This window comes from Eucalyptus grandis, chromosome 7, assembly GCF_016545825.1.
Source record: "Eucalyptus grandis isolate ANBG69807.140 chromosome 7, ASM1654582v1, whole genome shotgun sequence".
NCBI lineage: Eukaryota > Viridiplantae > Streptophyta > Magnoliopsida > Myrtales > Myrtaceae > Eucalyptus > Eucalyptus grandis.
The window spans coordinates 30613509-30685597 of NC_052618.1; the positions used below are offsets into that span (position 1 = coordinate 30613509).

Sequence of the window (72089 nt, forward strand, 5' to 3'; positions counted from 1 at the left end):
CTAACTATACAAGGATCAAATGAATTACCTGAGGTTTCTTGCTGTCAGGCCAGACAAGTGATTCTAGTCTCAAAGCAGTGTATAAACCCCCAAATCCACCACCTAATAGACACACCATTAGTCTCTGCAAAGAAAGGTCTCTTATGTAAAACTTAACAATAAGTACCTTGGGATTCATGTACAATAAAATGAGCAAAATAAACATATTCAGGAGTGACGACAGAGAATAAAGCAAACACCTCCACCCACAAAACCATAGTGATTAGATTCAACTAAACTCTTCTCAGTTTCATCATTTCTTTTTGCTTCTAACCAATCCATGATTAACCTCATTCCCCCAAGCCACAAGGCTCAAAGTTATAATTATATTAAAGGCAAAGCCCAACCTTAAACACTGAGCTAGAATGAGACTGACTTTGGGGCAGAGCCCAAGTAGCACATGGAACTGGTGGGAGGTTTTGGAGTGAACTGATCCATTCACAGAAACCCACACCCAAACTGAGGATTTGACCCTAGAGTTTCAGCCAGGCATTGCCAATGATGACAGAGAAAATTTCGTCCAAGATGAGAATTTCCCCATCATCAGCAAAAGGAAATAACTGAATAAGTAATGTTGGGTTGGCATCACCATTTTCTGCTATGCATGGAGTACTCACTAACGAAAATGACTTGCCCATATTATGAGAAAAAGAACATGAATCACCATTCCAACAACCCTGCAAGTCCAATTACACAATCAATTAATGAATTGCTTGCATTTTGTATGGGAGAATAAAGTAGCAGCAATGATGAGAGCAAGACTTAGGAGCATATGTGGAGAGTGTGGAATGACTTGGACATATTCGGCTACAGGTACACTTGAGCAATCCTAATACCAGCTTCTTAATCTTTTGCTTCAGACAAGAAGTGACCAATTTAGGCTCAGAAGCCTCTAATCTCTTAGGAGGACAAAAAACTATCTTCCAAAAGATACCGTCGTTTCACTTTCTTCCAATCTTCACTAACTATTTGAATAACACAGCAAGTCAGCAACAAGTAAGATAAAGCAATACCTGATGCAGATGTATCTATGAACCTAAACATTAAAATGACACCGAATTCTACTAAGTAATATCCAAAAAGGAAAAAAAAAACGAACCTTCGAATGTATAGGAGTCGCCAAATGGGGTGCCTATCGGTGGGCTGGGGAAGGTGACGGCGGGAGGTGATGGCGTTCGTGTTTAGGAGCAAAGGCGCTTCACGGAGGAAAGAGAGAAAGAGCGAGTAGAGAGACCTTCGCTTGCGGAGAGAGAGGCCAAAACGCAAGTAGGGGTTCGTCGGTGTCGGGGTTGGCCAATAAGGACGCTTCATAGAGGAAAGAGGGAGAGAGCAAAGCGGAGGTCGCAAGAGGGAGGCGAAAGGGTGTCGGCATCGGCGTTGGCGTCGGGCGTGTAGGCGAAGGCTGAGGCGTCGGTGTCGGAGTGGGGGGAGACGGACTTCGACGCCGACGGAGGAAACTGGCGGAGGGGCGTTGACGTCAGAGTTGGGTTCAAGGGAGGAGGCGGCGTCAGTGTCGGCATCAAAGTCGAGGGAGACGGAGTCAATCGGTGAAGGCAGAGGTGGAGGGCCATCGGCGTTGCGTTTTGCTGGAAGAGAGGCATGACTTCGCGGAGGGGGGAGAGAGAGTAGAGCGGACGTCGCGAGAGGGATGTGGAGGAGTGTCAGTGGCGTCGGCATTGGGGTGGGGGGCGATGGAAGCAACTAGCGGAGGCAAAGGGGCTCAACCTTTATGTTTTCCTCTGGACCCTCCACAATTTTGTTCTCACCGTAACAGAACAGAGAATGGGGAGAGAACGGTTCGGGTCGAGGTGGCGGAGCCCCATGAACACGACGAGGCAGCTCAGCAAGCTGGCAGTGTGTGGCACCAGCTTCTCCAGCAACCTCGCCTTCGAGCCTTCCGTGCGTGGGGGTCTTGCTCGGCAGGCGATGCTTGCCGTTGTTGAGGGGAGCTTGAAGAGGCCTGCTTCTCCTTTGCGTGTTGCATTTGCAATCCTGGGAACGCCGGAGTAGCAACGAGCCCGAAGAGAGAAGCGAGCGAGCATTGGAGTAGGGGCGGCCGTAATGTGGTTCGTCGGCGACGGCAGGGGAACAGCTGCTTGATGCACAACGGAGCAACAACGAGTAGGGAGAGAGAGAGAAAATTTCAGATTCAAAATTTCGAAAGGAAAGAAATGGAGAGGGACATAGGAACAGGCTTCTCTTTCCTTCTCATTTGAGGAACGGGCTTCTCTTTCCTTCTCATTTGAGAAAGAAAGATAAAAGTTTAAGCCGCAATAAATGCGCTGCACAGGAGAGAGAGCGTGCTGGCTAGGAGGAGGCTCATTACTGTGGTTCGGCCTTTGTGGTCGACAGTAGTGGAGGCTCGTTACTCTGGTTCAGCCATGTTGGCTGTCGCCAAGAGTCCAAAGCCGTCGGAGTGAGAGCATGGTCAAGCCGAGGGCGTTGGCTTACGGCCATTTGGACAAGACGGTGGTAGCAAGAGGTCAGAAGCAATTAGGTTAGAAGGCTTAATTAGATTTAATTAGCATGGGCTTAAGTTAGTTTAGTGGGTTTAGGTTCATTTCTGTTTTCATGGGAGTTAAAAAGTCTATTGGTTTTGGACTCAATTAGGATTTATTAAGTTTGGATCTAGTTCTCGTTATATTTGGATCAGTGATTTTCGGGCCTGATTTGTTTTAGGGTGTGTTTATTTAGCGAAATCTTAATGATACAGGAAAAAGTTTTCTAGTAAATCATTTTTTAGGAATATGGTTAGTTTTTCCTTGTTTGGTAATATATAATCAAAAAGGTTTTTCAATGTTTGGATACTATTTCAAAATGATTTCCATCTCATTATTTTATTTTAGTAAAAAAAATCAATTTTTTTTTTAATTTTAGAAAAATGGAAAATTTCAATTATTTTGTGTGTGTGTGTGTGTGTGTGTGTCTCTCTCTCTCTCTCTCTCTCTCTCTCTCTTCCTAAAAGTCGAATTTTTAATTTTCTACAAGCCGGGAACCACGGGAAAACGACGGATCGAAACCGAAACTCAACTCAGCAAGTCGATGGTACTGGCTAGGGGGCGCCGGTTTGTGTCGAGGATCCCCTCTATCCCCTTGTTTCTCTCTCCCTTCGGGCCCCCTGAAACCCCCTCTAACGCCCGGCAGGTGCGCATCGCCTCTGCCACCGCCAGCTCCCGTGCCGGCCTGCCCCCGACACAAAAGGCGCGCTCCTCACTCCCCGTCCCGCCTCTGCTTCCATCCTTCGTCCTCCTTTTTCTTTTTTGCAGAACGCACGAGAGCGTGAACGAGTGGGAGCACGTGAGGGAGAAGATGAAGGAAGAGGCTGGGCTTGCGAAAAGAAAAGGAAAAGTGGGCCGGGCTGGCCCATATGTTGACTTAGTTTCATGTCCCCAGTAAGGCTAAACTTTTTTTTTTTCTTCTTTTCTTTTCTTCTTTTTTTCTTTTGGCCGGTCGCCGGCCTCGGTCATGGCCAACGACCGGCCATCGAGGGCCGGCGACCTCGCCGGAGCGTTGCCCCCCGCGAGGCCGAGGGTCGCCGGCCCATGGTGAGGCTCGGCCTCGCCGGATCCGGGCGAGCTTGGCATGGCCGGCAACCGGCCAAAAGAAGAAAAAAAGAAAAAGAAAGAAAAAAAGGAAAAATAAAATAAAAATATTAAAAAATTAAAAGAAACAAAAAAATATAAATTTACCAAACGTGTTTCTATTCATTTTTATTCCCGGAACAAGTTTACGAAACGCGTCTTTTCGGTAAAAAATTGTTCTCCGGAACAGAAATAGTTTTCTATTTCTGTTCCCCGGAACAATTTTTGAACACAAATACAAACAAACGCACCCTAAAGCGATGAGGTTAGCTGAGGTTTAATGGTACCCACAAAAATGGATCAACTTAGAAGGAGAAAATTAATCGAGTAATGTTGAGTGGCCTTGAATATTTCTTTAGAGATTGGAGGGACTCGAAAGTGCCCGTCATCTTCGTCGGTCCAAGATTGTTTTGATTCCGGGCTCAAGGTATCGAAATCAGCATGCCTCTAATCACGAATGTGAGGAACAAATGCAAAAATCGTGTGGGCTAGGTGTTTGGGGATTGAATTATAATGTTATTGGCAAATTTGGTCCCTAATTTTTTTTTTTTTTAAGAAACGCACAATCTAACCACGAAAATTTAGATATCAACAATCATGCTCACATTCTAGTAGTTATTATAAGGAAATAAGTGTTGAAAAAGATTTGCGCACAATCATTTACTATTTAATATAAAGGCACATTTAATGAGAATACTTGAGTGGTTACAAGCAATTAATTATAATAAAAGGTAAGTCTTTAAGATGAAGAGATCAAATTAAATATTTCATAGTAAGTATTAAGTATATGCTTGGGTAGCGCTTAGGTGGAGCATTTTTTTTCAAATGAGAGGTGATTCTTTGGAAATATTTTGTTATTATGCATTTATATAGATAAATTGTTATTTTACAATATTGGATTGGAATTTTAAATATGTCCAACTATAAAAAAGTTACATCTTCATTATTGTCCTCCACCTTATTTTTTTAATAACGCCATCGACTTTAGTGACTATAAATTGAAAGTTGCACCTGCTGCGAAGTTGCCTTGACGTGTTTTTGATGTCAAAAGGGACCATAATATATAATGTTTTCTGCACCTGCTAGGAAGTTGGCTATGCGTGTAATTGATGGCAAATGGTTGCGGAAGAAGATTTTAAAGTAATATTTGTTCCCCTTTAAATTTTGTTCAATTCTGATATTTATTTGAAATCTTTTCGCTTCCACCCGACAAAACCCTGTGAGTCACGCGGATGGAATTAAGAGTACCCGTAATTTTCAATTAAACCCCGTGAGTCACGCAATACAAACGTCCAAAATGATGTCTGTGATTGACGAAAGTGGCATTGGGCTTTGTCGTTTATATCTTATAATTAAATATTCATTTCTCCTTTTTTGAATGTAACGCAGTGGTTCTCCTTTTGTAATTTTTTTAGGGAGGATGATCTGGTGGAAAAGCTTTTCAATTGAATCACGTGAGTTACACGATACAAACGTCCAAAATGATATCTCTCACTAAAGAAAGTGGCATGGAACTTTGGGCATTCAAATAAAGAATTTCATCGTTTATTTTTGTGTTGAATGTATCAAATCCAATCTCAATAGTTTGAAGGAAAATCTTCTAATTATCCAAAGTCTCATTGTCATAATGAGAGAGATTCTTTAGGAATATTTTGTTGTTATACATTTATATAGATTGTGGTTTTATCTATATATATAGCTATAGAATAATTATAAATGATTTAAAGATTTGAAAATTGGAGTTTTTTCCTTTTTTTTTTTTTAATTCAAAAGTTCAAAGGCACCAAGGAGATAGGCGAATGATATTGGGCGTGTGAAATGGTCTATCTCCATAATTGTTCATCTCGACCGACCAAAAAAAGTGGTACATCTCCATAATTGTCCTCCATCTGGTTTTCTTTGAAGCCATCAACTTCATTCACTATTAATTAAAAGCTGCAGCTGCTGGGAAGTTGCCTATCCGTCACTTTCAATTAAATCTCGCGAGTCACGCGGTACAAACGTCCAAAATGATGTCTCTCATTAACGAAAGTGGCATCCGACTTTGGGTGTTCAAATCAAGGATTTTGTCTGTCATATCTCACAATAAACAGCCTTTTCTCCTTTTCTTAATGTAATGTGCTTGTTCTTCTTTTGTAAATTTCTAAAGGAGGGTGATATAGTGGAGAAGCTTTTTACATTATTGAATGTAATGTTATTATTGCTAAAATGTCCAATCCACAAAAACAGTTAAAATTTGACGAACAACGAAATTCTTACTTGAAATAAATGCACTTAAACTTAAAATTTTCTATAGGACTATTTTCTTATTATGCATTTATATAGATAAATTCCATTTGTATCCATATAAATATGTTTAACCATAGCTATAGAATAATTATAAATGATATAAACATTTGAAAATCAGATTTTCTTTTTTAAACATTAGAATCTTTTTAATCTTGAAAGAAATTAATGTGTGCTTTTATATGTTAAAAGCATATCTTATAACTAGCAAAATTGATCCGCGAATCGAAGGAAGGAAAGTACGTGATATTCTCTATATTTTGCAAATATTGTCATCTCTTTTACAAGAAATTGTAGGTGGTAAAAGAATCTTTCCATATGAAGTTTGCAAAATTTAATCTGAAAAATCGCAAAGATTTCGCACCATTTTCGAAGGATTGAAAATTCTCCTCTAGGCGCAAAATTTGTAAAAATTATTAAAGATGGAGAAAGTGGATGCACAGTAAAGGAGAAGAACCGTGATAATCTCATAAAGGCATTAACTTGAAAGGGAGAGTAAATCAAGTATGAGAAAATCCTGATTATGTCAATTTAATTTTTGCCTCCTCTTGATTATGGAAGAAAATATAATGTATATTAGAACTTGCTAAATTATACATGATTTGGTTAGTATATTTCTTACTTCACTTACCTTTTGTCATTATAAATCTCATCTTTCCATTATCGTTTTATTATGACAAAAAAGGTATGTGAAATTTATATATTGCATCTGTGATCATGATATATATATATATATATATATATATATATATATATATACACACACATATATATATATATTGTTTTGTATTTGATTCTATAAGAACATGAGCTATATTGCACTTATTTTATGTTCACTGTAGCATCTATAAGATGTTTTTGAAAATTTCATTTCATACTAAATATGTTTTGAAGATTGTGTGTGAAGATAAGCTGAATAGCATATTCTCTATGTGATACTCCTTCCATCATTATTGTCTCTTTTGTAATGCTGACAAAAAGGGAGAGAAAATGTTGGAAAAGCAAACACTATAGATGAAGATCTTTTGTGATCTTGCTTAGGGGGAGCTATATAAAAATAGGAAGTTTTCTTGAATTTATTCTTATCTTGAACTTCCTTAATCAGAGTAAGGAATTTCTTTACAAATCTTATTCACTCTGATTAGCTTGATATTTTGTAATAAGTTTGTACTTATCTTTACAAACTCAGCAAAGTTCTTATCTAAAATCCTGCTTTCAATAGAGCTATTTGATTACTAAATCTTTTTAAAATCTTTTGTTAAGTGTTGTTTGGAAAGTTTTGTCATCATAAAAATTGGGGAGATTGTTGAGAAAATTTCTGAAATTGATTTTGAAGATTGACAAAATTTATTCGGCATAAAAACTTTAATTCTGATGATAAGTATATTTCAGGTGCAAAGTCTAATAGGATATGATCTGGCGATATCAATCAAAACCATAGTCATGTCTTAATTATTTCATTTCTTATGTACTTTGTCAAATGGCTAGGAAGGAGACAATATTCTCATGTAACGGTTAGTGACAATTATTTGGGTTTCTCATCTTACATATAAAGAGTTCCAAAAGAAAGTATCTATCGAAGATTTAGATTTCCTAGAACAATATACTTGAGGTGAAACATTTTTCCAAATTGAAGCACTTGACTTATGAAAACCCAAACTGCTGTATGGCAGCAAAATCTATAGGAAGCTTTATTCTTGGCGTAATGAAGTGTCACAATATTTTTTTTATATATGTTGAAATGATGGAAAATAAATAATATCTTTTATGTATCCCCTAGTTTGTCAACTTTCTTGGAAATGATATAAAGAAAAATCTCTTTGTTGACAAGAGAAAAACTAGGGGCCTCAGCGGGAAGAGGATCGTATCATGAGAGAAGCAAGGAGATCAACCTCTTTCTTTCAAATATAAATATATAGAAGATGGATTTTGGCAATGAGTTGGACTCAAATGCACTGGAGCACCGATGTGTACCATGCACCTGAATTTACATATAGTAATGTCCATCTTTTACCAAGAACAAGCCATTTATAGATATTATCAGGAGGTTTGTGCAGATCCAGTAGAGTCCCTTAAAATGCGTCCCAAGCAGAAATATCAAAAGTACCGCCTTGTCCCGAACCATTGCAAGGAAAACTATAACCGAAATCGATCGGACATTCTTAACGAGATTCATGCCAACAAGTAGATTGGCTAGATAATTTTTTTGGATTTATGTTCAAGGGTTAGCTTGGTTTAAGAGAAGTATAAAAGGAGGTCTTGAAGCTAAAAGGAAAAACGCAACAAAAGAATCGAAACTTATAATTCAAAAGTCTAAAGAGTGTTTTGTGGTCAAATACATTTGTCTTTATGAGTATCATTGTATAATTATTTAGAAATTGAGAGTGCATGAGAAGTTATACACATGGACTTGAATGTTTAGAGCTCAGATTTTGTAACCTCTGATTAGTTCTTCATAGTGGAATCCAACCAATAAGCTATAGTATGGAAGAGTGAATGTAGGCTTATCATAAGCCAAACCACTATAATTGTTATGTGCAATTTTCTCCATTCTTTAATCTCTCATTTATTCTGTTTATTCACATAGCAAAGTCTGATTATTGTGTAGTTTTTCATCAGACATTACAGAAAATCTAATCACTGCAAAGTTTTTCATTAGATTTTGATCTTTCATGATATTGAACTTGGTTGTTTTAAACTCCGCTTTAATTGTTTATAATCACTTATGCACCCCTTTTTAGGTGATAGTGTTAGCTCTAATAGAAGAAACTCGAAAGAAATTGGGCTTGTAAAAAGTACACCTCCATTATTGTCCTCCATTTCATTTTTTCTAAAGCCATCAACTTTATTGACTATAAATTGAAAGCCGCAACTGCTATGAAGTTGTCGTTCATAAGTTTCAATTAAATCGCGAGTCATGCGATACAAACGTCCAAAATGATGTCTCTCGCTAAAGAAAGTGGCATCGGACTTTGGGCATTCAAATCAAGAATTTCAATGTTTTTTTTTTTTTTTTTTTTGTAAGGAAGAATTTCATTGTTTATTTCTCATAATAGACATTCTTTTATCCTTTTCTCATGTAACGCCTTGATTCTTCTTCTGTAAATTTCTAAAGGAGGATGACATGGTGGAGAAGCTTTTCGCATTAAGAATGTAATAAAAGCTCATATTAATGAATGTAATGTTATCATTACTGAATTGTCCAATACAAAAGAATGGCAGAAATTTGACGAAGAATGAGGCACTCGAAATAAACACATCTAAACTTTTTTGTAGGCATGCCTTCAACGACAATTCTCCTCCAGCCAATCACTACACACTCCCAAAGGCATTGTCTATACCACATATTGACTGCCTTTCGCTATTGAAGAAATAGGTCCAAAAACTAATTGTCCGATAACATCAATTTCTACATGCTTAAAACCTTTCGGATTTATTGAAGCTGTATGCAGCATGCGTGATTAATTAAAAGGTAAAAACATGATTTCAAAGAATGGCATGTTGGCATCTTTTGGGGATCTTGTAATATGGTACCGCATGACCTTCCGATTTACTAAAAAGCAAGCATTAACGTCTTTTATGTATTCCAATCGTTTGAGGCAATGGCTTGAAAGCAGAAGATGTACATGTTCATAGCATTTTCAAAAGGTGTTGCTGAGTTGTAGAAAGTTGTGCATCAAAGATGACCATAGTTATGATCCGATTGCCATATCTTTGGAAGGATTATTGTTTTATACATAATTTGTGAAATGTTGGGTTTGTAAAAACAGTCATGAATGCATTATGTGTATTTTGAATGCTATTTTTGAAACGACGTTTTGTTCAAATTTGATCAAAGTGTCCTTTACTCATTACCCCCGGTGTCTCCTTAACAATCTTGTGAATGGAGCTAACTGAATGCACGTGAATGGAGTGATTTGCGCGCATAAATCGGTATTAATTGAGTCGAATGATTGAGATACTAGTGTTATAAATGAGATAAAATAAATGTGGACAAGTCATCCTCTCGAAGACTTCGTACAGTGCTCCAATTTAGTCAACAAGTCAAAGCAACTAATAACGCCACGAAAAACAAATATAAATAAAACAAACCAAAATATAAATAATTGCGGCTAGGCTCTATCTGATCTTCACTACTTCTACTACAACGGTTCAAAATCTGAAGAATAATGTTCATAATGATTTTCAATTTCTCAACAAAAACTTATTTAAGAGATGAAATATGAAAATGATTTATGTTAAATCATGCTAACAAAAAAATGTATCTTTAACAAATGTCATGAAAATCTATGTCAAATCATGCAAAACAGACATACTTAATATGTCAAGATTGTTGTTGCAAATTTATGATTTTCTTGATATATCGCATTCAAAACTAAATAAATAAAATATATTTGACCATAAAATCATGGAAAATGAAGGAGTCAAAGTGAAACACACGGGCTAGCACAATTTAACGGAGAAAATGGCAATAAAAGAACATCACTATGCATTGTCAAAGGGACATTAGAAGAAACGGGTCGTGTAGATTGCATTGAATATCGTACTCATGATCAGAGTTAATGTTAAGCAGGCGATGGGACAAATTCTATCACTAACCACAAGTTTAAGGTTATAAATATTTATCGATATCTTAAGAAAATAAAAGATACTTGTTCATGCATTTGTTCATGAATGCCTAATGCTGGTCATATTGAATATCTTTTACTTTGGTTTCACTTTTCTTCAAACCATATTCCCTTTTGAAAAAAGAAAAAAGAAAAAAGAAAAAGCAATTGAATAAAAGCACAAAACAAGAAAATGAATCGGACACTAGATTTATGTGATTCAATTATGTGGTTTACGTCTACAAGGATAGTAGCACAAGATTCCATTATAGATAAAATATATATATAATATATATATATGTATATAATGAAAGTTATAATCACACTCGAGTTATTTAAATACTCTCGGTGGTTTCTAGTTTCTAATTATATTCAATAACTATACAATGTTTAGTTTTTAAAATTTCTCTCAAAATAATTTTTTCAATCTCTTAAAGAAATGATACAAATCTCAACAAAAGATTTAATTGGCTTCAGAAAAGAAATATTTGGTGTGATCAAGAGGAACTTTCAGCACGCTTTTCAATATGCTCTGTGCAGCCTTCGGAGCTCTCTGTGACATTAAAAGCTCTTCCTCTTGGTATCTAAAGGGAAATTCAGCAGAACCAAATAGAGAAGAAAGGAAACAACGAGTGGCCAACATGACTTTCGTCACTTTCTTCGACTTCTTCCCTTTCGGCCCATTATTTGCAATGGCCATCATTGATCTCGTTTTCCCTTTCTTCAGGTGAGCAAAGCCATCTCTTATGGTCAAGACCATCATGGTTTCTTTTTCTTTCTTTCGTGCTCACAGCAACACCAGGATGGCATCATGGCCATCACTGCATTTCCTCTCACCAATTTTGAATAGTGGTGGAGCATGCATAAATCTCATCTGGTCCCATTTTATCCAACAATTTCAAATTCGAAATATATTCTAATATATTATATAATTTGATTTCGTTTAACGTCCAAAGCACACTAACTGCACCATGCTCACATTCTAATAGTCATCAGTAGAAAATAAATGATCATTTGCTTTTTAATATAATGGCACATTTTATGAGAATATTTGAGTTGTTAAATGACCTATACTTAAAGGAAGTCTTTAAGGCAAAGAGATCAAAACAAATATTTCATAGTAAGTAGTCCGTATATGCTTAGGTAGAGCATTTGTTGTAGAGGATGCAGCAAATCCAATCTCTATAGTAAGAAGGAGATATTTCTAACTATCTACAGTCCCAAGTATTAGAATAAGAGGCGATCCTTTAGGAATAATTTGTTTCTCTATATAAATAAATTGTTATTTTACAATTCTAGATTGGGATTTTAAATATGCCTAACTATAGATATAAAGAATTAAATATTTTTAATCCAAAAGTTCAAAAACACAAAGGAGAAACTGGAAAGAAAGTGGGCGTATAAAAAGGGGCACCTCCATAATTGTCCTCCGCCTTATTTTTCTTTTTTAAAGCCATCAACTTTATTGATTGCAAACTGGAAATTGCACCTGCTACGAAGTTTTTTTTTTTTTTTTTGGTCAGAAAAAACGATCTATTAAGGCGTTATAAAATTACAACCGCTTGCAACAGCATCCGCATATACAAGATCTAGAAGGAAAAAAGGAGGAAAGATATTCCAATTACGGGCTTGATCGAAGCGGCCATGGGCCTTTGCGGCCCAGTCCGCCACCGTGTTGGCCTCCCTCCTGCAGTAACTAAGTCGCAAATTAGGGTACGAAAGAAGCAGCTTCTTGACCTCTTCGAAGAGTGGTCTGTCCTGCCATGAGGGCGGTTTGTTCTGGTTCAAGATATCCAGCATGATCCAGCAATCCGATTCAATTTCCAGGCGAGCTGTATGGAATCCCGTCTTCAGCAGATAACGAAGGGTGAAAGTGAGCGCTTGCACTTCAGATTGAAGCGCCGAGGTCGCTGGAAATTCTGCAGAATAAACAGCGGTAAGTCTTCCCTGGTAATCCCTACTGATGCACGCCATTGATCCCTTGTGACTTCCCTGTTGGTAAGCCCCATCTATATTACATTTTAGGGTGCCACGATCAGGGGGTCGCCATAGAAATTCAGAGTGCAGGGCAGTGGATTGTTGTTTCCTCCACCTGGGGTTGGATCAGTCATAGTTGCAAGTTTGTGCTCGAGCGTCAGAAACAGCAAGTTGGGGCGTCGGCTGCTGGTGCCTGAAAACGAAATTATTCCGGCCTCGCCAAATCTGCCATAAGACATGCGCGATGAGCTCTATCCCAGGTACTGAACGCTGACTCCTGACTTGATTGGTGATCCAAACTGCAATGCTGTGAACTGGTGTTGTGATATTGAGTGCAATTAAATCAGCATGCTGCCATACCTCCTTTGTCCATGAACAAGAGGAAAACATGTGCTCAATGGTTTCTTGGGTTTGCTGATCGCATAGGTCACAGATAGGGTCCGAAGTAATGTGGCGTCTAAACATATTGGATTCATGTGCTACGAAGTTGCCTGTACGCGTTTTGGACGGCAAATTGGATTGGATTCAAATATGTGAAATGTCATATGGCAAACTCAAAGACCAAGTGAGAGGGCTGACCTTGCTAAGTTCGAAGTGAACTCCTATGGTGAACTCAGAGACAGGAACAAGCACCAGCAATCCATCAGGAGGTGAGTACCAAGTCTTCTTGAATTTTAGAGGGCCTGATACTCGTCGTACATTCACCGATATCCTCCACCAAGCCTTGGTAAATGCCGGGATTAGTGTTTTCATCGATGATGAAGGCTTCGACCAGGTGAAAGAATTAGTGGCAACCTTCTACAAGCGATTAGCAATTGCAAGCTCTACATACCCATCTTCTCCAAAGGTTATGCTTCAAGTCACTGGTGCCTCGACGAGCTTGCGAAGATGGTGGAGAACACCTCTAAATATAAAGAAGATGGGAAAGAGAAGGTCATATTGCCCATCTTCTATGACGTGAAACCCGATGACGTGAAGTTGAAAACCCCGTTGTACAAAGATGCCATATTGAATTTGGCACAAGAGATGGAGGATCGGAAGAATAAGTTCAGCTCTGCGGTTATAAAGACATGGCAGCAAGCTCTCAAAGAAGTTGGTTGCACCAAGGGATGGGAGTTGGAAAATATTCTGGGTAACAATCTAACCATTACTCTGAAAATTATTTTGTACAATCAGGCCATTTTATATTTAAGTAAATCTTCTATTATAGTAATTCATTAGATGTTTATATTTTGATTCTTCTACCCTTTTTGGCCAAAAATTCTGATTCTTCCACTTGATACAAAGATCAAACATTTCTCTTCTATATGCTAAACTTGATCAAGTTCCCACCTGGTTGGTTAGTAGATGGCTGGTCAACATGCAAATTTGTCACCTTTTCTTGTTGGCAGCTATGGGGAACTTATCCAGGCGGTTGTTCACGAGGTTGTGGTCAGGCTCGAGACAAGACAGAGACATGTAACTCAAACATTTAGTTGGAATGGAGCATCAAATAGCAGCCATAAAAGATTTATTAGATATTGATTCTAATGATGTGCGGTTCATTGGAATTACGGGATGGGCGGCATTGGTAAAACAACACTCACCAAGATTATCTTCAACCAACTACTTCCTCACTTTGGGAGAAACTGCAGCTTTCTTGATGATGTGAGGGAAATGGCAAAAACCAAGGGCTTAGTTGAGCTACAAAAAAAATTATTGTCCGATGTCTCTTATTTTGGAGTGGCTCCTTACATTTCTAACATTGATCATGGGATCAATATTATTGAAGAAACAATTTGCAACAAGAAGATGCTAATTGTATTGGATGATGTTGATGATGCCAAGCAGATCCAAAACCTAATTGGAAAGAAATCTTTGCATCCTGGTATTAGAGTACTTGTTACTACTAGGGACAACAGCGTTTTGAATATTAGGGGAATTAAATATGGATTCAAGGATTATGAAATGGTGGGGTTGATTGATAAAGACGCACTCAAACTTTTTTGTAGGCATGCATTCGACGACAACTCTCCTCTAGCCAATTACTATACTCTTTCAAAAAGCATTGTCTCTACTACAGATGGACTACCCTTAGCTCTTGAAGCAATAGGTTCAATGCTTTTTAATTTTAAAGAGAATGGAATATGGGAAGAGACACTAGAGAAGCTAAGGGAAACACCTCATCAAGATGTCTTGGGAAAGCTAAAGATTAGCTATGATGCCTTAAATCGGGAGCAACAACAGATATTTCTTGATGTTGCATGCATTTTCATTGGTAAGAATAAGACAAATCCAATGTACGTGTGGAAGATTGTAAGTTTTGCCCACAGCTTGCCATCCAAGTCCTTAGTCGGAGGTGCATGATAAAGGTTTTAGACGATAAATTTCGGATGCACGATCAATTTAGAGATCTTGGAAAGGCAATTGCCAAAAACGAGCGTACCAGATTGTGGGAAGAAGACGACATCATTCATGAATTAAGATCAACGGAGGTAAAGTATGGCCTAAATTGAATAGAAAATTGCTTATACCCTCTTCTTAATTCAAGATTCACTTTTTGATTTGAGAGCTACTCTTTTGTTTCATTTTCTCTTCTCTTCTACGAATTGGCAGATCAAAGAAAGCGTTCAAGCACTCAATTTGCCATGGAATTGTCGTCATTATGGTATGACTGTCACTTCAGAGCAAATTAAACGGTTTCCATGTATGTGGTTTCTTTGGTTGCCTAATGTAGGCTACCGAGGTGACTTTACGGGTTGTCTTTCTGAGTTGAAATGGATCCATTTGCAATACCCTTATGGTCATCAATGTCGTAATGAACATTTGGAGGCAACCAATTTGTTGCATCTAGAAAACCTGGTTGTGGCGAATCTTTCTGGGATTGAAATCACAAAAGATGTGTTTGATAACCTAATCAAGGTATGCCAGTTTCCCTCTTAGTCTAATTTTCTCATTCAATGAAGGACAGAATTTGACGGGTTTATTATCTAATTTTCTCATTGGTAGCTTAAATCCATATTTATTTCTTGTCTGTCCTACTGTTTATTGACTTTTGTAGGGGGCAAGGAAATTGAAGGTTCTCACTATTCGGTTTAATACTTTGATAAGTGAGACACCAACCTTTCCCGAGTACTCAAATTTAAAGAAGTTGACTATTAGTCTATTTTATTCTTTAACGGAAATTGATTGTTCTATTGGGAAATTGAGGTGGCTGACTGACTTGAGTTTTGAGTATTGTTATTCAATTGAAAAATTACCTGAACAAATTGGAGAGTTACAAAATTTGCAGTGCCTCTGTCTTAAGTATTGTTGGAGCTTGATTGAACTCTCCGACTCAATTTCGAAAATAAAGTCGTTAACGGAGCTGGATGTATCATACACAAAAATTATGATATTACCGGATACCATTGGTGAACAACCAAACTTGTCATCTGTTGACGTAACATACACCCCAATTGCGGAAGTGCCCAATACAATGAGCAAGTTTCGTCAACTCCAAACACTGGACTTGGATCGTTGTCATAAGATACAAGAGTTGCCAAAGCTCCCAATAAGTTTGACCACTTTACGACTGAGTTCTTTTTCCCTGCAAACTGTCCCTAACCTCTCATACCTTACTAATCTAGTTCAACTGCTCCTATCTGGCGGCTATCAACATAGACACCCATCAAATGAATTCCAAACTGGCGACTTCGGGTGGATTGGGAGTTTAACCAAATTGAGCAACCTGCACATCTGCTTTATAAATGTCTGTGCGCCAACTATAGAGTTGGGTTCCCTTTCTCTGCTGAAAGAACTTACTATATGGAATAGACTTGCCAGCTTTCAAGCAACTTCCGTCAAACTTGATAGTTTTAGTGCTCAAAGAATTTCGAGGGAAACAAGTACACCTCGATGGGCTTCCTCCATCGGAAAAGAAGACTCCATCCCTTCCAACAAGTTCGGGAAAATCGAAAGAAAACGAGGTGTCCAAGCAACTTGATGTTCAATTTCTCGATGTCTTAGAATCGTCAGAAAGATCACGTATTCAGGATTGCAGATCTTCCGAGAGTTTGGTTTGTCAGCCGGAGGAGCCGGGGTGCAATGGACTACAAACTCCCGAGTTGATTGATCATTGGAGGGGAGCGATACTTTTCCCAAGCTCCCAAAAGATGCTTGTAAAATTTCTTCTATCAGGGTTCCCTGAGGTGCGGGATATTCAATTTGTTACTGCGTTCGAATCGTTGGAAGAATTTTATGTTAAAGAGTGCTTTTCGCTAAAAAACTTAGGCGGTTTGTCAAACTCGAAGAACTTGAAGAAGTTAGAGATTCACCAGTGCCCGAGCCTACAGGTTGTTGAGGGCATTGACAAACTAGAGTTTATGCGTGACTTGCAAATTTGGGGGTGCAGATCAGTGGGACGGATTCTTGATCCATTGAGCTCCAAAATACCAGATAATTGCTTGATACTCATAACAGGTAGCGGCGAGTTACCCGACTGTCGTAAGACTCCCTGCTCTTGGACGTATGATACTTGGAAGTCTTATAGAGAGAAGATTCTGAATGGAGCGAAGCAAGCGTGGAGCTCTGAAACTAAAACAGCGGACTCTGAAACAGAAACAAGGAATTCTCTGCAGAAAACGGTGCGCCTTCTTTCTATTCATAGATCACCGTTGTTTCTTCTGCTTTGCTTGCTTTCTATTTCTGCTTTATTCTAGTGAAGAGAGACAGTGAACTGATTCTAAAACGCACAACAAAGGAAAATCTTATTAAAATTCCCCGTCTTACTGGGAATCTACATATGTTGTGTGTGTCCACTTTGGTGGCGACGTTGGGTATCTTACATCCCTCACCATCCATAACAAAAGGGCCTTTCTTAAGAGAAATTTAGGCGCAAGAGACCTCAACTCACTTTATTATTTCTTTCTGCAGAATCAGGAAAATAAAGAGAAGAAAAGGAAGGGAGAGACAGAGTCGGCAAAACAACAAGGAAGAAGAAAGAGGAGAAAACTTCAAAAAAAAGCTTGGGTGCGTTTGTTTCACCCTATTATTTTCCTGTGCAGAACCAGGAAAATGAACAGAAGAAAAGAGAGAGCAAGACAGTCGGCAAAAGAACAGGAAAAAAGAAAGAGGGAAAAAGTGTCTGAAGTGGATTTTAGGACCGAGGTGGTAAGTCGGTCTCAAATTGCTAATCGAATTGGGATTAGAGTTCTTCCTTTCTCCCGTTACTCAAGCAAATCGCTGTCGCTCGCTCCACAGTGACTCCACGCCCAATCCTCGCTCGCTCCTTGCAAGCTTAAGTCTGTCGTTCGCAGTCGTCTCTCTTTTCCCAGGTTCCGTCGTCAGTGAGCTTGAAGCTCGCATGTCCGTGAGCTTCAAGTCCTTCTCCAATGCCACTTTTCACTCGCGCACATTTTCTTCTTCTGTGCCTCACAACCGGAGGAATTTAGTGCATTCATTAACTTCATAAGTGGCGGGAGTCAGGGGCTTGAACCAAGCTCTGGATCACTAGCTAATCGCTAAATAACATGTAAGAATGGTGTGTTTTTTTTTTGGTTTGGTCATAGTGGCAGTTGGTGTTTAGTTGAAGGTAATCTTGTGATTTATCTTTGCGTAGTTAAGCATGAGCTCGAGCTTCATATGGTAATTTTGTATAAGGGTCTGCTTTCTTGCATTTATTTGACTATTTGAATGCCTAGTCTAGTTATGTTGCCATGCTTTTGTGGACTGCTTGATTGAGTGTAATCATGTGCAGAGGATGTTGTGCATCTTCTCCTGAAGAGTTTATCTGTTAAGTATATTCTAAGGTTTGAATAATGATCATCTTAATGAGTATCCATTGTCTCTTTATTACCTGTGAGGGGCTTTAATGATCGAAAATGAAGCAAACAGTGCTTCTCTTCTTGGTTCATCATGCAGAATTAAAATGGGATATCCATTTTTTTCTTTTCAAATTTTGGGTAGTTGTGGTTTCCATTGGTTTGAGGTCTGCTGCATATGGTTGGGCATTCCGCATGTCAAATTTGCTATGTGGCCGACTAGACAATTGGCTAGACAAAATACACACGGCTTTCTCATCTATTGAAGCAGGAACACCAAATCTTGTCACTTCAGGATCCACGTTCCAGTTCTCCGTTTTGCAAATATCTTCTTATTTGAATTGAAAGAAGAGAGAAAAGTGAGTAACTTGTGGCAAGGTGCTTGGTGAGGCTCTTGTGCTTCTTAATTTAGTTGTTTGGTGCTTCATTGTTTTATGCCTAATTCTCTACTGGAAATCATCAATTCCTTCCTACTTTCACACGTTTAAGATGAGTCCTAAGGAATGTCTTAAAACTGTGGCGACTCGATTTTATCCTTTGGATGTGCTCATTGGAGCACAATTAGAAGACCCCGCGTATTTAAGCAAATACATGACTTACTATGCACCAATCAGAAAATAGAAACCAGCTAAAGAGCTCTGCATGAGGTTATGACATACTTGCTAGATTTGGTTGGGTTGATAGATTTGCTCTATATTAATCAAGGGTAGGACGGTGGACTGGAGAAACTTTCGTTATTGCTTAGCTAGGAGAGGAAAGAACTGCAATTGAGGCCCTTCGTGGCTGCTTATGATAATGCATTTTTCGATTGTTGCTCATTGCGGGTTTCACGCGTTTGAAGTGTGTTTACTTGCTCAGTTAGCAAAGCATTCTAGGATTTAAGCGGTTCTGTTAATCTCCTAATTACTACTTTACTAAGTCCGGAGGTTTTTCAGATTGGAATACTTGCAATCAATTGTGGACCTGCTGTGTCCCCGAATATAGACTTCTAGAACTGCACATTGTAGGATCCTGGGAATTGGAAAGAAAAGTTATTCAAAACTGATGATTTATGAAATTCAATAAGTATGCCTTGAGGTCGAGTTTACATTCTCAAAATATATCGCCAAGATTATACTGTATTCAATTTATATGAGACTATAGTCTTACCGATCCAAAGGAGATCATTGTCTTGTGAAGATCGTAGCTTAATAATATTTTAGGCAACTCTGAAGTTTCTTTACCTTTTGCGATAGTACAGTGAGATCTGGAATCTTTTGGTTGGCATTTTGGTGACAAATAGTTCCTTGTAGATATAGATAGAGCAGATGGTTTTCTCCAACTGTTAACTACTACCAGCTAGATTAGTAAACAGAGCAAGGACATTAGTGCATTGTCTTAGGATATCTTATATAGACATCAGTGGTGCACACAGTGGTTAACCATCAAGATGGAAGCAAAGGCTGTTTGCGATGGTATCATTTCAAGTGAGACCCTGCACCGGGATTGCAACCAAACCCGCCATCCAGAGTTTTGCAACTCACTATATATCTGACACAGCATTCTCCACATTTATCGAATCCAACCGTTTTAGTATCGCAAGACAGCATATAGCACAATAAGAGAACCTTCGAAGGGAGAAAAGGATTGAAGGGATGTCAATAATTTAAGAAACATCCTCAAGAAGAACAAAAATTATAATTGATCCAAGATGAGGACAAGACACCGAGTATAAACTTCTCCCCATGTATCCATCTTCGTTTCGCACTGCTCTGATGCCTGAATCATGGTTCAGGCACAACAATGTAGAACATTTCACACCAGGGATTATCCGACAGTAGCAACTTCAATCTCCATATAGAGAGCCCCCTTCATCAATGTCTGGCTAGCCTAAGGTAAGTTTGCCACTCGTGATGTTGAAAACTTAAAAACATAAAACAACACCAAGGAACTTGCATGGATCGTAAGAGTTTGCAAATCTAAGACCCTTTATTCCGAAGGATACAATCTGTCACCTTATTGATGTCGAGAAAATCTAACTTGTCAAAAAGGTCCAAAGCTTGCATGGCAATGAGTGTATACAGCAGATACAGAAAACGTCTAATGTTTCCACCAAATCCGCCAGCACAAGCAGCCCTAAGTGACTTTCACATTTTGTTCTTTAGAGTGAAGTTTCAGAAAATAAATAAATAAAGCAACACTAATCACTTCTAAGACGCGGTCATTATTGTAACGGATGGAATTGTTAATCCCAAGCTAAAATCTTAATCATATTGTCAAATATTAAATATTTGATTGAATGTGGAGTGTAGGTTCTGTTAGCCGCATGTTTTGAGTGGGTAATCGCAAAAAAGAAGCTGAGAGACAGATAAATACAAATGAGACTCGTGCTGGCATTGCAGGATCCAAGAAACAACTTCATTTGAATCCACATTGCCAAGTTTTCCAAGAAGATCTAGAATCGTCAAATCCCCAACATGCTCCATTCAATCTCTGGCGCTCCAAAACCACAGACTTTTTTTCTGAGTGCAATATCAACCCAATAACTAAAATCAGTAAACTCCGAAATGCTGAATGATAGATCCAGATAAACAAGTCATTTTCAGTAACTGGCAGAAAAGTGGACAAGAGAACAAGAAGAGGATTGTTAAAATTTCATCCCTACATTTTCATCAGACAATATGTACTCAACATGTTTATCGCCAGCGAGCTCTCCCATCAGTCAATAAGAGACTAAATATCAATGAACATGGAATCAAATCTTACACATGCCACATAAGAACTTAGCAACTCAAGCGCAAAAAGTATACAGATACGAAATTTCGTGAGGTCATCAAGGATCATAATGATCCTATAAATTTAACAACAGATTATGTTCAACTTCGTTTTGAACAATCACATGCACATTAACATGGAAAAAAAGGAATTAAGCACATCTCTCTTCCCAATTGGAGAAGATAGGTCCATGCTCAAATTGCTCGCCTTCCCAATTTCTGCCTCAAGCACAAAATAATCTCCAGTTCAAAGAAAGCACGCCATTTCGACAGACAAACAAGCACGTCCAACGAAAGTAATTCCACGGACACCTGTCGGCAATGACGGCTCGAACGCAACTACGGCACAACATTTCTTAAATCTTCATCTCACCTTCTTACACTACTATTTATTAGAGTCACCACAAGAGATCTCCGACATTTTCTAGCTACCCGAGCCAGAAACCAGCCAGGCCCAGGTCAAAGACGATCTAATCAGCGAGAAACAGTCGCTACATCAACGGAAACTAGCTTTAAAAAGCAAATTATTTATCAAATTGAATAACAGAAGCGGCGGCGTGACGATTAGTAGTGCAAAACGCTCGTAGAAGCTCCCCGAAGACCTTAGCAGTCGATCGATCGAAGGTGAATTAGAGCGAAAACGAAGGTTTGAGCTCGATTCAGAACCAAAAATGCTCTTCAAGTCGACCAAAAGATGAAACTTTATTTCGTTTTTCTGAGGAACGTAGGTTTTAATAAGCCCATAAAGCTTTTTGGGCCGACGAAAAATGGGCTTAATTGTCCATTTTCTTCTCCTGAATTTTTTTTATCCTCTATTTATTTTGCGGAAAATGAATAATTTAAAAAATATTTTTCAAAATATTACTTACATTGTTTGCAAAAATGAGTGATCGGGAAAGGTTCTTATCGTTCACCAAAATGTTTAAACATAAATTGTTATTAATAATGAAAATATTATTTATTAACTAATTATTTCGAACGATACAAGGATCATTTTTTAAAAATGGTTTTGGGATCATTTATTTTTTGTGAAACAAACACGACATAATTATTGTCAAATGCTTCACCTGAAATTGACCAGCTGCATTTGGCACCACAAAATAATATCTAACCTAATATGATTAAAGGAAACTTTATATTATTATTGGGCCCGTCGTCACTATGGAAAAGAAAAATGGAGAGAGCTTTGGCTAAATTTCTTAATCAAGTCTCTCTACCGGGCAGTATTTCTTAAGAGCTTAGCATTTAATTGCGTTGAACTTTAATTTAGTCGATCGATATTTCATTAAATTCCCTCTAAGCTATGCACCCATGTAGTCTTGGACAAACAAAACCCTGCTATAACCTAATATCATGGCTGCAAAAGTGCCTTTGAAGTCAGTTTAGTATGTTTCGAAAAATTCCCTATCAAAACAAAAGATTAGATAATAAAAGAGACAATACTGTAGACACACTTGTTTTAGCAGCTTGAAATTTAGGTTTGTCAGATTACTCCATTGATATCAACCTCCATCATTTACGGTTTGCAAGCAAACTAAACAAGACATAGGGGAACTGATATCTCCATTTCAATATTATATTTTCACCGTTTGAAAAGGGATATTAAACACAAATACAAACTCGTTATAACACGACCCTTAATTTTATAACATGTGAAGGTGGTCTAGGCTTGAAGAGGCTACAAACACAAAATCAAGATTGCGCTCTCAGGAATTTGTATAAGTTGTTGCTAGGAGCGGAGTCCGTTTTGGTTACTTGGGTTATTGCTTACTTGCCGTAACAGATTTATGTATGGTCTGTTACTACTAAAATTTAGGTCCATTCTTAGGCGACATGCGATTGGTGATGGACAGGGCACTTCATCTGTGGTGTCATCAAGGCACCCTCATGGCATTTCTAGAGGGTGTTTATCCTCAGAGAGTGATTCATGATATTGCCCTAAATATATCAACTCTTTGGTAGCTGCTGTTATTATTTAGAGATGAGTGGTCTTGTCTCTGACAAGATTAGATCTATTCGTGCAAATACAAGACAGCTTTATGCAGGACGCTTTAATCCTCGTCATATTGCTGAAGAGAAGATTGATGTTCACCAGAAATTCGTTTGGTTGCTTTGCCCAAGACTGATGCTTTATCCTTGTCATTGGATCCAAGAAAATTCAAAAAATAAAATTTTCTTACTTGAGAAAGTCTACGCCGATGATAATGGATATGATATGATGACTTAAACCTTGCTAATCGTGAAACTTAATTTTTGTACAGATTAAGTGGGTATGATGGAACTTCCTTGTGAGGCAGAGGGGAGATTTGCTGGGCTGGATCCACCTCTTGCGAGCCCTATCTCATCATCTTAAATTCAAAAAGGAAAGAAAAAAAGATAGGGCTGAATGTTCTTGATTTATAAGATAGAGAAGAGCAATTCAATGTTACAAAGAGAAAGAGGCGGAGAGCTTTGCTTTGAAAAAGAGAAGAGGCCGTTCGGGTTCAATAGTGTAACTTTGTTGGAATTGGCGGAAAGTTCGGTATGCTATACATGAGTCCAAGATCTACAAGTTGATTGATTTTGTTTGTTAAAATCTTCTCCAAATTGTCTCTTAATTTTCTCTGCAGCGGTTAGATCTTTCTTGCATCTTTGTATTAATTCACCTTTGCTGTGATGATGTTTTGCTAATGTGAAGAGCCTCTAGCTGTGTTATTAGAGATAAACTATTATGTATTTTGCTATTATTAATGATTAGTGGAAGATTTTGACTGGCCCAATGATTTTTCATGTATTGAGTTTTTCACGTAAAATATGTGGGTGTTGGTTTTCCTTGCTTTAATATTCAGCACCATGTTCACTGCTTTAGGGTTAATATTGTTGGAATATCGTGACCGGTTGCTATTGGGGCTAATTTACTATTAGTTGGTTGATTTTTGGGAAAAAATTGATCCTGAAGAGGCATAAGCAATAAATTGTTGCCATTTCCATGTTACGGAATAGGATTGCTTGTTTGTCTATCGCAAATAAAGAATGGTGTGGCAATGAGTTCGCGAGTTCCTTTGGTGTCTAGTAATTGGAAGTACAGTTGCAAATGGGTGGCTTTTCTATTGAAAAATATGTCCCACCCGATCAACTTCAGGCCCGGTTGAAAGGTTCAGGCCTAAACAAGTCCTCTTGGATTGGCATTAATTTAATTTTGGGCTGGGTTAGGCCCAAAATGACTGACTTAAAATATGAGAGAAAAAGACACGAAGAATTTCTAGTCATCTCCAATATCCTCAACGCTGTTGGAAATCAACGCAACACCGTTGAGAAAGCCACGGGCGGCTGAAGCCACCGCTCTCTGCTTCAAAAGTCGAAGCCAATTGGGTGGGCTTCTATTGAAAAGTGTTCCGATCTTTGTCCTTACTCCCCTCATCAAACTCGAACACTATCAACAAATTGCCTGTGGGCTTGGGCTCAAGATGGTGTTGTCGCTCCAAATTTTCTTCAATGAAGAAAATTTACTTTTTTTTGTTTCTTTAATCTTTCTAATAGGGACACTGGAGCCACATTGAGTCAACTTGGCATTTAACGGTCACATAAGCATTTTTTTTTCATCTTTTAATGTAAGATCCAAAGTGAATGGATAAATCATAGTTCGAGAATTTGATTGCAAAAATAAAAATAAAAGTCAAAGACGGCATTGCACATAATTATAAAGCTTAAGGGTTTCTGGTAGCATTACGCCATATCAAGAAGACAACTTGCAAAAGAAAAGTGAGAAAGTTTTTGACATTGGTCATCTAAACTTTAGCATCGCTATGAAAAATTTCTCTCAATGCCTAAGAGATAGATTATATCTCATGTATATTGTGTCATTTTATTACGTGGAGGGCACAATCATTGGTTTGATTACATTGATAATACAAAGTTTAGGCAAAGCAATAATTAAAGACATGGTCGGACTTGAACACAACTTTACGATAAAGCACCGCCTTCTTCCCAATTTTCTCGTTCCCTCATTTTTTAAATACAGAACTGCAATGTTCTAGTAAATTTGATATCGTTCTCACATCTTGTAGTACGTCATGATTATAAGTGAACCGTGATATGGATCAAATCATGTATTTACCATTTCTGTAAGGAATTCGATAGATTGAAAAAAGAAGACATACTTTTCCAACTTTTCGGCGGTCGGTGCCCACACGCGCGACTCGCGCGCTTTGGGAAAGAGGAAAACTCACAAAGAGACGACCGACCCTCGCTAGACCGCAAGCCCAACTTGTCCAGTTGCGCGCTCGACGGTGAGCACCTCCCTCGCCATCACAAGTGGCGAGGTGGGTCCCCCGCCACGTGTAAAGAGGGATGTGCTGTGAGCCAGTGAGGTCAGGATCGTAACCGCATATCCGATTCCCCCAAAAAGCATACTTGCCCAATGCGTGCACACAAGAATGTGAAAGAAAAGGAGTAAAAAGGTAGAGTCAAGCTCCGGATCACTAGCTAATCGCTGAAGAACAGGTACGAGTGATGTGACAGTTTTTTTTTTTTTACTGTTTTTTTTTGTGTGACAGTTGGTGTTTAGTTGAATGTAATGGTGTGATTTATCTTTGCGTAGTTAAGCATGAGCTCGAGCTCATGCTCTAGCTTAATATGGTAATAGTTGTATAAGGGTCTGCTTTCTTGCATTTGTTTGACTATTTGTATGCCTAGTCTAGTTATGTTGCTATGCTTTTGTGGATTGCTTGATTGAGTGGAATCATGTGCCGGAGTGTTGTGCATCTGTTAGTTAGCGTATTAAAAGAATTATGTCTAATTGGTGGGCTGACTTGAGATTAGAAAGCTTTAAAATTCTAGAAACAGCTATGATGGAGAACGGCAATGTAAATATTTGCAATCGACCATATGAGAATCGAACCATTCCCATGAATGTTATTGCAGAGTGCACGAAACTTTCAACATAGGATGTTGAACATATTCTCGTGAAGAGTTTTTATGTAAGTATATTTTAAGGTTTGGATAATGGTTGCATTAATGAGTATCAATTGTCTCTTTATTACCTGTGAAGAGCTCTCAATGATTGAAAATGAAGCAAACAATGCTTCTCTTCTTGGTTCATCATCCATAATTAAAATGGAATATTCAGGTGTACGTGTGTCTATATATATCACATGGCTGAGATTCCATAGGTCAAATTTACTACATGGCCGACTGGACAATTGGCTAAACAAAATACACGCGGCTTTGTTATCTATTGAAGCAAGAACACCAAATCTTATCGCTTCATGATTGCTCCTACATTCCTGTTCTCTGTTTTGCAAATATCTTCTTATTTGAATTGAAAGAAGAGAGAAAAATGAGCCACTTTGTAGCAAGGTGCTTGGTCAGGCTCTTGTGCATCTTAATTTACTTGCTTGGTGCTTCATTCTTTTATGCCTAATTCTTCTCCGGAATCATTATACTTCCTCAAGTCTAAGATTAGTCCTAAGGAATGTCTTAAAATTGTGGCAACTCAGTTTTATCCTTTGGATGTTCTTTGGAACATAATTAGAAGACCACCATGTATTTAAGCAAATACATGACTTACTAAGCACCAATCAGAAATTAGAAACCAGCGAAAGAGCTCCGGCGTAAGGTTATGACACCCTTTGCCCTTCATGAGACTCTGCACCAGGAGTTCAACCAAACCCGCCATCCATAGTTTCGCGACTCACTATATAACCTATAGCCTTCTCCACATTTACTGAATCTTCGGAGGGAAACGAGCATCAACTTCGCCCCATATATCCCCAGAGAAAGATCCATCTTCGTTTTGCAGTGCTTTGATGTCTGAATAATTGTTCAGGCACAACGATGGAGAGCATTTAATACCAGAGATTATCCAACGATAGCAACTTCGATCTACATAGAGAGAGCCCCCTCAGCAATGTTTGGCTAGCAATACTCACACTATAAAGTAACCGTAATCAAAATTTTACAACATTTAAAAAGTTGACATAATCTGAAATCTTACATGGAAAACAGAGCCTAAGGTAAGTTTATTACTCTCATGATGTTGAAAACTTAAAAACATAAAATAATACCGAGGAACTTGCATCTATGGTAACAGTTTGGCAAACTAGGACACTTCATTCCAAAGGATACAATCTGTCACCTTGTTGATGTCAAGAACATGTAACTTGTCAAAAAGGGCCAAAACTTGCACGGCACTGAGCGTATACAGCAGATGCGGATCATGTCCAATGTTTCCACCAAAGCCACCTGTAAAAGCAACCCTAGGTGACATGCACTTTGTCCTTTGGAGTGAAGCTATAATAAAAGATGATGAATAAAGCAACACTACTCACCCCTAAGATGTGGTCATTATTGTAATAAAGGCAATCTGTTAATCCCGAGCTAAAATGTTGATCATTCTTTCAAATACTGCATGTTTTTTGTGGGTATTTAAGAAAGAAGCCAAGAGACAAATAACTACCAACCAGACTCATGCTAGCATTGCAGGATCCACAAAAGAACTTCATTTGAATCCACGATGTCAAGTTTTCAAGAAGACCTAGAGTGGTCAATCCCCAATATTCTCCATTCAATCTCAGGTGCTCCATAACCATCGACTCAAACTATCCTTTTTCTGAGTGCAAGATCAACCCAAAAACTCAAATCAATAAACTCCGAAATGTGAATAGCAGGTCCAAATAGGCCAAGTCATTTTCAGTAACTAGCAAGAAGTGGACAAAAAAACAAGAAGAGGATTGTGAAATTTCATACCTACATTTTCAACGGACAATATGTACTTGACATGTTTATTGCCAGCGAGCTCCCCCATCTGTCAATAAGAAACTACGTATCTTTGAACATGGAATCAAATCTTGCACATGCCACGTAAGATCTCAGCAACTCAAGCGCAAAAAGCATACTATTACAAAATTATGTGAGGTCATCAAGGATCATGAGGATCCTACATATTTAACAACACATTATGTTCAACTTTGTTTTGAACAATCGCATGCATATTGAAAATGAAAAGTGGGAAAGAAGCTCATCTCCATTTCTAATAGGAGAAGATGTTTCCATGCTCAAATTACTCGCATTCCCAATATCCGACTCAAGCATAAAATAATCTCCAGTTCAAAGAAAGCAGGCCATTTAGACCAACAAGTAAATTCAACTGAAGCAATTCAACGGACACCCATAAGCAATTACGACTCAAAAACAACCACGACATAACATTTCTGAAATCTCAATTTCACCTCCTTACACTACTATCTATCTTGATTACCAAAACAGATCTTTCTTATTTTCTAGCCACCCGAGCCAGAAACCGCACAACTCCAGGTTAAAGATGATCTAACCAGCAAAAACAGTCACAACATCGACGAAAATCAACGCAAATTAACTTAAACAGAATAAAAAAGAATCAAATTGAAGAGCAGAAGCATCCGGCGCGACGATTCAAAGCGGAAAACACGCAGAAGTTCCCAGAAGACCTTACCGGTTGATCGAAAAAGATGAACTTGAGTGAAAATGAAGACGTGGGTTCGATTCGGAAACCCGAAAATGCTATTCGCTCGACTGAAGATTCCGAGTCTTCCAACTCGGCTGGACCGCTGGCTTCCTTTCGCAACGGGCTTCGATTTTCTTGAGGAACGAAGGGCTTCTTTTGTTTCGGAAATCAAAAGCTTAAGAGGCTTTGGGGCCGACAGAATTTTGGCCCATTTTATTGGCTGGATTTTACAGTCTATTATTATATAAAGAATATAATATTTTTTTTCGGTCCACTCAACTAAGTATGAGATGGAGTAACTGCCAATCAATTTAAAAAATTAGGCTGATTGGAAACTAGGTCCACGTTTAATATTGATCATTTGCGAAAGCCAATGAAACTTGTTGTCGAAGGATTCATTTATGTGCGGGGAGGGGTTAGACTTCCCACAACGCTCTTTCAATACCACATTTTTCAATTTCGTCCTCTAAATTCAATTCTCAAATAATTCCTAACATTACTTATGCGACTTTTGATATTTTTGGAGACGTCGTCAGGGAAATTCCTTTGTCATTTTATGCTCTGGCATGACTTCATGTGCCAATGTCCGTTTGTGCTTGAAAGTATGCAATGATGTGTAAAAAATATTCTTGAAAGTATGATCTTTTTGAAAGTATTCTAGAAAATCATGATATCCATGAAGCTTCAGTTCACGATCGGGGGGCCTTCGTCTCGAACCAGTATGCCTGGATCGATTCTCGCGGCATTTGGATCTGTGGGTTGATAGCGTTGCTTACCCTATCCATCGTGATGGAGGCAGCCTTGCCTTAATCCAAGCTCCACGATGTTGCTGGCAACCAAAACACCTTCCCTTCGAGCTCGAGGTCCCTCTTAACAATATCCATGTCGTCCATGAAACAAATCGTCTTTTGTGGTTTGGCTTGGTTTCAACTTTTTTGAAACCAAACCAAAACAGCGACACCGCATTGTATAAATGATTGATATTGCTAATTATTTTTACCATTTATACTTGAAATAGCTATTTAAATAGGTTTGATTTTCACTTTGTGTGAATTTATGAATTGTTGTCAACGCAGAATGCTAATACCTAAATTTTTTGAGATTGCACATTTTTTGCATCCTCATTTACGGCATTTAGATAGTACCAACATTTTGTTAGGAATAATGCATTCGCACCAAAGAAAGCGTGAAACCTGACTACGAATTTCATTTAAATTAGTCCGCTTGTGAATTGAATTTGAGTGGATCCCAACACGCAAAATGTGCCATGAATTCATCTGAACTTCCGAGTCCAAGCCCGCACGACCCTGGCTCCCTTTCATGGGCTCGACCAAGAGGGAAATATGCGACAGACTTATCCGACCAGCACAAGTGAAAAGGAATTATGCTGCACGTGTGAAAAGAAAGACGAAAGAAGAAAGGAAATAAAATCAAAAACCTGCGTGGATTTTTGTGTCAGTTCATGTTGATTGTTCCCCGTGTCTCAGCAAGCATAAACATGGAAATATAAATAATCTACATGATGTGATTCAATTTGAACACTTCAGACCTGTAACAGCGTAGAATTTTTTTTTAATAAATATTTAATTTCGGCAATTAGTATAGATGTACTCATCCACCCTTGATTTCGCATATTGTGGAATGGTTTTGCTTTAATTCATAGCATTATATCGCTTTAGTTCTCTTTATTTTCTGGTGTTTATTAACTCGTTCCCACAAGAAGTTTAGGTTGAAATTCCAACGTAACATAGTGCAAATTTTCACGAAAATCTGGGTTTGTATAACATATTATTTTGGTATCTAGTTTCTAGTTCAAATTTACCTCAGCACTTAGTTATATTTTAGTTTAATTTCGTTTCACTATAATATATATAGAAGGGGTTAATGTGAAAAAGCAAAAAAAACAGATAGATTTTATTAAAAAATATACATCTAGGAGGATAATTTAGGAATCATGCATAATCATAAATAGATTTTGTTTTCTTAACATTGCGTTGCACTTTATATAGCATTAAGTAGATTTTATTTCTTGATGTAATACTTCATTTTAGGAAAGTAGTTTATATATATTCATGAAGTATCAGTTATTTACTTTCTGGTTTTAAGCCATAGTTTATTTTGGAGATTTTACACTGAGTTTCTATTAATAGCTCAAGGGGCATGTCCCGGAACCTTATAACAAGGCTTTTATTGATTTTTTTCCCTGATACGGGTTGGGTCCTTTATTTGCCTACCTTTTATTTGCTCTATTTGTCTCAGTATTAGTGGATTTTATACGTGTTTGCTTGAGTGAATTTTTATGCATGATCGCCTGCCTTTCTCAACATTGAAAATAAAATGGGAAACTAAGATTGGGAAGACCACACGAATAATTGTTTTAATAGAAAGAGAAAATATACAGCATTGGGCTTGAGATATATCTTGCCTAATCAAGTCCCCTGACCCACAAATCTCATGTTTGCAGAAGTAAGACGGACTCCCGCATTTTACTTGACTCCTAATTGGTTCATAAAAAGTTAGTGGTGACTCTCAATCAAACAAAATAATTAATTGAAAGAAGTTGAGATTGATCGTGCCAAGAGCAAGCATCACCTCGCAAGAGGGGCCATTTGTGCTTGCTTGGTGATCCAGCAACTTCCTCGGATCTCGCTTTGGAAGTTTCGTGACATGGAATTTGGTTTTCTTCTCATAAAATTACAAATGATGAAGGGGAAAACTAAAGAAGAAAGAATGATTAAGCCAAATCAAACCCCCCAAAAAAAAATGGTCTGGCTTGGTTTGATCTTTAACCATAATACAGTCTAGATTGGTTCCTCTTTTCTTCAAACCGTATTTATTATTGAAAATAATTCAGATATCAAATTTTTGTGCTGTGGTTGTGTGATCTACGTCCACGAGGAAAGGAGCACACAATTCCATTATAGATAAAATTACAATGCAATGAAGATTAGAATTTTATTCAAGTCATTCAGATAACCTTGGTGTTTTTATCCCTTAAGTACAACTAATAACTCTATGTTTTTTACCCTCATAATTTCTTTCGAAATAATATCTCAATTTGCATATTAACACAAGATTTAATCAGCTTTAATTTTGACTAACTTCACGAAGAAAACTTTTTTGAATCAAACCCTTAAGAGGAAATTTTCAATCTCCTCTGTGCAGTCCTCGGAGCTCTCATTAAGAGCCCTTCCTCTTCGAATTTAAAGAGAAAATTCACTAGAAGAAAATAAAGAAGAAGAAAGGAAACAATGATTGGCCATCGTTAAAAGACACCATTACTGCAACTTTCTTCGTCGTTTTCGTCTCCCTTCTGTACTGTCCGATGTCAGCAGTGGCCATTATCAGTCTGTCTTTTTCCCTTTCTTCGGCCAAGCAAAGTCGTCCTCTTATGGTCAAGACCAGCACGGCCTCTCTTTCTTTCCACGCCCAAAATCAGATCTTTTTTTTTTTTTTTTTTTAATTCGAAAGTTCAAAGGTACCAAGAAGAAAGGCGAAAGGGCGCGTGAAATGGTACATCTCCATAATTGTATTCAACCGACCAAAAAACTGGTACATCTCCATAATTGTCCTCCATCTGATTTTTTATGAAGCCATCAACTTTATTCACTATTAATCGAAAGCTATGACTGCTGTCAAGTTGCCTGTCCGTAACTTTCCATAAAATCTCATGAGTCATACAATACAAAAGTCCAAAATGATGTCTATTGCTACCGAAAGTGGCATCGGATTTCGGGTGTTCAAATCAAGAATTTTGTCATCATATCTCACAATAAACAGCCTTTTCTCCTTTAATAATGTAACGCGCTTACTCTTCTTTTGTAAATTTCTGAAGGAGGATGATATGGTGGAGAAGCTCTTCCCATTAATGAAATGTAATGTTATTATTGCTAAAATGTCCACACAAAAAAAAAAAAAAAAAAAACAGCGGAAATTTGACTAACAATGACTCACTCACTTGAAATAAACGTATTTAAACTTAAACTTTTCTTTAGGAATATTTTTTATTATGCATTTATATGGATAAATTCCGTTTTTATCTATATAAATATGTTTAACCATAGATATAGCTATAAACTAATTATAAATGATTTAAACGTTTGAAAATCAGATTTTTTAATTAAAAAATGGTCATAAATTCAAAAGTTCAAATGCACTAAGAAGAAACTCCAAAGAAATTGGGCTTGTGAAAAGGTAGACCTCCATAATTGTCCTTCATCTCATTTTCTCTTAAGCCATCCACTCTATTGACCATAAATTGAAAGCTGCAACTGCTGTGAAGGTGTCTGTTCGTAAGTTTCAATTGAATTACTTGAGTCACGCGATACAAATGTCCAAAATGATGTCTCTCACTAAAGAAAGCGGCACCGGACTTCGGGCATTCAAATCAAGAATTTCATCATTTATTTCTCATAATAAACATCCTTTTCTCCTTTTCTAATGTTATGCGTTGGTTCTTCTTTTGTAAATTTTTCAAGAAGGATTATCTGGTGGAGAAGCTTTTCACATCAAGAATGTAACAAAAGCTCTTCCCATTAATGAATGTAATGTCATTATTGTTTCTGAAATGTGCAATCTAACAGAAATATAAGAGCTGCGCATTTGAAATGAATTGAGGCTAATTCAAGATATGATATATGTAAATTGTTTGTCAACATGGAAATTTGTCACCTTTTCTCAATTAATATTGTTTGTCATTGTAGCAGCTATGGGAATCTTATCACCTCGGTTGTTAATGAGATTGTGGTCAGGGTGAAGACAAGACAAAGGCAAGTGACCAAAGATTTAGTTGGAATGGAGGATCGAATAGCAACGATAGACACTTTATTAGACATCGCTTTTAACGGTACGTGGTTCATTGGAATCTATGGGTTGGGTAGCATCGAGCAAAACAACACTCGCCAAGGTTATCTTCAACTAGCTATATCCTCGCTTTGGGAAAAACTGCAACTTTCTTGTTGACGCAAAGGAAATGCTGAAAACCAAGGCCTAGTCATGTCACAAGAAAAATTATTGTTTGATATATGTTTATTGAAATGAACGATTTCTTTTTAGTGGATGACAATACTTTTTAGGGCCACACATTGCTCAAGAATTATTGAAATTTCTGAAGAAAACTTCACAACAAAACAAGTTCTGCAATTTCTTGGGATAATCAATTATCTCAGAGATTTTGTCCCAAACATTGCAAAGCTCCTAATTCCTTTGCAATCTATGCTGAAAAAGAATCCCCCACCTTGGGGAAAAACTCCGACTAAAGCAGTCGCTAAACTTAAGGAGATTATGCAGAATCTCCCACCATTACAGATACCATCAACAGGAAAAAGAATTCTTCAGACTGACGACGGTGATGAATACTGGGCAGCCATCCTCTTTGAAGAAATTGATGGTAAGAGACATCTTTGTACTTACAAAAGTGGAAAGTTTTCTCAATCTGAAATGCACTACCATTCCACTTTCAAAGAAATCTTGGCAAGAAAATGGAATAAAAAGTTTGAATTTCATCTCATCGGCTATCACTTCTTGGTAGAATTAGACATGACATCTTTCCCTCAGATGACCAAGTTTAAACAGAAGTAGATTCCAAATTCTCAACTGTTTCGATGGGCTAAATGGTTCTCAAAATACTCTTTTGAAACCAAACACATTCCCGGAGAAAAGAATGTGCTTGTTGATTTCCTTTCAAGACCAAAGGCTCCAGTTGAGATCAACATGTATATCAAAAGCCTGCTTTTCATATGCTCAATTATGGTGTGAAATACAAGATCGAGAAAATCAAAGATTTGCCAAGTTGGAAATATCCCCAGGAGATTATTCAACAAATCCAGAATGATAGTCTTGCTGAAAACATGGACAACCTCATGTGACAATGTCACACAGATCTATTTAGATTCAATGGAGGTTCGATTCTTTATCCTTTTGGGTTAAATATGAATTATCCATTCATTCATCCTCTTATCTGGAAGGAAGATGATTTTCCTGATTAGCTCAAAACGTTATTATGGTACTTAACCAATAAGTACTCGATAGCCATTGAAATTCCAACCAGAAGGTTCATCGCCAACCTCACCAGGATATCCTTACTTGGAAGAAATGTTGAAAAAGAAAGCGATAAGAATCTCTTAGACTTTCTTAACTGGTTCTATTCTCCTACTTATTGGAAACAACTCTTGGAAAATGAACTGAGAACCATGACACCAAATCCTGAAGTCCATACCATCCTGTTTTTCAGACGACCATGGTATTTTTTCAGAAATAATGGCAATATTCTCGATGCCCCACTGGATATAGGAACCACATCCTATAAACCTCACTTGAATAGCCGAGAAGCTCGGATTCACAAATCTTATCCAAGATCTGTTAGATTTTGTGAACACGAATACCGAGAACTCCAGAGAATCTTATGCCAAGAAAACAAGACCATTCCTGAAGATGTTTGGAATAATGTACCCACTACGTGTGATCATTATGACCTAGCACTAGAAGCTAAGGAAGCACTCAGGCAATACAGACAAGCTGCATCGTCCCAAGAGCATGAAATGACAAGCGAATAAGACATTGTTCAGTCTACTCAAGACCCCTATGCACGCTTTGGAGGTCCTCTGTCCCAGAATCCCTACGAACAGGGACCTTTGTCCTTATTCCAGAACATAGACACATCCTTTTATGCACAACCATCTAATTGGCCTCAGCCAAGCATTCCTGCCAACACTACAAGTGAAAATACAAACTGGGCAAAAGAAGAAGCATCCCATTGGGCTCATGAACAAGCATCCTCATCAAGAAGGCTGAATTAAATCCTCTCACCTGAAGACCTTGAAGCCCTTGAACAGAAATACGAGGCACATCTCCTAGAAGATAGCTCATATGACTCAGTTTGTAGCTACAATGCTCGTGATGGACGAGACCGCTAAGTCCGTACAATCTCACTGTAGCAAATCACTGTTCACTTTTACTATAGCACTAGGCTAGGGAAGGTACTTCCTGACGCGATTCTTCGTTCATAGTGTGCGAATAATTCCCTTCTGGAAATTTCCGGTGCCTTTGTTTGTATCTGGACCCATGAGCTTGGTCCTTGTTTGTTGGTTTGTGACCTCATTTTGCCTATATAAGGCAAGGAGGGTGTAATGTGTTAGGTAGAGTCCCCTGAAGTAAAGTGTGTGCTTTGTGAAAAACCTCTCCATGCCTTTCTAAATTCCTCTTCTTCTCCAGCCTGGTAGGATCCTCTAAGAAATGCAGCTTGGGTAGGTTAGAAATGTTTCAATTCTGGCATCATTGGGTGTCTCTAGGCTCTGAATTAAATGGTTGAGTGGTTTTTTGCTAAAAGGATGTCCCTGAAGGGCTTGAACAGGAGTAGTTCGCCCACTGTGGGCATTTTCCCAATGATTTTCCCCAAAAGTCCAACCAAACGCACCCGTAGTCCATTTGCGCAAAAGTCAAAGATTTGAGCAATCATTTGCTTTATAATACAAAGTCACATTTTATGATAATATTTAAGAGGTTAAAATTAATTATAATAAAAAGTAAGTCTTTTAAGGTGATGAGATCAAAACAAATATTTGGCAGTGAGCAAGACGCATATGCTTGGTAGTGTTTAGATGGAGCATTTTTTGCAGCGAATGCGGCAAATCCAATTCTCAGTAATATGAAGGAGATTTTTCTAATTATGCAGAGTCCTATTAAGAATATTTTGTTATTATCCATTTACATAGATAAATTTTGAATTTACATTACTAGATTGGGATTTTCAAATATGTCCAACTATAGATATGTCTATAGAATAATAATTGTTTGAAAAACAAAATTTTTTTAAATCCAAAAGCTCAAAAGCAAAGAGTGAAAAAGCACGAAGAATAAACTAGAAATAAATTGGGCGTGTTAAAAGGTACATATCTATACTTGTCCTCCACCTTATTAATTGTAGACCCACCAACTTTATTGACTATAAATTGGAAGTTGCACTGAAGTTGCCTGTACGCGTTTAACTTTTGATTAAACCTCATGAGTGACGCAATACAAATGTCTCTATAATAAACAGCCTTTTCTCCTTTTTCTAATGTAACGCAATAGTTCTCCGTTTGTGAATTCCCGAGGGAGGATCATCTGGTGGAGAAAGTCTTTCACATTGAGGATGTAGTATAGGCTTTTCACATTAGAGAACAGCAAGGCTTTGTGCGAATTTGCCTAGAAAAAAATATTTCAGTAGTGTCTATTAAGAGAGAGAGGGTTGACCCTGCTAAGTGTGAAGCAAGCTCCTATGGCAAGCTCAAAAACCGGAACGAGCACTAACGATACATTTGGAGGTCAGTATGAGGTGTTCCTGAATTTTAGAGGGCTTGACACTCGTCATGGATTCACCAACTGCCTCAAACATGCCTTGGTAGATGCCGGGATTTGTGTTTTCTTTGATGATGAGGCAATTCGACTAGGTGAAAGACTTAGCGACATCCTTCTGCAAGCGATCAATGATTCCAAGCTGTACATACCCATCTTCTCCAAAAGGTATGCGTCAAGTCATTGGTGCCTCCGTGAGCTTGCCAAGATAATAGAGAACTCTAAATCGAACGAAAATGGGAAGGTCATGTTGCCCATCTTCTATGATGTGGAACCCGATGATGTGAAGTTGAAAACCCCCGTAACCGGGGTCGGGGTGTACGGCGAAGCACTGTCACAGTTGGCGGAAGAGAAGAAGCAAAACTCAGAGGAGAAGAAGTACAACTCAGAGGACGTGAAGACATGGCGGCAAGCTCTCAAAGAAGTTGGTGACACCAAGGGATTCAAGCTGAAGGATTTTTCAGGGTAACAATCTAACTATGACTGAAAATTATTTTGTACAATCGGGCCATAGTCCTTATAAAAATTCTTTAATTATATTCCTACTCTAATTTCTTTAAATTTTAACAGAAAGTTTAAACTCCGTTTTTTCAAATGTTCCAAATTTTTTAACAATTATCTTGTACAATCGGGCCATAGTTCTTTTATTTTTTTGAATCACGAGATTTCCAAATTTTTTCTAACATAAAGGGTTAATATAATTTCATTTTTCACCTATTTTCCATTGTATAAAAAAATTTGGCTTTGCTTCATCTTTTTATACTAATTTGATCCACATATGTATTAAGATTCCTATGGTATGCTAGCGAACTTGATTAAGGAATTGTTGCCTCTGCGAGGTTCTTTTCCACGCTGAAAAAATTAAGCAAATCGACTATTACAGTAATTCATCCTACATCTATATTTTGATTCTTGTATCCTTTTTTGCTAGAAATTTGGGATAAGTACACTAATTGTGCCATAAGTTGTGTACAACGCTCACTTTGGTGTCAAAAGTTTCCGTCGGATCATTTAAGTGCCAAAAATTTGAAAAATGCTTACTTTGGTGCCAACGCCGATTTAATCGGCCGGAAATCTGATGTGGCCTTTTTTTTATTAATTTTTTATGCTGATGTGGCTCGCGGAGTTTCCATTGGATCACTTAGGCCTTCAAATGACGTCGTTTTAGCATCCTAACACCAAAACGACGCCGTTTTGTGTCTTTCCCCAAATTCAAAACCCTAAATCCCCAAACGACACCGTTTTGTGTCATCTTCTTCCCGAACAGATCCAAAGAACACCAATAGCGCCGAACTAGCAACACCAACAGCACAGAACCAGCAACACCAGTAATTTTTCAGAAAAGAAACCACGCATTCGCCTCCGCCCTCCCCGCAGTTTTCCCCCATTTTCAATCACCTTATCAACCTTTCAAATCCCAGAATCTCAGCCCCACCACCACCTTTTCCCAAGGAATATCATTGGATGCAGAGGAAATGCGAGCTCGAAGAATCTCCAAAAGCACGAGCGATCCGGCCAATGGTAGCTGCGAAGATCTGGAACGCCACGGAGGTTGTCGGCGAAGCCAGCTGCTACGAAGGTGGCGGCCGTGGCCCCGCCATCCCCTCCTCTCGCCCTCATCGTCAACACCTCCCTCTCTCTCGGGATTTTCTGTTCGTTTTTTTGTTTTTGTTTTTTTTTTCGTCTTGTTGTGGCAAGCAACTACAATGGAGGTCGAGGGATGGCAGCCGAGCGACAAAGTGGCCGAGGGACGGTGGCCAAGTGATGGTGGCTAAGGGACAACGGCCGAGCGACGGCGGACGAGCAATGGCGGACAAAAAACCCTAATTTCAATCTCCAAATAAAATTTAAAAAAAAAAACAGCGTCGTTTTTATGAGGCTATCAACATAGGACAGCAAAACAACGTCATTTTCTTAAGGAAGACGGAAACGACGTGGTTTAAAAGGGCTTCTCGATTTATTTTTTAAATATAAAGCCACGTAATCATTTTGGCCGGAATCTGTCGTCAGTGGCACCAAAGTGATCGTTTTCCTCCGATTTGGCACTTAAGTGATCCGGCGGAAACTTTTGGCACTAAAGTGAGCGCTGTACACAACTTATGGCACCATTAGTGTACTTATCCCCAGAAATTTTGATTCTTCTACTTGATATAAAGATCAAGCATTTCTCTTTCTCTATTTCTTTAACTTAAAACTTGTAATGGATGTTCAAATTTGTAATTTATCATGCTCCTGAAGCTTTAGGGGTAACGCTGAATTTTAATATATCCTAAACTTGATCGCATTCCCGCCGGTTACGTGGTATATGGTTGGTTAACATGCAAATTTGTCACCTTTTCTCAATTGAAATTGTTTAACTTTGTAGCAACGATGGGGATCTTCTCAAGGCGGTTGTTGACGAGGTTCTGGACAGGCTACAAACAAGACAAAGACAGGAGCCTAAAAATTTAGTTGGCATGAAGGATTGTATGACAGCCATAGACAAATTATTAGACATCGACTCCGATGATGTGCGGCTCATTGTAATCTATGGGATGGGCGGCATCGGTAAGACAACACTCGCTAATATTATCTTTAACAAACTATGTCATCGCTTTGGGAAAAATTGCAGCTTTCTTGGTGATGTGAGGGAAACGGCGAAAGAAAAGGAAGGGTTGGTCAAGCTACAAAAAAAATTATTGTCTGATATCTCTTATTTTAAAGCAGATCAAAATATCGAAAGTACTTATCATGGGATGAATAGAATTGGAGAAACAATTTGCAACAAGAAGATGCTAATTGTATTGGATGATGTTGATGAGGCCAACCAGATCCTACAACTAATCGGAGAGAAATATTTGCATCAAGGTAGTAGAATACTTGTTACTACTAGGGACAAGAATGTTCTGACTAACACAAAACTTAAGTATGAATTTAAGGATTATGAGATGATGGGGTTGATCGGTAAAGATGCACTTAAACTTTTTAGTAGGCATGCCTTCAATGAAGACTCTCCTCCAGCTGATTATTGCGCTTTTTCAAAGGGCATTATCGATACTACATGTGGACTACCTTTAGCTCTTCAAGCAATTGGTTCATCACTTTTTGGGAAAAAGAGAGAGCTATGGGAAGAGTGGCTAGAGAGGCTACAAAAAACACCTCATGAGGATGTCTTGGCAAAGCTTAAGATTAGCTATGATGCCTTACATCAGAATGAAAAACAGATATTCCTTGATATTGCATGCTTTTTCGCTGGTAAGAGTAAGACTAATCCAATGTACGTGTGGAAAGCTTGTAATTTGTACCCAGTGGATGCCATCGATGTCCTCATTAACAGATGCATGATAAAGGAGTTAGACAATAATAGCCTTTGGATGCATGATCAATTTAGAGACCTTGGAAGGAAAATTGCCAGAGAAAAGCGTATCGGATTGTGGGATGAAGACGACATCATTTGTGAATTAAGATCAAGAAAGGTAAAGAATGGCCTAATTTGAATAGAAAATTGCTTATACCCTCATCTTAATTGAGGACTCACGTTTTTTATTTGGGAGCTACTCTTCTGTTTCGTTTTTTCTTCTCTTTTACGAAATAAAATAGTGGGATATTGACAAATTCCTGCTTCTGCTCCTCAATGTCGTTGGCAGAACAAGGAAAGCTTTGAAGCACTCAGTTTCTCAGCACCGTGGGATTGTAAAACTATCACTTCGGAGCAAATTAAGTGGTTCCCGCATTTGCGGATTCTTCGGTTGTATGAGGTAATCTGCCAAGGTGACTTTACGGGCTGTCTTTCCGATTTGAGATGGATCGATTTGAGTTACGCTTATACTGATTATACCCATGTCCACTCTAATAAACGTTTGGAGGCAACCAATCTGTTGCATCTAGAAAACGCAGTTGTGGTGAATCTTAGTGGGCTTGATATCACAAAAGATGTGCTTCAGAGCCTAATCGAGGTATGCCAGTTTCCCTCTGAGTCTAATTTTCTCATTCAATGAAGGACAAAATATGATGGATTTATAATCTAATTTTCTCGTTGGTAGCCTACATCCATAGTTATTTCTTTTTGGTCCTGATGTTTCATTGGCTTTTGTAGGGGGCAAGGAAATTGAAGGTTCTCACTATTAGGTACAATAAGTTGATAAATGGGACACCAACTTTTCGTGAGGACTCAGTTTTAGAGGAGTTGGCTATTTCTTCATTTTGGTCTTTGATGCGAATTGACCACTCTATTGGGAAGCTAAAGTGGCTGACTCACTTGAAAATTAAATCTTGTTACAGACTGAGAAAATTGCCTGAACAGATTGGAAAGCTACAGAATCTGCAACATCTCTCTCTTAAAAGTTGTCATGACCTAATTGAACTCCCCGACTCAGTTTCAAAATTAGAGAAGTTAATGAAACTGGATGTATCTAGCACGAATATTTCAAGATTACCGAATTCCATTGATAGACTACGAAACCTGTTATTTATCAATGCATCATGCACACAAATTGAAGAGCTGCCCAGTACAATGAGCAAGCTTTGTCAACTCAAAACACTAGACTTGAGGTTTTATAAGATACAAGAGTTACCGAAACTCCCCAGAAGTTTGACCACTCTTAAATTGGCATCTGAGTTGTTGCTTACTGTCCCTGACCTCTCATACCTTACTAATCTAGCTGAACTGTTCCTATCTGGTCGTTATGAACATAGACACCCAGCATATGAATTCCAAACTGGCCATAGACACCCATCAAATGAATTCCAAACTGGCGACTTGGGGTGGATTGGGAGTTTAACCAAAGTGAGCAAGCTGCACATTTGCTTTACAAATGTCCGCGCACCAACTACAGAGTTGGGTTCCCTTTCTCTACTGAAAGAACTTACTCTATACGGACTAGACTTGCCAACTTTCAAACACCTCCCGTCAAATTTGATAGTTTTAGAGCTCTACGAAACTCGAGGGATACAAGTACACCTCGATGGGCTTCCTCCATCGGAAAAGGAGACTCCATTCCTTCCAACAAGTTTGGGAAAACCGAAAGAAAACAAGGTGTCCAGGCAACTTGATGTTCAATTTCTCGATGTCTTAGAATCGTCAGAAAGATCATGTATTCAGGACTGCAGACCTTCCGAGAGTTTGGTTTGTCAGCCGGAGGAGCCGGGGTGCAGTGGACTACAAGATCCCAAGTTGATTGATCATTGGAGGGGAGCGATCCTTTTCCCAAGCTCCCAAAAGATGCTTGTAAAATTTCTTCTGTCAGGGTTCCCTGAGGTGCAGGATATTCAATTTGTTACTGCGTTCGAATCATTGGAAGAATTTTATGTTAAAGAGTGCCTTTCGTTAAAAAGCTTAGGCGGTTTGTCAAACTCGAAGAACTTGAAGCGGTTACAAATTCACCAGTGCCCGAGCCTGCAGGTTGTTGAGGGCATTGAAGAACTAGGGTTTTTGGGTGAATTGGAAATTTGGGGGTGCAGATCAATGGGAAGGATTCTTGATTCATCGAGCTCCAAAATACCAGATAATTGCTCGATACTCATAACAGGTAGCGGGGAGTTACCCGACTGTCGTGATCCTTACGGCGGGTGGAAGTTTGACCGTTGGGACTGTTACAGAGAGAAGATTCTGAATGGAGCAGAACAAGCGTGGAGCTCTGAAACTGAAATAGTGTACTCTGAAACAGAAACAATGTACTCCGAAATAGAAACAGTGGACTCTGAAACAGAAACAGAAGATTCTCCGCAGAAAACGGTGCGCCTTCTTTCTATTCATAGATGATACGTTTTTTCTTCTGCTTTGCTTGCTTTCTATTTCTGCTTTAGTCTAGTGAAGAGAGACAATAAACTGATTCTAAAACGTGCAACCAAGAAAAATCTTATTAAAATTCCCCATCTTACTAGGAATCTCCATATGTTGTGTGTGTCCACTTCGGTGGCGAGGTTGGGGATCTTACATCCCTCACCATCCATAACAAAAGGGCCTTTCTCAAGAGAAATTTAGTCCCAGGAGACCTCAACTCACCTTATTATTTCTTTCTGCAGAACCGGGAAAACAAAGGGATGAAAAGGAAGAGAGAGACAGAGTCGGCACAAGAACAAGGAGAAAGCAAGAGGGGAAAATTTGAAATGAAAGGATTGGTTCGGTTGTTTGAGAAAAACTCAAGATTTAAAAAATATTTTTCAAAAGATAATTGCTTATATTTTTTATAAAAATGAATGAATGAAAATATATTTATCACCAAGAATATAACTAGGCATAAATTATTGATATTAAAGAAAATATTTTTGTCTGTTAATTTTTGTAACAGATATGACCAATCATCTTTTAAATAATGTTTTTCCAAATTTTGAGTTTTATGTTAAATAAATGCATCTTTAAAGTGAAGCCATTTTCTCGAAAAAATGACCTCAAATCAGTCTCAAATAAAGATCCGAGCTCGTCAGTTGGTGGCCCATATTTTTCGGCAGCTAAAACAAGAGTAATTTTGTCCAAAATCTGTAAATAGTAAAAAATTGAAGAAAATCCCGAATTGAATTGGGATTAGAGTTCTTTTTCACTTTTTCTTCTTCTTGTCTCCCGCTGCTCAAGCAAATCGCTGTCGCTCGATCCTCGGTGACTTGGCGCCCAATCCTCGTCGCTACTCATTTGCTCCTCCCAAGCTTCAGTCCGTCGTTCGCTGCCGTCTCTCCTTTCCCAGGTTCCGTTGTCCGCAAGCTTCAAGTCCTTATCCGCGAGCTTCGAGTCCTTAGTCCGTGAGCTTCAAGTCCTTCTCCAGTGCCACTTTTCACTCTTATGCACATTTTCTTCTTCAGTACCGCTCAGCTGGGGGAATTTGGGCATTCATTAACTCCATCGGTGGCGGGAGTCATGGGTCTGAAGTCAAGCTCTGGATCACCAGTTAATCGTTGAAGAACAGGTACGAGTTGTGTGGCAGCTGGTGTTTAGTTGAATGTAATCGTGTGATTTATCTTTGTGTTGTTAAGCATGAGCTCGAGCTCTAGCTCTAGCTTCATATGGTAATAGTTGCATAAGGGTCTGCTTTCTTGCAATTGTTTGACTATTTGAAAGCCTGGTCTTGTTTTGTTGCTATGCTCCTCTGGACTACTCGGTTGATTGTAATCATGTGCCGGCGTGTTGTGCATTTGTTAGTTGGGTATTACCAGAATTGCGCGTATTTGGTGAGCTGACTTAAGATTAGAGAGCTTAAAAATTCGGGAAACAGCTTTGATGGAGAACGGCAATGTAAACGTTTATCGTCGGCTATCTGACGATTGAACCTTTCCCATGAATGTTATTGCAGAGCGCACAAAACTTTTTACACATGAAGAGCTCGTCTATAAGTGTATTCTAAGGTTTGGATAATGGTCGCATTAATGAGTACCCACTCTCTTTATTACCTGTGAGGAACTCTTAATGATTGGGAATGAAGCAAACAATGCTCCTATTCTTGGTTCATCTTACAGAATAAAATAGGATATCCAGTTTTTTTTTTTTTCCATATTTTGGGCAGTTGTATTTTCCATTGGTAATTTGAGGTCTGCTGCATATGGTTGAAGGGACTAGAAGTTTGGGGGTTGGTTGCACAGAATGTGCCTCAAGTGACTGCTGTGAACATGCGCACTATTAAGAGACTTTGCTAGAAATAATCAAAAAATATTTTATACAACTAGTGGTGGCTGATGTGAATCAGCATTTCTTTTTATTCTTTTCACGTAGATGCTAAGTTTATAATTTCAGGGGTGTAAAAGATGATTACTTTGAGGTACTCATGCTTGTAGACAGACCACCGCTATTTCTAGTTTTAAGGATAGAAGAGCTTCAGATATGCATCAGTGTGCTGTTGCTAAAAATCTAGGGTACAATTTCCTTTTTTGGGTACGCCGTCATGGCAAATACTTGGATGGTGTAAATGATTGCACCTTCTCTGCTCAGGCATACGTAAAAAGAAAACCGATATTCAAGCATTTACCTGATTTTACAATAGTCTAACCATTAATATCTCAACTCAGGTTCACCTTATTGAGGGCATAGTCGATGGGACAGTATGCGTTTCATTGGTGCATCCATGAGTTTTGGGATTCCACAGGTCAAATTACTGTGTGATGGACGGAACAATTCGCTGGACAAAGTATACATGGATTTGTTATTTGTTGAAGCAGAAACACCAGATCTTGTCACTTCATGATTACTCCCACATTCCCGTTGTCCGTTTGCAACAATCTTCTGATTTGAACTTAAAGGAGAGAGAAAAATGACCCACTTTGTAGCAAGGTGCTTGGTCAGGCAATTGTGCATCTCAATTTACTTCCTTGGTGCTTCATTGTTTTATGCGTAATTCTCCTTCAGAATCAGTGTTTCCTACTTTCTCACGTCTAAGATGAGGCCTAAGGAACGTCTTAAAACTGTGGCGACTGGGTTTTATCCTTTGGATGTGGTCTCTGGAACATTTGCTGCTTTCTTTTCCTCAGTTGAGTCCATTTTGATCCACCATCATGTGGATTGACAAATGCTGTGGGAGAATTTTTGTAGCTTTTATGACTTCCAGAATGAATATATTTAAATGAATGCACGCCCTCTTCAAAGCTGATTTGTGGGGGTTGCTTCCCTGTGTACTGATGCATTGAATGGTAACTTCAATGTGCCCATCGCTTATAACCACACAAGCTTTGTGTGGCTATATGAGAAATGACGAATGCTGGGAATATAGAACTGACTCGAAGAAATGTGACTCTAGTCGAGTAGTTAAATATTGTTCATTTGTTAAATATTCAGCTTTTTTTTTTTTTTTTTTTGTCACAATGTTAAATATTCAGCTTTAGTTTGTCAGATTATTTTGCAAATCAATTTGGTATATCAGCCTTTGGACTCTTGGACTACTGTAAAATAAGCTAAATTGACGGTACACCTATAAGAACAAAATAAGTCGCTCAACCTTCTTGGTAGTTGTCTGCTATCAAACCAAGAGTGCCGCCATACGGATCACTGTGAGTCTCAGTAATTTCTCAGGATGCTGTGTAACCTCTGTAGCTATCTGCCTTAATGTTGAAGGTGAGATTCTTAATTGCTTGAATGGGCAAGATCTTGTCCATTATCTGTTGAATTCAGCAACAAAAGAAACCATTTGGAGTACGATTGATTATCATCTTTTGACCATTCCCTTTCAAACCATTGACCAGTTGAAACTATCTTTACAATCAGGAAGCTTGAATAGTTAGTATAAAAAACCAGCATTTGATCTTGCAGAAAGCATGACTTGCCCTGCCAGTATCTTTTTAGCATAATGTCTCACCGTGCTCATCTAAATCTAGATTCCTCAAAATAGGGACATCGAATGGAAGTATACTGGCTATTTGGTTCCTTTTCCTTCTTACCAGTAACAGTAATTCTCTTAGTCCATTGGGGAGAGTGGCTGCAAAATCCAAGTCAGTACTGAAAAATATCAACAAGGATTGCAGAATAAACATTTGCAACATCCCCATATCAATAAGCTCAATATACTTTGCAATCATCTTACCACAATCCTAACACTAACCAGTATCTATATCAAAATTCGGCTGCTAAACAGCACATACTCAAAGCCCCAAATTTGACATTTTTCAAGCTACTGAATCCTACATGTGATGGAAAACACAGATTAAAGTATTTCGAGGCCCTTTACTAAATCTACCCACGAATGCTGCTCCATAAAAGAAAATGGCAAGTGCATGATCGAAGGTTGGTTGAACATGGGATGGAAGCTGGGAAAGGAGACAATAGACTCAAGCTCGCGAAGCCACAAGGATTGGGCGAGGCGTGGGCGAGAACAATAAACCATACAACTTTAGGTTAAAGACCAGCAGATTAGCATAAACAATCACAATCGGTAGGAGTTGTTGCTAAAAGCAGGGTCCTTTTGTTGCTAAAACAGACTTCTATTCGGTCTGTTGCTCCTAAAAGTAACTCACCTATACTTGAAGGAAGCTGCAAAAAGTTAGGTCCATTCTTAAGCGACATACTTGACAAGTGACTCGCAATGGATAAGACAGTTCATTTGTGGTGTGATCATGGCACCCTCATGGCATTTGTAGGGGGTGTTTATTCTCAGAGAGTGATTCATGATTCTGCTCTAGATATATCAACTCTTTGGTAGCTACTGTTACTAGTCGGAGATGAGTGGTCTTGCCTCCAACAAGATCAGATCTAATGGTGCAAATACAATACAGCATTATGCGGGATGCTTTAGTGTTGTCATATTGCCGACGATTAGAGTCATGTTCACTGGAATTGCATATGGTTGTTTTACTTGGACTGAGTCTTGGAACATGGTTAGAGAAAGAAGGCCAAAGGATGTATGTCATAAACTGATTTGGGTTAATCCGAACACTACTAAGTTCTGTTTCGACCCTTGATTAGCAATCTTGAATGGGTTGCAGACCTTTGGGAGGATGAAAAAATGGGGCTTCTGCAGTTGATCGATGTGGCTTGTGCTCAGCTGCTCTTGAATCTAGACAACATATGCTTTTTGAGTGTGCTTTCCCATAGACTATCAGGTGCTCCTTTCTAGAACTGATGGGTATAAGTAAGCCTGTTGGAGCTTGGGACAGGGAATTCGCTTGAGTGTTGCAAAATCTGATAGAGTGATTCGCATGGTAATGTTTTGCTGCGAAAGTTTGTATCCTAGCTATGTAAAGGGATAGGAATGCTTGTTTGTCTACCGTAGATAAATAATTGTGTGGGAAATGGCATATCATAATGTGAGCTCGCAAGCTGCTTTTCAAGTTGCTTTTCATTTAAAAGCAGCCCCGACCCGATTACATCAGGCCTAAACAAGTCCTACGGGCACGGCATAAATTATTTTGAGCTCGTCTGGTTCGATCTAGGCCAGGCCCCAAATATGACTAACTTAAATGACGAGAGAAAAAGATGCGAAGAATCTATAGTCATCTTCGGTCTCCACAAATCATCATCAATAAAGCCATCAAAGGTTGGAGGAGAGCCTCCCAATTTGAGCTATCACCACCTTGCCCAGATGCTGCTGCTGTCGCCGCTTCGAAAGGCAAAGCCGATCAAGGGAGCTTCTATTGGGAAAGATTCCAACCTCTGTCCTCGCTCCATTGATCAAACTCGAACACGACCGCTAGTTGCTTGAGGGCAGCCTACAGTGACGTGGTTGCACCAAATTTCCTTTAGGAACAAAATTTAACTTTTCTCATCTTTGGTTTTTCACGAATAGCACGTAGGAGCCATGTGGCCATCGTGATCCTTAACGGTCACATAAACATTTTCATTTTTTTCCCCTCGATGGAAGGTCCAATTGGAGCGAACACATCATAGTTTAAGAATTTGATTGCAAAAAAGAAAGATTCAGAGGCAACATTGCACAGACATTAAGAATTTTCAATAGCTTTATTCCATAATAAGATGATAACTTGTGAACGATAAGTAGTAAGTTTTTGGGATTTGTTGTCTAAACCTTGGCATCGCTATAAAACATTTCTCTCAATGCCTAAGAGATAATAATATCTCACGTACGTTGACGTCATTTTATTATGTGGAGGGCACAATCTGCAATCATTGGTCTGATTAGGTCAATAATACAAACTTTAGGCAAAGCAATAATTAAAGATACGTTTGCACTCGAACAGAATCGTCAGAAAGATCACATATTCAAGACTGCGGATCTTCCGAGAGTTTGGTTTGTCAGCCGGAGGAGCCGGGGTGCAATGAACTACAAGCTGCCGAGTCGATTGATCACTGGAGGGGAAAGATCCTTTTCCCAACATCCCAAAAGATGCTTACGAAATTGTGTCTGTCGGGGTTCCCAGAGGTACAGGCTATTAATTTTGATTCTCTGTTGGAATCATTGGAAGAACTTACTATTAATAAGTGCTCTTCATTAGAAAGCTTGCGCGGTTTGTCAAACTCGAAGTACTTGAGGTCGTTAGAGATTGAACAGTGCTCGAGCCTGATGGTTGTCGACGGCATTGATGAATTAGAGTTTTTGTATGAGTTGCATATTGAATACTGCAGATCAGTGGAAAAGATTCTTAATCCATTGAGCTCAAAAATACCAGATAATTGCACGATACTCATAATAGGTAGCGGGAAGTTACCCGACTGTCGTATTAGTCCCGACTATTCCGACGATGTGATGGTGGACGATTGGAAGTCTTATAGAGAGAAGATTCGGAATGGAGCAATGCTAGCGTGGAGCTCTGTAATTGAAACAGCGGACTCTGAAACTGAAACATGGGATTCTATGCAGAAAACGGACTCTGAAACTGGAACAGGGGATTCTATGCAGAAAACGGTATGCCTTCTTTCTATCATAGATCGTCGCTATTTATTCTGCTTTCCTTGCTTTCTATTTCTGCTTTATTCTAGTGGAGAGAGACAATGAACTGATTCTAAAACGTGCAACCAAGGACAATCTTATTAAAATTCCCCAACTTTCTGGGAATCTCCATATGCTGTGCGTGCGCGCGCGCATCAACTTCGGTGGTGAGGTTGGAGATATTACATCATTCACCATGTATAACAAAAGGGCCTTTATTAAGAGAAATTTAGGAGCAAGAGACCTCAACTCACCTTATTATTTCCTTCTGCAGGGCCGGGAAAATAAAGAGAAGAAAAGGAAGAGAAAGACAGAGTCGGCAAAACAACAAGGAAGGAGAAAGAGGAGAAAACTTCAAAAAAAATCTTGGGCGCGTTTGTTTCACCCTATTATTTCCCTGTGCAGAACTAGGAAAATGAAGAGAAGAAAAGAGAGAGCAAGACAGTCGGCAAAAGAACTGGCAAAAAGAAAGAAGGCAAAAAGTGCTTGAAGTGGATTTTAGGACCGAGGTGGCTAAGTCGGTCTCAAATTGCGACTCGAATTGGGATTAAAGTTCTTCTTTTCTCCCCCCGCTGCTCAAGCAAATCGCTGTGGCTCGCTCCTCTGTGACTCCACGCCCAATCCTCGCTTGCTCCTTGCAAGCTTAAGTCTGTCGATCACTGTCGCCTCTCCTTTCCCAGGTTCCATTGTCCGCGAGCTTGAAGCTCGTATTCCATGAGCTTCAAGTTTCATGTCCGTGAGCTTCAAGTCCTTCTCCAGTGCCACTTTTCACTCTCGTACACATTTTCTTCTTCGGTGCTGCTCAGTAGGAGGAATTTAGTGCATTCATTAACTGCATCAGTGGCGGGAGTCATGGGCCTGAACTCAAGATCTGGATCACTAGCTAATCGCTGAAGAACAGGTAAGAATGGTTTGGCAGTTGGTGTTTTCTTTTTTTGGTCAGAGTGGCAGTTGGTGCTTAGTTGAATGTAATCGTGTGGTTTATCTTTGCGTAGAGCATGAGCTCGAGCTTCATATGGTAATATTTGTATAAGGGTCTGCCTTCTTGCATTTGTCTGACTGTTTGAATGCCTAGTCTAGTTATGTTGCTATGCTTTTGTGGACTGCTTGATTGAGTGTAATCATGTGCAGAGGATGTTGTGCATCTTGTTATGAAGAGTTTATCTATAAGTATATTCTAAGGTTTGGATAATCGTCGCTTTAATGAGTATCCACAGTCTGTTTATTACCTGTGAGGAGCTCTTGATGATTCAAATGAAGCAAACAGTGCTTCTCTTCTCGATTCATCATGGAGAATTAAAATGGGATATCCTTTTTTTTTTCTTTTTTTTGGGCAGTTGTGATTTCCATTGGTAATTTGAAGTCCGCTGCATATGGTTGGGGATTCCACAGCTCAGATTTACTACCTGGCCGACTAGACAATTGGCTAGACAAAATACACACGGCTTTGTCATCTATTGAAGCAGGAACACCAAATCTTGTCGCTTCAGGATTACTCCCACGTTCCAGTTCTCCGTTTTGCAAATATCTTCTTATTTGAATTGAAAGAAGATAGAAAAGTGAGCCACTTCGTGGCAAGGTGCTTGGTCAGGCTCTTGTGCTTCTTAATTTACTTGCTTGGTGCTTCATTGTTTTATGCCTAATTATCCACTGAAGTCATCAATTCCTTCCTACTTTCACACGTCTAAGATGAATCCTAAGGAATGTCTTAAAACTATGGCGACTTGGTTTTATCCTTTGGATGTGTTCATTGAGCATAATGAGAAGACCACCATGTATTTAAGCAAATACATGACTTACTATGCACCAATCAGAAATTAGAAACCAGCGAAAGAGCTCAGCATGAGGTTATGACAAACTTGCTAGATTTGGTTGGGTTGCTACATTTGCTCTATATTATTCAAGGGTAGGACAATGAACTGGAGAAACTTTCGTTATTGCTTAGCTAGGAGAGGAAAGAACTGCAATTTATTGGGTCCTTCGTGGCTGCTTATGAGAAGGCATTTTTCAATTGTTGCTCATTGCGGGTTTTACGCGTTTGAAGTGTGCTTACTTGCTTAGTTAGCAAAGCATTCTACGATTTAAGCGGTTCTGTTAATCTCCTGATTACTACTTTACTAAGTCCGGAGGTTATTCGGATTGGAATACTTACCATCAATTGTGGACCTACTGTGTCCCCGTATATAGACTACTTGTAACTGCTCATTGTAGGATCCTAGGAATTGCAAAGAAAAATTATTTGAAACAGATGATTAATTAAATTCAATAAGTATGACTTGAGGTCAAGTTTACATTCTCGAAATATATCGCCAAGATTAAACTGTATTCAATTTATATGAGACTATAGTCTTACCGATCCTAAGGAGATCATTGTCTTGTAAGATCGTAGCTTAATAATATTTTAGGCAACTTTGAAGTTTCTTTTCCTTTTGTGATAGTATGGCGAGATCTGGAATCTTAGTTGGCATTTTGGCGACAAATAGTTCCTTGTAGATATAGCTAGACCAGATGGTTTTCTCCAACTGTTAACTACTACTAGCTAGATTAGTTGAGAGAGCAAGGACATTAGTGCGTGGTCTTAGGATATCTTAGATAGACATCAATGGTGCACACAGTGATTATACCGTCAAGATGGAAGGGAAGGCTGTTTGCAATTGTATCATTTCAGGTGAGACCCTGCACCGGGAATGCAACCAAACCCGCTATCCATAGTTTTGCAACTCACTATATATCTGACAACATTCTCCACATTTATCGAATCCAATTGTTTTAGTATCGCAAAACAGCATATAGCAAAATGAGAGAACCTTCGAAGGGAAAAAAAGGATTGGGGGGATGTCAATTATTTAAGAAACATCCTCAAGAAGCACAAAAATTATAACTGATCCAAGATGAGGACAAGATACCGACTGTAAACTTCTCCCCATACATCCCCAGAGAAAGATCCATCTTCGTTTCGCACTGCTCTGATGTCTGACTCATGGTTCACACACGACAATGTAGAACATTTGATACCAGAGATTATCCGACAGTAGCAACTTCAATCTCCATAGAGAGAGCCCCCCTCATCAATGTCTGGCTAGCAATATACACACTGTAAAGTAACTGTAACCAAAATTCCATAACATGACACAATCTGACCCTTAAGGGCAAAACAGAGCCTAAGGTAAGTGTGTCACTCATGATGTTGAAAACTTAAAAACATAAAACAACACCAAGGAACTTGCATCGATGGTAAGAGTTTGCAAATCTAGGACCCTTTATTCCAAAGGATATAATCTGTCACCTTATTGATGTCAAGAAAATCTAACTTGTCAAAAAGGGCCGAAGTTTTGCGCGGCAATGAGTGTATACGGCAGATACAGAAAACGTCTAATGTTTCCACCAAATCCGCCAGCACAATCAGCCCTAAGTGACATTCACATTTTGTTCTTTAGAGTGAAGTTTCACAAAATAAATAAATAAAGCAACACTAATCACTTCTAAGATGCCGTCATTATTGTAACAGATGGAATTATTAATCCCAAGCTAAAATCTTAATCATCCTGTCAAATAAGAAATATTTGATTGAATGTGGAATGGAGGTTCTGTTAGCCGCATGTTTTTCGTGGGTAATCGCAAAAAAGAAGCTGAGAGACAAATAAATACAAATGAGACTCGTGCTGGCATTGCAGGATCCAAGAAACAACTTCATTTGAATCCACACTGCCAAGTTTTCCAAGAAGATCTAGAATTGTCAATCCCCAATATGCTCCATTCAATCTCTAGCACTCCAAAACCACCGACTTTTTTTTTTTTTCTGAGTGCTATATCAACCCAAAAACTCAAATCAGTATACTCCGAAATGCTGAATGATAGATCCAGATAGACAAGTCATTCTCAGTAACTAGCAGAAAAGTGGACAAGAGAACAAGAAGGGGATTGTTAAAATTTCATCCCTACCTTTTCATCAGACAATATGTACTTGACATGTTTATCGCCAGCGAGCTCTCCCATCAGTCAATAAGAGACTACATATCAATGAACATGGTATCAAATCTCACACATGCCACATAAGAACTTAGCAACTCAAGCGCAAAAAGTATACAATTACGAAATTTCGTGAGGTCATCAAGGATCATAATGATCCTATAAATTTAACAACAGATTATGTTCAACTTCCTTTTGAACAATCACATGCACATTAACATGGAAAAAAGGGAATTAAGCACATCTCTCTTCCCAGTTGGAGAAGATAGGTCCATGTTCAAATTGCTCGCATTCCCATTTTCTGCCTCGAGCACAAAATAATCTCCAGTTCAAAGAAAGCACGCCATTTCGACATACGAACAAGCATGTCCAACGAAAGTAATTCCACGGACACCCGTCGGCAATTACGGCTCGAACGCAACTACGGCACAACATTTCTTAAATCTTCATCTCACCTTCTTACACTACTATTTATTAGAGTCACCACAAGAGATCTCCGACATTTTCTAGCTACCCGAGCCAGAAACCAGCCAGGCCCAGGTCAAAGACGATCTAATCAGCGAGAAACAGTCGCTACTTCAACGGAAACTAGCTTTAAAAAGCAAAATAGATATCAAATTGAAGAACAGAAGCGGCGGCGTGACGATTAGTAGTGCAAAACGCTCGCAGAAGCTCCCCGAAGACCTTAGCAGTCGATCGATCGAAGGTGAATTAGAGCGAAAACGAAGGTTTGAGCTCGATTCAGAACCAAAAATGCTCTTCAAGTCGACCGAAAGATGAAACTTTATTTCGTTTTTCTGAGGAACGTAGGTTTTAATAAGCCCATAAAGCTTTTTGGGCCGACGAAAAATGGGCCTAATTGTCCATTTTCTTCTCCTGAATTTTTTTATCCTCTATTTATTTTGCGGAAAATGAATAATTTGAAAAATATTTTTCAAAAATATTACTTACATTGTTTACAAAAATGAATGATTGGGAAATGTTTTTATCGTTCACCAAAATGTTTAAACATAAATTATTATTAATAATGAAAATATTATTTATTAACTAATTATTTCGAACGATACAAGGATCATTTTTTAAAAATGGTTTCGGGATCATTTATTTTTCGTGAAACAAACACGACATAATTATTGTCAAATGCTTCACCTGAAATTGACCAGCTGCATTTGGCACCACAAAATAATATCTAACCTAATATGATTAAAGGAAACTTTATATTATTATTGGGCCCGTCGTCACTATGGAAAAGAAAAACGCAGAGAGCTTTGGTTAAATTTCTTAATCAAGTCTCTACCGGGCAGTATTTCTTAAGAGCTTAGCATTTGATTGCGTTGAACTTTAATTTAGTCGATCGATATTTCATTAAATTCCCTCTAAGCTATGCACCCATGTAGTCTCGGACAAACACAACCCTGCTATAACCTAATATCATGGCTGCAAAAGTGCCTTTGAAGTCAGTTTAGTATGTTTCGAAAAAATTCCCTATCAAAACAAAAGATTAGATAATAAAAGAGACAATACTGTAGACACACTTGTTTTAGCAGCTTGAAATTTAGGCTTGTCAGATTACTCCATTGATCTCAACCTCCATCATTTATGGTTTGCAAGCAAACTAAACAAGACATAGGGGAACTGATATCTCCATTTCAATATTGTATTTTCACCATTTGAAAAGGGATATTAAACACAGGTACAAACTTGTTGTAACACGACCCTTAGTTTTATAATATGTGAAGGTGGTTTAGGCTTGAAGAAGCTACAAACACAAATCAAGATTGCGCTCTCAGGAATTTGTAGAAGTTGTTGCTAGGAGCAGAGTCCGTTTTGGTTACTGTAATTATTTCTTACTTGCTGTAACAGATTTATGTATGGTCTGTTACTACTAAAAGTTAGGTCCATTCTTAGGTGACATGCGATTGGCGATAGACAAGGCACTTCATCTGTGGTGTCATCGAGGCACCCTCTTGGCATTTTTAGAGGGCGTTTATCCTCAAAGAGCGATTCATGTTATGCCCTAGATATATCAACTCTTTGGTAGTTGCTGTTATTAGTTAGAGATGAGTGGTCTTGTCTCTAACAAGATCAGATCTATTCATGCAAATACAAGACAGCTTTATGCAGGACGCTTTAATCCTTGTCATATTGCTGAAGATAAGATTGATGTTCACTAAAAATGCATCTGGTTGCTTTACCCAAGACTGATGCTTTATCCTTGTCATTGGATCCAAGAAAAATTAAAAAAGAAAATTTTCTTACTTGAGAAAGTCTACACCGATGATAATGGATATGATATGATGACTTAAACCTTGCTTATCGTGAAACTTAATTCTTGTACAGATAAAGTGGGTATGATGGAACTTCCCTTGTGAGGCAGAGGGGGAGATTTGCTGGGCTGGATCCACCTCTTGCGAGCCCCATGTCATCATCTTAAATTCAAAAAGAAAAGAAAAAAAAGATAGGACTGAATGTTCTTGATTTAGAAGATAGAGAAGAGCAATTCAATGTTACAAAGAGAAGGAGGCGGAGAGCTTTGCTTTGAAAAAGAGAAGAGGCAGTTCGGATTCAATAGTGTAACTTTGTTGGAATTGGCGGAAAGTTCGGTATGCTATACGTGAGTCCAAGATCTACAAGTTGATTGATTCTGTTTGTTAAAATCTTCTCCAAATTGTCTCTTAATTTTCTCTGCTGCGGTTAGATCTTTCTTGCATCTTTGTATTAATTCACCTTTGCTGTGATGATGTTTTGCTAATGTGAAGAGCCTCTAGCTGTGTTATTAGAGATAAACTAGTATGTATTTTGCTATTATTAATGATTAGTGGAAGATTTTGACTGGCCCAATGATTTTTCATGTACTGAGTTTTTCACGTAAAATATGTGGGTGTTGGTTTTGCCTTGCTTTAATATTCAGCACCATATTCACTGCTTTAGGGTTAATATTGTTGGAATATCGTGACCGGTTGCTACTGGGGTTAATTTAATATTAGTTGGCTGATTTTTGGGAAAAAAATTGATCCTGAAGAGGCATAAGCAATAAATTGTTGCCATTTCCATGTTACAGAATAGGATTGCTTGTTTGTCTATCGCAAATAAAGAATGGTGTAGCAATGAGTTCGCGAGTTCCTTTGGTGTCTAGTAATTGGAAGTACAGTTGCAAATGGGTGGCTTTTTTATTGAAAAATATGTCCCACCCGATCAACTTCAGGCCCGGTTGAAAGGTTCGGGCCTAAACAAGTCCTCTTGGATTGGCATTAATTTAATTTTGGGCTGGGTTTGGCCCAAAATATGACTGACTTAAAATATGAGAGAAAAAGACACGGAGAATTTCTAGTCATCTCCAATATCCACAATGCTGTTGGAAATCAACGCAACACCGTTGAGAAAGCCACGGGCGGCTGAAGCCACCGCTCTCTGCTTCAAAAGTCGAAGCCAATTGGGTGGGCTTCTATTGAAAAGTGTTCCGACCTTTGTCCTTACTCCCCTCATCTAACTCCAACACTATCGACAAATTGCCTGTGGGCTTGGGCTCAAGATGGTGTTGTCGCTCCAAATTTTCTTCGATGAAGAAAATTTACTTTTTTTGTTTCTTTAATCTTTCTGATAAGAACACAAGAGCCACATTGAGTCAACTTGGCATTTAACGGTCACATAAGCATTTTTTTCATCTTTTAATGTAAGATCCAATGTGAATGGATAAATCATAGTTCAATAATTTGATTGCAAAAAAAAAAAAAAAGTCAAAGACAACATTGCACAGAATTCTAAAGTTTAAGGGTTTCTGGTAGCAATACGCCATATCAAGAAGATAACTTGCAAAAGAAAAGTGGGAAGTTTTTGGCATTGATCATCTAAACTTTAGCATCACTATGAAACATTTCTCTCAATGCCTAAGAGATGGATTATATCTCATGTATATTGTGTCATTTTACTACGTGGAGGGCACAATCATTGGTTTGATTACATCGATAATACAAAGTTTAGGCAAAGCAATAATTAAAGACATGGTCGGACTTGAACGCAACTTTATGATAAAGCAAGCCTCCTTCCCAATTTTCTTGTTCCCTCATTTTTCAAATGCAAAACTGTAATGTTCTAGTAAATTTGATATCGATCTCGCGTATCGTATTATGTTGTGATTACAAGTGAACTGTGATATGGGTCAAATCATGTATTTACCATTTATGTTAGGATTCGATAAATAGAAAAAAGAAGACTCACTTTTCCAAATTTTTATTTTTTTGGTGTTTTTTTGGTGTGGCAGTTAGTGTTTAGTTGAATGTACTCGTGTGATTTATCTTTGCGCAGTTAAGAATGAGCTCGAGCTCTAGCTCTAGCTTCATATGGTAATAGCTGTATAAGGGTATGCTTTCTTGCATTTGTTTGACTACCCGTATGCCTAGTCTAGTTATGTTGCTATGCTTTTGTGGACTGCTCGATTGAGTGGAATCATGTGCCAGCGCGTTGTGCATCTGCTAGTAGGGGTATTACAAGAATTATGTCTATTTGGTGAGCTGACTTGCAATTAGAAAACTTCAAAATTCTAGAAACAGCTTAGATGGAGAACCACGATTTAAACGTTTGCAATCGACCATTTGAGAATCGAACCATTCCCATGAATGTTATTACAAAGCACACAAAACTTTCTACAACCGGATGTTAAGCATATTCTTGTGAAGAGTTTATCTGTAAGTATATTCTAAGGTTTGGATAATGATCGCATTAATGAGTATCCATTGTCTCATTATTACTTGTGAGGAGCTCTCAATGATTTAAAATGAAGCAAACAATGCTTCTCTTCTTGGTTCATCATACAAAATTAAAATGGGATATCCAGGTATATATATATATATATATATATATATATATATATTTTCAACAACTGTATTTTTCATTGGTAATTTGAGGTTTGTTGCTTATGGCTGGGGATTTCACAGGTCAAATTTACTACTTGACCGACTGGACAATTGGCTAAACAAAATACACACGGCTTTGTTATCTATTGAAGCAAGAACACCAATTGTTCTCACTTCATGATGGCTCCTACATTCTTGTTCTCTATTTTGCAAATATCTTCTTATTTGAATTGAAAGAAGAGAGAAAATGAGCTGCTTTATAGCAAGGTACTCGGTCAGGCTCTTGTGCATCTTAATTTACTTGCTTGGTGCTTCATTGTTTTATGCCTAATTCTTTGGGAAAAAGTACAAAAAAATCCTAAACCTATTGCATTGATACCAATTTAGTCATAAACTTTTCAATCGGGCCAATTTAATCCTAAACATTTTTACATTTGTACCAATTCAGTCCATCCGGCCAATTTTGGCCAGTGGAAAGCCGGCGCCAACATGGACGTCGACCGTGATCGGACGATAATGTAGTAATTTTTAAATATTTTGTTTGAATTTTTTGAATTTTATTATTATTATCATTTTCTTTTCTTTTTTTTTCCTTTTCTTTTATCCCTCCTTCCTCCTTAGACCGTCCTTGCGGCGGTTGGCGAGCCTCCGGCGCCGGCAAGGGTTGCGGCCCTCGCTCGGCCTTGCCCGGGCCGCGGGCGGTGGCTTCACCCCGATCTAGGTGAGGCCAGCCTCGCCATGGCCTTGCTGCGAGCAAAGGTGGCCTTGCCCACAAACAGGGCCAACGCGGTCCTCGCCAAGCCTTGCCGCAGTGAAGGTGGCCATCGCTAGCACACCGGCTCGGCGATGGCCGCCTTTGCCGGCGGCAAGGCTAGGGCAAGGCTGGCCTCACCCAGATCTGGGCGAAGCCACCTCACCTGCGGCCCTAGACGAGGCCAAGCGAGGGCCACGACCCTCGCCGATGGCTAGCGAGGGCTTAGTGGCCCTCGCCTAGTGGCCGGTGAGCCTCCGACACGGAAGCCCTTGCCTCCGCTTTGGCGATGGCCGCCATCGCCTTGCTAGTCGCAGCGAGGCCACCTTTGCCGGCAGTAAGGCCAGGGCAAGGCTGGCCTTGCCCAGGTCCGGGCGAAGCCGCCTCATCGGCAGCTTTGGGAGAGGCCGGGCAAGGGCCGTGACCTCGCGCGGCGGGCGAGGGCTTCACGCCCTCGCCTGGGCTGGTGAGCCTCACCGGAGGCTCACAAGCTTGCCGAAACATTCCAAGGAGGAAGAATGGAGAAAAGAAAAGGAAAAAAAAAGGAAAAAATTCAAAAAAATATTTAAAAATTGCCACATCAGCGTTTGGCCACCGATCGACGTTCACGTCAGTGCTGGCTTGCCAAAATTGGCCGAATAGACTTAATTGGTACAAATGTAAAAATGTTTATGACTGAATTGATTCAATTGAAAAGTTTATGATTGAATTGGTACCAATACAATATGTTTCAGACTTTTGGTACTTTATTGTTTTACTTGCTTGGTGCTTCATTGTTTTATGCCTAATTCTCCTCCAGAATCAGTATACTTTCTCACGTCTAAGATGAGTCCTAAGGAATGTCCTAAAATTGTGGCAACTCGGTTTTATCCTTTGGATGTTCATTGGAACATAATTAGAAGACCACCATGTATTTAAGCAAATGCATGACTTACTAGGCACCAATCAGAAATTAGAAACCAGCGAAAGAGCTCCGGCGTAAGGTTATGCCATACTTTGCCCTGCATGAGACTTTGCACCATGAGTGCAACCAAACCGCCATCCAAAGTTTTGCAACTCACCATATAACTTACAGCCTTCCCCACATTTATTGAATCCAACCGTTTCAGTATCGCAAGACAGCATATAGCACAACAAGAGAACCTTCAAAGGAAATAAAAAAAGGTGAAAGGGATGTCAATTATTTAAGAAACATCCTCAAGAAGCACAAAAATTATAATTGATCAAGGACGAGGACAAAACACCGAGTATGGACTTCTCCCCCTATATCCCCAGAGAAAGATTCATCTTTGTTCTGCAGTTGCCCTGATGTCTGAATCATTGTTCAGGCACAACAATGTAAAACATTTGATACTAGAGATTATCCAACAGTAGTAACTTCAATCTCCATAGTGACAGGCCCCTCGTCAATGTTTGGCTAGCAATACACACACTATAAAGTAACTATGATCAAAATTCCATAACATATCTCTGACATGCAAAACAGAGCCTAAGGCAATTTTGTCACTCTCATTGTATTGTAAACTTTAAAACATAGAACAACATCAAGGAACTTACGCCGATTGTAAGAGTTTGCAAATCTAGGATACTTTATTCCAAAGGATACAATATGTCACCTTATTGATGTCAATAACATTTAACTTATCAAAAAGGGCCAAAAATTTGCACGGCACTAAGCGTAAACAGCAGATGCGGATCATGTCCAGTATTCTTACCAAAGCCACCTGCACAAGCAGTTCTAAGTGGTGTCATTCGCACTCCTAAGATGTGGTCATCATTGTAATAGATGGAATATATCAATCCCAAGCTAAAATCTTAATCATACTGTCAAATAAGAAATATTTGATTGACTGTGGAGTGGAAGTTTTGTAGGCCGAATCTTTTCCGTGGGTAACCATGAAAAAGAAGCGGATTGACAAATAAATACAAACTAAGACTCGTGCTGAGATTGCAGGATCCATGAAACAACTTCATTTGAATCCACAGTGCCAAGTTTTTCAAGCAGATCTAGATTGGTCTATCCCCATGTTGACACCTGAGTTTTTGTCTGAGTTTTTGTCGATGTTTTATATATCCTTTAAGCCCATTCGCCCCACCTAGCTTTGTTTTTTCTTTTTAGGCCCACTCTTCTAACGAAAGCGAGCGTGACCGAAGGAGCGTCTGTGAGCGGAGGGAGGCGCAACGAGCAAGTGAGGAGAGCAACTTGAAGCTTCTAGAATCTTGAGCTAGCAGTAGAAATAACGGGAATGACTCGCCTGAGGCGGGCGAGGAGGGCGTGAGGAGGTGGCTCAAGATTATGTCGTTCTCTGCCGTTCGCCACCGTCTGTTGGCGATCACTGCCTTTGATTCCGGCGGCGTGCGGTGAAACTGTTGGGAATGACTGATCCCCGAAATACCGGATTCGACACTAAATCGAACCCCTAAATCAATGCGGAAGACAAGCCCGAGAAAACGAACACGTATCACCGATCCTAAAGCACACCACGGATTCGAGCGTACCTTTTAGCCACAGATTAAACACCGACGCCAATGGAGGAAGAGAAATCTTGGTACCGTTGATCCTATGAAGCAAAAACGCCTTCGGAGTCACTCGTTTCCTTTTGGAGGAAAACGACAGAGAGAGAGAGGGAGAGAAGCGTACGTCGTTTCTTTTTTGATTAAACGGTACCTTTTCTCTCTCTCTCTCCCTCCCTTTTATACCCCCTTCTATCCACGGGCCCTATTCCCGTGGGCCGGGCTTCTGGGCCCAACTTGGGGCGGACGGGCCTTAAGCCCAAATCAAATAAAGCCTTCATCTCCCACTCGCACATGGTGGGTCGAACAGGATTCTCTTTACCTCTCTTCAACTTTCATATCGGTGAATAATCCGTGCGACCAGCATACTTTGAGAGCTCGTTTGCTATACATCTGTTAGGAATATGTAGCAGCTCATAATTGGGCGTCACACTTTGAGTAGATTTAGTATGCGCACTTAGATCGATCGATCACATTTATATCTCTCTTGATCTCTTTTAAACATGATATATATATTGTATTCACAATTATAGTTATCACAAAGACAATCATAATTGGTCGACCAGTGAATACAAAACCACAATGTGATTCTCCAAAATCGATCTTCCTCTTTCCTTCAAACTCTCAATTTCAATCCAGCTTGCTTTTCTAGAAATGTCCCATTAGATTGAATCAACTCATGACCATTGGCAACATCCTAAGATAGCAAACACTAAAAAGAAACCTTGAGAATAAGTAAAAGTCATGAGGGCACTAAAATTGAGGAACTCTTTTCCTCAAGAGTCTCACACGTCATAAAAGTTGAGATCAAACTTTTGCCACTCTTATTGGTCGGCTCATGCATACGTAGTATGAAATACGTATTACGATATTAACTCCTTTCCCATGGAGCGTATGTCTACACCTTTCAATACCGTACAGATGATAGTTCACATACCCAATGTCTAACTTGAGTTCACGTACCTACTCTTTTACAAAATTCATCGAACTCACATCCGGCATCTTAGACGATAAAGTAAAATATGTGGGGTATTTTACTTTCGGACATAGTAAGTATTATGTCCTCATCTTAACACTCGATTAAGGCGACATACGTATTTTAAGCTTGAGCTCTCGATTATCACCTAGATAATAAGCTTAAAAACAGTCTCATCTCTATTCATCACACAAGAAATAGAGGCGATTACCCGTGTGAGTGGGCTAATCTTTTATCTGTCCGACATACTTACTCAACTTAAAATAATACACTGAGTATTGAGATGCATAAAGATCAAACAAAGATTCATAGGCATTAATCAATGAAAAACAAAATTTCATAAATGTGAACAACTCATGGAAATTACAATTCAGTACATCAGACTCTACGCAATCCTAGAGATTTTACATGACCACAAAACACATTTCTAGGTATTGGCTTTGTCATAGGATCTGCTACCATTCTATGCGTAGATATGTACTGTAAGTTCACATCCTTTCGTGCAACCATATCTTTGACAAAGTTATACTTGGTATCTATATGTTTGGTCTTGCCATGATACTTTGGATCTTTGGTGTATGCTATAGCTGCTTGGCTATCATAGTTAACCAATAATTGATTTGCAGCTTTCTCAATAACACCTAAATGATCCAAGAATCTCTTAAGCCAAACTGCTTCTTGTACCGCTCTGCTGATAATGCCACGAACTCAGCTTCCATCATGGATAAGGCTATACACGTTTGCTTCTTACCGCTCCATGATATGGCGCCATTGCTCGAAAGAAAGCAAATCCAGAGGTAGATTTTCTTTCATCTAAATCTCCTCCCAATCAAAGATCTCGAATAGCCTTCAAGTCGCAGATCCTTTCCTTGGTAATTCAACTTGAAATCAGCGCTTCCCTTCGGATACCTCGGTATTCTCTTGACGGCTTTCCAATGTCTTGGACCTCGGATTGGATTGGTATCTACTCACCATTCAAACTGCAAAACATATGTCGGGTCTTGTATACATCATAGCATACATCAAGCTCCCAACAGCACTAGCATAAGGAACATGTTTCATTTGTTCCTTCTCTTGTGGAGTCCCTGGACACAGTCTATGGCTCAATCCTTCACCTTTTGCAATAGGAGTGTCTATAGGTTTACAGCCTTGCATACGAAATCGTTCAAGAACCTTATTTATATAGGTTTCTTGCGAAAGAGACAACGATCTCTTCGAACGATCTCTCGAAATCTTAACTCCAAGAATGTATGCAGCCTCACCCATATCCTTCATCTCAAAGTTGGAAGACAACCAACTCTTGACAGTCTTAACAAACTCCATATTGCTTCCAGGAATTAGTATATCATCAACATATAATGATATGATCACAAATTGATCCTTGGATCTTTTGATATATACACAATGATCCTCATCAATCATTGTAAAATCATATGCCATTATGGCATTATGAAAACGTATATACCATTGTCTTGATGACTGCTTAAGACCATATATCGACCTCAAAAGTCGACATACTTTTCTTCTTGGCCTTTCACTATGAAACCAGCAGGCTGTTCCATATATATTTCTTCCTCTAATTCTCCATTGAGGAAAGCAGTCTTTACATCCATTTGATGTAATTCAAGATCCAGACTAGCCACTATTGCCGAAATAATGCGAATTGAAGTAAATCTCACTACAGAGAAAACGTATCTTCATAATCAATTCCTTCCCGTTGATTATACCCCTTCGCCACAAGGCGAGCCTTATGCCTTTCAATCGAGCCATCAGCCTTTCGCTTTATTTTGAGAACCCACTTGTTCCCAATAGCTCGTCCTTTTGGAAGATCAACCGTTCCCGAGACTTGGTTTGATTTCATTGACTCCATTTCCTCTTCCATTGCATGAATCCACTTTTCCTTACTAGGGCAATTCAGAGCCTCATTGATATTTCTTGGCTCATCCTCATCTTGTGGAGCAACCATAAAGTTTCCCCTTCAATGTCAAAACGTCGACGGGAATGCTTTGGCGACTTGTTCGCCGTATGGGAGATTGTACACTTTGCACATCATTCCCCATTGTGCTCCCACTTGGATTAGGTAATGATGATGTCGTCTCATCACGTGGTTGTAATTGAGAATGAGTTGAATTTAATTCATCACTTCTCATATTACTCCCACTTGGACGAAGTCCACTAAGGTCATTATCTTGATCCAAGGTTTCAAATAGGGAACAATCTTCCCCTATTTCGCCCTTCTTAGGAAATTCATCCTCTAAGAATGTGACATCTCGTGATTCAAATTCAGTTATACTTCCACTTTCTTGCTCACCTATGAACACATATCCTTTCGAGTGTTCAGAGTATCTTATGAAAATACTCTTCTTTCCTCTGGGACCCAATTTCCCAAACTTGTGAGAGGACTCATGTGTATAGGCAGCACAACCCCATGGCTTAAGAAAACTTAAGTCCGGTTTTCTACCTGTCCATAACTCATATGGAGTGGAAGTAACTGATTTGGAAGGCACACGGTTAAGTATATACGCAGCAGCTTAACAATGCATCACTCCAAAAGGTGATAGGCAAGTTAGCATGCGCCATCATGGACCTAACCATTTCCAAAGTAGGGTTCTGTTTCTTCTTTTCGCAACACCATTTTGTTGAGGAGTGTACGGAATAGACAACTGTCTTTCTATTCCTTTTTCATCACATAATTTTCTTAACTCATCGATAAATATTCTCGACCTCGATCGGATCTCAATGCTTTTATTTTCTTGTCTAATTGATTCTCTACCAGGTTCATAAACCTTTAAAACAACTTATTGCTTCAGATTTATGAGAAATCAAATAGACATATCCGTATCGAGTATAATCATCTATAAAAGTGATGAAATAAACAGCCCCATGCCTTCCTTTCACATTCATTGGACCACGTACATCGAATGGATTAAATGCAGAGGAAATTAAGCTCTTTTTCCTTTTCCAAATGGTTTCCTTGTCGTTTTCCATTCTAGGCAATGCTTACATATGGACAAATCGACTTTTACAATATTGCCCAACAAGCCCTCTTTGGCTAGTCTATTCATACGCTGTTGGCCAATGTGACTAAGTCTAGCATGCCACACATTCACATCATTATCATATTTATTAGGAGACGTGAGAAGGGAATAACAAACATTAGTATTAACATAATCAATATCTAATATAATAAAACCATCCAGAAAATAACCACAACCATAGTAATTTGTATCCAAAAACAAATTCACACCTCTATTACAAAAGTTCATATTAAAACCTAATTTAACCAACACTAATACAGACACTAAATTCCGATGAATCTCCGGAGCATACAGCACATCATGAAGGAACAAAGTGCGTCCCACCACGCTTATTCGGTTGGCATGTGCCAATTCCTTTCACTTCAGCTCGGAGTTGTTTCCCACATAGATCCACTTAGATCCAGTTGGTACTCGTCGGAATTCCACGAAGGATCCTCTATCCTTCGCTACATGGTCCGTCGCTCCCGAATCCACAGTCACAAAGGATTAGACTCGCTTAAGAATACAGAACTCGACACATAAGTAAAGTTCTGAAAAGTACAAGGGGTGCATACCTTCTTGGCTCACGACAAGTCGCGAGCATAGTGACCCTTCTTGTCACAGTTGTAGCATTTCACCCTTGCAAGCTTTTTCATGTGGGGACGCTTCCCTCTTTCATGTTGGTTAAACTTGGGTTTCTTCCCTGAAGGACCTGCTTCTTCCTTGCCTTTTCCCTTATCAAACCAGTTAGGGCGCTTGTGTTTGGAGCTCGAAGTTCCATTTGAGCTAGAACTAGCATGATAGAGATCAGCATCTGGCTTAGCCGCCAACAGGCGGTCCTCTTCCAGCTCAAGATGACGCATTGCATCCTCAAAGGTTTTGATATTTTCATTGTGAGTTAGGTGCACCTTCATGTGCTCCCAACTCTGAGGCAAGGAACGAATCACTGCTTGCACCTGCTGCTCATCTGTGAGGACATGGCCAGCATCTCTCAGCTCAGTTATCATGTTTGACATCTTTCTAAGATGTTGCTTCATGGTCTGACCATGAGGCTTCTTATAAGAGTCAAACTTGATAGTGAGCTGCCTCAGTCTAGTCACCGAAGTATGACCAAATCTAGCTGCCAATGCCTCCCACATCTCCTTGGCATTGTCAAAACGCCGAAACTCTCGCTTGACGTCATTTTCCATGCTGCTTAGCAACGTGATGCGAGCTAGAGAGTTCATTATTTTCCACGCAGAAAAAGCTTCTTTGTCTCTTTTGTGTTGTGCAGTGGTTCCCTCTTCAGGTTCTACCATGGTCATGACAAGAGCCTCAAGTGCTTCTTGCTCTTCCAGCACATACTGGATTTTCATTTGCCAAATTTCATAGTTGTCACCATTGAGCTTTTCACCTTTGTTCAGCTCGGCAACTATGCTCTTTTGTGGTGAAGCCATTGATCTCGAACAAATCGCACAAATATGCACGAATTATTAATGCCTATCATTTATGCATCCCTATTTACATAGACCCATCATATTAATGAATAATTTTAAGTAAGGTTTTAGAATCAAAAGGTCACTATGTTTCCAATCATCCTCCAAAATCCTAACTTAAAACTATCATCAATATAATTATCTTATGTAATATCAATTCTATGAAGCTACAAAAACTTCTAAAACTACCCATAGCTAATTACCCACATCAACCAGCAGTAACGGAAAGCAAGATATTATAGGCATCCAATAAAACAATAATGCTTTCAATTAACAATAACATATAAGTTGCTACAGTATCAACAATCAGGTAGTTAACATTACATTAAGTTGTCCACAAAGCACACTTAATATATATCAGCCAATACAACTAACACCAAGTCAGCACACGAACTGGGAAAGATCCTCTTTTGTTCAATTTCTTGATCTTTTCCCTTGAAACAATACAGTAATATTCATTTACAAAATCTATCACAATCTTCTTATAGGAAGCAGCTCCGTTGACATCCCATATGCGATTCAACACATCCGGCCATTCGTGGAAGAGTGTTTATGAAAAATCGCACCATCTCCGACTGTGACATTGACGACCATTCCATATGACCTGTTGAATTTTCCCGTTGACTTCAAGGACATGATCAATTAAGTCACCTCTCTCCCATCGATGATCGATCGCCGGCCTATCAACTTAGACAGCCTATCATTTTGCTCATCGGTAATTGCACGAATAGGTGCGCGTAATCTCAGAGGAGGCATTGTTCCTGCAACAAATGTAGAACAAACAAGGGATCACATTATAATCCACATAGACTTAATTGAAAAAGAAACACATTCTTTTCCTTTTTTTTTTGGGTCAACGGTCAACGGAGGTCAACGGTCAACGTCCGTTAACGGTCGTCGGTCGTCGGACCGGTCAGACCGGTCAGACCGGTCGGGCCGGCCGAGCCGGTCGGGCCGGTGGGCCCGGCTCGCGCGAACCGATGGCACGTGCCACGTGCGTGCACGGGCTGACGCCACGCGCGACGCCATCCGCACGTGCGCGCGCGTGCCGGGTCTCGCGCTGGTCGGGCCGCCGGCCGATGACTGTTCGGCGACCGTCGCCGTGCCGACGCGCCGATGACGTCACCCTAGCGGTTATTGACTGTTGGGTGACGCCATGCTGATGCAGCACGCCGTCCGTCCGCGACCGACAAGTGCCGGCTCGCCGGCCGGCGGTGCGCACGCGCCGGTCGCCGACCGGCGCGCGTGTCGCACGCGCGGGCGATGCAACGCTCCGAGCGCGCCGCGCCCACGCGCAGCGGCTTCGGCCACGCGTGTGGGCGCATGCGGCGCGCCCGGCGGCGCACGACGTACCTCCAGACTTGTCTCGACGTCGCCTTTCTCCCCATCTTTTCAGAAAACAGTTTCGACATACGAAAACTCAGTAAAAAGGCCGAAGAACGCTCGGGTGTCGGGATTTTTGTCCCGATCCGTACGGCCGAAAGTTTCTTCGCGAAAACTCAGTCAAAGAACATGAAATTGATCGGGAAAACGTGAACTAGGGCTCTGATACCAATGTTGGGAATGACTGATCCCCGAAATACCGGATTCGACACTAAATCGAACCCCTAAATCAATGTGGAAGACAAGCCTGGGAAAACGAACATGTATCACCGATCCTAAAGCACACCACGGATTCGGGCGTACCTTTTAGCCACAGATTAAACACCGACGCCAATGGAGGAAGAGAAATCTTGGTACCGTTGATCCTATGAAGCAAAAACGCCTTCGGGAGTCACCGTTTCCCTTTGAGGAAAACGACAGAGAGAGAGAGGGAGAGAAGCGTACGTCATTTCTTTTTGATTAAACGGTACCTTTTCTCTCTCTCTCTCTCCCTTTTATACCCCTTCTATCCACGGGCCCTATTCCCGTGGGTCTTTCTGGGCCCAACTTGGGCGGACGGGCCTTAAGCCCAAATCAAATAAAGCCTTCAGAAACTAGGTAAACTTTCACTCGATTCTGATGAGTTCACGAAGAATTTAGAAGCTGAGACCGTTTTGCAATGAGTTATGTTGATTTAACAGTTGATGCATCTTGTTTAAGTCGAATGTAACGCTGAAATTGCTTATGGAGTTCATAATCAAGTGTATATTACGTGTTTGATGTTTTTGCCTAATTGAATTATGTAAACTTTGCTCGTAAAACTGAATCTCAAAGCTACATTGATACGCGGTTTCTCTGTGGATGGTGAAGAACACGTCTAACACCTGGTTTTGCTCTGTTTCGTGTCTTGATCCGTACATCGCCGAGCCTACACCATCGCTGGACGTCCATTTCCTTCCGCCATAGTTACCTTCCCTTGCTGGCGAGTCCCCTATGGTTTAACGCCGTTCGAGTCAGCATCTCTCTCTATTATTAAGTGCATTTGTGTTTGTTGGATTGCCGGAATATTTAGTGTCGAAAATGCAGTTTAGCTGTGGATTTTTTGTAAAATTTTGTGGCCGCCGCAGCAGGCAGCCGGTGGTAGTTACTGTCGGCGTTAGGCCAACGGCGGTCGGTAGTCAAGATAGTAGTGGCGTCGAGTGTTCTTTGTTCGGCTGGAGTTGCAGGCGCAAAGGGGGTCGTCGTTGAAGGAGGCTGGAGGTTGAAGATGACCAGCAGAAAAAGACAATAAAAGGAAAAGAAAAAGGAAGAAAAAAAAAAAGAGAGAAAGAAAAACGCAGAAAATAGAAGAATGGGAAACGGGCTGGGTTTGTTCATGGTGGGCCTCAGTTTGCCTGTTGTGGGCTGAAAATATTGGGCTGAGAATAGAAGTTGGAAGTGTGTTTATTTTTAAATGAAATCTTCGTGGGCCATTTTAGTTAATTCCGAGTGGCCCTTAAGGCCGGCCCAGTTTTAGTCAAACTCGAACCGATAGGGTCCGGGTCGGTTCATTCGGGTCGGGTCTCTTGACTCGGTCCGAGTTCCTTTTTTCTTAATATTAAAATTCATAATAAAAGTATTATTAAAAATCATAAATAAATAAAGTAGAGTCTGAGTGTCTTCAGACTAAAGTAAAGTCTAAGTGTCTTCATACTAAAGTAGAGTCTGAGGGTCTTTAGACTGAAATAGACTTTACAATTTGGACGTCAGTCTGAACATATTCTGCTTCTGAACATATTTAGCCTAAATGTTTTAACACAGTCTAAATAACTTCAGTTTCAGTATAGAGTATGTCTTCTGGTTCTTCCAAATATAGATTTTGATAAAATCATTTACACATTCTATCATCTGCATAGTTTGTCACTCAATAATTAAATATATTAGTAGCATTTGATTTACTTTGTCATCTTTAAAACATCATAAGGGATTTCCCTAACAGCTCTTTCTTTCCATATTTAAATAGGCAGTACTAGGAAAATATGAAGAGAGGAAACAATGAGTGGCCATCGTGAAAAGACAAACCATTGCAGCTTTTCTTCTTGTTTTCCCCTTTTGACCCCTAGCAGTTGAGAAAAGTTTTTTTTTTTTTTGGTCGAAAGCCGAGCAAAGTCATCTTGGTCAAGACCATTCTCTCTTTCTTTCTTTCTTTCCACGCTCCAAGCAACACCATTGGGATGGCATCATGGCCATTGACAGGCCATCATGGCATTTCCTCTCACCATTCTTGAACAGTGATCGAGCATTCATAATTCTTGTTTGATTGATTTTTATTTAACAGTCTTAAACTCCTGCCATATTCTAATATTTATATAATTTATTTGGTTTGGTTTCACGTCTGTAACATTCCAACCGTACTTTGCTAACCTTCTAACAATTGTCAATAAGTGTTGTGAAAGTTTTGCACAATCATTTGTTTTCATGGTGAGTAGTAAGTATATGATTAGGTGGAGCATTTTTTGTAAAGAAAGCAACAAATCCGATCTTTGTAATTCGAATGAGATATTTTTACTTGTCCATAGTGCCATGTGTCATAACGAGAGATGATTCTTTAAAAAATATTTTGTTATTATGTGCTTATATAGACAAATTGTGAATTACAATATTGGATTGGGATTTTATATACGTCCAACTATAGAAATAGCTATAAATAAACATTAATGGTTTAATTGTTTGAGAATAAAAAAATTTCTAATCCAAAAGTTAGAAAGCACAAAGTGAAAAGCACCAAGAAGAAACTAGAAATAAATTGGACGCGTGGAAAGATGCACCTCCATTATTGTCCTCCACTTTATTTTTTCTAAAGCCATCAACTTTATTGACTATGAATTGGAAGCTGCACCTGCTGAGAAATTGCCTGTGTGCGTTTTTTAGGGCAAATGGGACCAGACACAAATATGTGTCCTCCACTTTATTTTTTCTAAAGCCATCAACTTTATTGACTATGAATTGGAAACTGCATCTGCTGAGAAATTGCCTGTACGCGTTTTTTTTTATGGCAAATGGGACCAGACTCAAATATGTGAAAGGTAACATTTTTTCAAGAACGATCTCACGGACTTCGACAAAAAAAAAAAAAAATGATCTTACGACCGAGTTTCCAAAAGGCATTGGTAGAATATACATCCACACATAATATTTAAGCGGTCCCCTGGAAGTCTCGAAACTCTTGCTGTGACTAACATTAAAGTGCCCGACCCGCGTTTCAGAACCACAAAACATCTTCAGCTTTGTGTAAAATTGCCCATACACGAGTGAATGGGCTAGATGGTAAGCTCCTATGGCAAACTCAGAGACGGGAACGAGCACCAGCAATACATCCACAAGTGTGTATCAAGTTTTCTTGAGTTTTAGAGGCGCCGATACTCGCCGTGGATTCACCAGCAGCCTCTACCATGCCTTGATAGATGCTGGGATTTATGTTTTCATCGATGATGAGGAACTTCGACCGGGGGAAACAATTAGTGGCAGCCTTTTGCAAGCGATCAATGACTCTAAGCTTTATATACCCATCTTCTCCAAAGACTATGCTTCAAGTCATTGGTGCCTCCGTGAGCTTGCGAAGATGGTGGAGAACACCTCCAAATCTAAAGAAGATAGGAAAAAGAAGGTCATATTACCCATCTTCTACAATGTGGAACCAAAAGATGTGAAGTTGAAAACCACGTTGTACAACGACGCCATATCGAATTTGGAGCACAAGGAGGAGGATCAGAAGAAGTTCAGCTCCGAGGATATAAAGATGTGGCGGTCGGCTCTCAAAGAAGTTGCTGCCATGAAGGGATGGGAGCTGGAGAAATTTCCAGGGTAACATTCCAACCATGATTATGAAAATTATTTTGTAAAATTGGACCACAGTTCTTATAAAAATTCATTAATTATATTCTAACTCCAATTTCCCTTATTATAAATAGAAAGTTTCAAATAGTTCTTTTAATTTTTTTTAAATCACGAGATTCCAAATTTTTTTGGACTTAATAGGGTTATTATAATTTCGTTTTTCACCTATTTTCCATTGCCTAAAAAAATTGTCTTTGCTTCA

General features: G+C 39.2%; 4 protein-coding genes and 2 long non-coding RNA genes across 6 annotated transcripts in view; 5 read left to right on the forward strand and 1 right to left on the reverse strand.

Annotated features, from left to right (window-relative positions):
- Nucleotides 1-12237: 12237 nt before the first annotated feature.
- Nucleotides 12238-13457, forward strand: LOC104440837. Its single transcript, XR_005552673.1, has 3 exons — nt 12238-12449; nt 12539-12750; nt 12917-13457. It is a non-coding gene; the product is annotated as an uncharacterized LOC104440837 (long non-coding RNA).
- A 253-nt stretch (nt 13458-13710) lies between these two features.
- LOC104455317 (disease resistance protein RUN1-like) lies at nt 13711-15162 on the forward strand. Its single transcript, XM_039316366.1, has 2 exons — nt 13711-14964; nt 15086-15162. The coding sequence occupies exon 1, from the start codon at nt 14048-14050 to the stop codon at nt 14834-14836; it is 789 nt and encodes a 262-aa protein (XP_039172300.1). The 5' UTR covers nt 13711-14047; the 3' UTR covers nt 14837-14964; nt 15086-15162.
- An 11139-nt stretch (nt 15163-26301) lies between these two features.
- LOC108961125 (geranylgeranyl transferase type-2 subunit beta 2-like) lies at nt 26302-28644 on the reverse strand. Its single transcript, XM_039317301.1, has 4 exons — nt 28474-28644; nt 27750-27807; nt 27129-27245; nt 26302-26813 (listed from the first exon to the last, which is right to left on the reverse strand). Exons 2-4 carry the CDS (start codon nt 27805-27807, stop codon nt 26725-26727), a joined length of 264 nt encoding a protein of 87 aa, XP_039173235.1. The 5' UTR covers nt 28474-28644; the 3' UTR covers nt 26302-26724.
- Nucleotides 28645-36742: 8098 nt separating this feature from the next.
- Nucleotides 36743-43940, forward strand: LOC104455336 (disease resistance protein RUN1-like). Its single transcript, XM_039317709.1, has 5 exons — nt 36743-37284; nt 39185-40274; nt 40446-40754; nt 40895-42532; nt 42823-43940. Exons 1-5 carry the CDS (start codon nt 36743-36745, stop codon nt 42988-42990), a joined length of 3747 nt encoding a protein of 1248 aa, XP_039173643.1. The 3' UTR covers nt 42991-43940.
- Nucleotides 43941-49359: 5419 nt separating this feature from the next.
- Nucleotides 49360-50737, forward strand: LOC120295750. The gene is made up of 2 exons (XR_005553137.1): nt 49360-49995; nt 50432-50737. It is a non-coding gene; the product is annotated as an uncharacterized LOC120295750 (long non-coding RNA).
- Nucleotides 50738-71327: 20590 nt separating this feature from the next.
- The window catches only part of LOC104455686 (TMV resistance protein N-like), a 1901-nt gene continuing 1139 nt past the window's right edge, over nt 71328-72089 (forward strand). Inside the window, exon 1 of the mRNA XM_039317710.1 lies at nt 71328-71854. Within this exon, the coding sequence (XP_039173644.1) occupies nt 71328-71854 (527 nt within the window). The remainder of the gene's footprint in view (nt 71855-72089) is intronic.

What these genes read in the sequence shown, in the direction of transcription:
- LOC104455317 (XM_039316366.1), top strand. Translation starts at nt 14,048, where the DNA reads ATGGGCGGCATTGGTAAAACAACACTCACCAAGATTATCTTCAACCAA.
- LOC104455336 (XM_039317709.1), top strand. Translation starts at nt 36,743, where the DNA reads ATGGCAAGCTCAAAAACCGGAACGAGCACTAACGATACATTTGGAGGT. An exon ending in TGCTTCAGAGCCTAATCGAG is followed by an intron (nt 40,755 to 40,894) that starts GTATGCCAGTTT and finishes TGGCTTTTGTAG; the next exon opens with GGGGCAAGGAAATTGAAGGT. An exon ending in AAGATTCTCCGCAGAAAACG is followed by an intron (nt 42,533 to 42,822) that starts GTGCGCCTTCTT and finishes TTCTTTCTGCAG; the next exon opens with AACCGGGAAAACAAAGGGAT.
- LOC108961125 (XM_039317301.1), bottom strand. Translation starts at nt 27,807, where the DNA reads ATGGGGGAGCTCGCTGGCAATAAACATGTCAAGTACATATTGTCCGTT. An exon ending in ATTGTCCGTTGAAAATGTAG is followed by an intron (nt 27,246 to 27,749) that starts GTATGAAATTTC and finishes TTGCTTTTACAG; the next exon opens with GTGGCTTTGGTGGAAACATT. An exon ending in CATCAACAAGGTGACAGATT is followed by an intron (nt 26,814 to 27,128) that starts GTATCCTTTGGA and finishes ACAATTATTCAG; the next exon opens with ACATCAAAGCACTGCAAAAC.